Consider the following 72,089-nt stretch of genomic DNA (forward strand, 5'->3'; position numbering starts at 1 on the left):
CCCATGAGTGGTAAAGGGCAAAAGTGCTGGAGAATTAATGTTCCCATAAGCAACTAACAACCAATGAAGGATTGAGGCTGGTAGATAAAATTCTGTAGCAGACTCTGTAGGTCCTGAAATTCTGAGGTGTTCTCTGTACTCCATATGGTCTCTCAGAGGGCACCCAGTGGGACTGAAACACAGTTTCCCAAAGGGGTAACATACACTTTCTGGCTCTCCTCTTTCCTTTCCCCAGTTTTCCTACTTCCTCATTTTGCTGCCTCCTAAATAAACTTCTAAAACCCAAATTCTTGTTGTGGAATCTTTCTTTTTTTTTTTCTAACATAAATGTCCACTGGATTTTATTATTTGTAAAGCCAAGAGTGTCACTATTCTGGAGACACAAGGTTAATCAAAGAACAAGTATCTGCTAACTAGTTGCATTTATGGAGAATTAAAACAATCAGATTGTTTCTGTTTCCTTACCATTGGAATGATCTGCTCCGGTGGTTGCATCTTTCTCTTACTTTTTTGGTTGGTGTGATTTGAGACTCTCTCATAGTACAAGTACAAAGGAACACATCACTGGAATTTATTTCTTAAGCTACAAAAAGGAATGGCTTATTGAGTTTTTTTATGATAGATTACAATACTTGTCTCCTGATAATCATCCTTTACACAGATTTCTTATTTATGACTATTATTTTTAATTGCTTGTGTAAATGAGACCTAAAATGTTGGAATTCTATAGTCTGCAAATCTTGTCTCTCACTTCAAAACCTTGAAGGCAGGAGGGCTTACTTAAGAAACAACCTCAATATTTCAGGCAACAGATAATGGTAGTGAAACAAACGCATCTAAGAGACTACTGGATTAGAATATATACAGGTGGGTGGATAGACATTTGATTAGCTGACCAGGAAATTCCAAGAGGAAGAAGAGACAGAGAGGGGGATGTAATATAGCTGCCTGTTCCCCAAGATCACTGAAGAAAAGCACTGCAGAATTGAACAAATGCAGCAATTGAGAAACCTGAAAAGGCTCTTGAAACTTTGCAGAAAGTGGTAGGAGTGGAAGACCTGTGAGCAGTGTATTAACCTGTTTTCATGCTGCTAATAAAGACATACCTGAGACAGGGTAATCTATAAAGGAAAGAGGTTTAATTGACTCACAGTTCCACATGGCTGGGGAGGCCTCACAATGATGGTGGAAGGCAAAGGAGGAGCAAAGTCACGTCTTACATGGTGGCAGGCAAGAGAGCTTGGGTAGGGGAACTCCCCTTTCTAAAACCATCAGATCTCATGAGATTTATGCACTATCACAAGAACAGCACAGGAAAGACCCACCCCCATGATTCAATTACCTCCTACCGGGTCACTCCCACCACATGTGGGAATTATGGGAGCTACAATTCAAGATGAGATTTGGGTGGGGACACAGTCAAACCATATTAAGCAGTGATTTGGGGAAATAAAGAAACCATGAGTTAGGACAAGAGGATGAATGAAGACTTATGAGGTAGCTGGGAGATGGGAGAGTGCTCAGAGGAGGAGTAAAAGGACAGAATATTTCCTGTGTTTTCACAAGGTGGTGTCTCTCCTCATTTCATTTGTTTCTGTCATTACTCCTGTTTTTTAAATGACTATTTCTGATTCAACCTAGGATGCTCCTCTTCCACTCCCAAGGGGGAGCCAAGAATTTTAATGTCTCTATTTGATTATATTCGTGTCACCTTACTCTGGATAATATATTTTTAATATTTGTATTTCTTCATCTCAAAGAATACTTTTCAACATTTCTGTTTTCTTTTTACTTTTTAAAAGGCATGGATTCTTTTCCTTTAACAGAAACATAATAGCATTATTTCATTTAAAAATAATAATTATTTAATGTCATCAAATATCTGGCTAGTTCAACCTTTCCTTTTGCTTTTGTGACTCATCTATTCCTTATTTTGGCAATACATCAGCCCTGACTTTTTATTATTTACAGACTTGGTTTACTTCCTTCTGCCAAAGTTAAAAGACAAAAATTGGGGTTTTCATAAAGGTTCTCTTACTCCTTTAGGGAGTTAAACAAAATACCAGTAACGAAAATCATCTGAAACAACCAGTTTCTATGATCTTAAAAATGTAAACATGTCATCAAAATCAAATGTCTCATATATATGTAGCCCAAAGGTATTAAACCTTAATATCTTAAGGTTTAAAGTATTAAAGTAAATGCCAGAGTGTCCCTGCTTTCTAAGAGAGGAAAGGGCATTGCAAGTTCATGACAGAATGAAAGACTTCAGAAATTTGAATATATGTCCCAGAGTCAGAGGGCTGAAAGTTGGTTATGCAAGACTTACACAAGACTTCAGGTTATGAAAGATAAATATTTTAGAAGATAGAAACAGATATCTTTCCACCAAGAAAAGTGGCCAATGAAAAATAATATCTACTGTGTAGTAATCACTGTACTGGGAACTTTGCATATGTTGAAACAATTCTCACAGTAACCATGTAGAGCAGAGATTATCTAGACCACACTGCAGACTTGTAAAGCAAAATTTAAAGAAGTTTTATAATGTGTCCAAGATCACATAGTTACAAAATAAATGTTTTCGGGCTTGTTAGCCTCTAAAACCATGGTCTGTTCATGACAGTAGCAGATTGACTTCTCTGGGTGTAGTTAAGGTATGTTAGAATGTGCTATGTCTGCTTAAAGATGAGGAAAAACAAATTTGAATTATACCTATGTAAGCATAGTGCTCAACTAAACTCCATGAAAAGGATCTGTCCTGTGAACCACAATGTCAAAGGAAGAGAAATGTGCAGTGTTAGAGCAGCTGTACCACTTACTGAAATTTGATCATAGGTGACTTTCTTATGAATGTACATTTAATTAAAGTTTCCTTGTAAACTGACCCCCCTCCCATATCAGTCAGTTTAGTTAGGAAAACAGAGCCACAATAAGAATTGCACAAATAATGGATTTTTATGGCATTAACTAGATTAGTTACTTATAGTAATTAGACCTTACAATAATGCACAACAATCAGGGGAAGTGAAGGTCTGAGAGAGAGAAAGCCTCTCATCACACCATCCATGGACAGGTACGGGTATCCAGTCAGAGCTTAAAGCATAAGATTACCAGATTTAGCAACTAAAAATATAGCACACCCCATTACATTTCAATTTCAGATAATAACACATATTTTTAGTATAAACATCTTTAAGCAATATATGAGTATACTTATTCTATTTTTTTTCTATTGTTTATCTAAAATTTAAATTTAACTGATACCCTGCGTTTTACCTGACAATATGGTAGTAGGAACATGTGAGAAATCAAATATATTCACGTCTGAAGTGGGACTGCCAAAGGGAATTTTGTAAAGAGTCTATAAAAATAGCTACAAGCTACATCGCCAGAAGTAGCTACCGGGCTACACAGCTGAACGTCTGGGGGTACACCTGGGGCTGCCATTGGTCAACAGGATTGGCCATCAGGAAGAGGAGCTGGGCAAGGAGCAAAGAGAGCGAGGACAATCTGGGTACCCCTGTAATGGACAGACATCGTGTCTAACCACAGCTACCTTTGGTAACAATAATTACTCCTTCACATCTGCCTTCTGAATTGTGCAGGACCTCTCTCAGCCACACAGGAAAAGAGATTCTGAGAAAGACAATTCCTAGTCTCAGTCAAATCAGTGTAACACAATGTAGTATATCTACTCTTTTGCCCAAAAGTCTCTCTTGCTCTACCTCTGTCTTTCCTTCTCCTTCCCTCTCTCTTTACTGAGTTAAAATGTATGTAAAAATACATGGATTGTAAGTGTAGTTATATGAATTTTGACAAATGTGTACACCTGTGTAAACACCATGAAATCAGGATACAGAACTCTTCTGCCACCCTAGAAAGTTCCCTTATGCCCTTTTTCAGTCAACCAGCATTTCTCATAGGCAAACACTATTGATTTTTTTTTTTATTATGACTTAGTTTAGCCTCTTCTTGAGTTCTTTTTCAACAGAAACATTCAGTATTTTTCTTGAGTATCTGGCTTCCTTCATACAACATAACATTCTATACGCTAATGTCGCTGCATGCATCAATAGTTCATACATTTTTCATTGCTTAGTATTCTATTCTATTGTATGAATATACACACATTGAAAATTAAGTTTATTGAAAAGGTAGCTTTTTACTGACGCTGTGAATAGAAAACCAGCATTATTGTCATATGTAAAATATAAGCACACAAAAAAATACAATAAACATGTAATGTAATATTGTTAAATTTTACTTATGTGTCAAATGCTGTGAAACTCCTCTTATTTTCTAATATTAATTAGAGTACTATCAAATGCATTTAGGTGCTGACCTGATTAAGTAGCAAGTGACTTTAAGAGATCAAACAACAACAACAACAACAACAAAAACAACAAAAAAACCATGTTGACAGGTAAAAGAAAAATATAATAATTTAACTTGGTGCCTAATCTCATACACCCTAAAATCACCTTGCTCGCAATCAGTAGTGACTGCCATCACTTCAGCTCTCACCACATGCTGAGGAATACTCACCACATGCTGAGGAACATGATATTGGAGTCTTTAGAAGAGAAAACGCTTATTTGGAGGCTATCTGGAAAACAGTGTTTCAAGACAATGTTCTCAGAAACTGGAATAACTTGTCATCTCGTTAAAAAGCAACTGGGCTGGGTGCAGTGGCTCACACCTGTAATCTCAGCACTTTGGGAGTCGGAGGTGGGCAGATTGCCTGAGGTCAGGAGTTTGAGACCCACCTGGCTAACATGGTAAACCCCATCTCTACTAAAAATACAAAAAATAGCTGGGCGTAGAGGCACACGCCTATAGTCCCAGCTATTTGGGATGCTGAGACAGGAGAATCGCTTGAACCTGGGAGGTAGAGGTTGCAGTGAGCTGAGATCACGCCACTGAACTCCAGCCTGGGCAACAGAGTGAGACTCTGTCTCAAAAAAAAAAAAAAAAAAAAAAGGTAACTGAAGCTTATACGACCTAATCATGGCCTGAAGAGGACAATAGACCTTCTAGCACTAAATAGAATTATGTTTCATAAATTGACTAAGGATCCAAAAAGATATTAATGAGCATGGGGTAGAAGTCTCCCTGCTTTTCCCTAGATAGATAGATAGATAGATAGATAGATAGATAGATAGATAGACAGACAAACATTGTATACGTAGATATATATATGAAAATTAACAGAGCCTTTTTGTAGCTGTTTATAACTATAGAACTTACCTATATTTTTTAAATTTTAGTAATTATGGATTTTTAAATAATTAAAATAATAAAGCTTAAAATATAACTGTAAGCATATTACAAAAGGCCAATACACTGAGAAGGATATTTAAAAATATATTACTTATTAGTGAGCTATAATAATAGTAGTATGAATGCTTTCTCTTCTAATTTCATATTGCACAAGAAAAGTAAGAACTAACGACAAATTCTTAGACCACATCATATTCTGTTTGTGTTAATAACAGAGTAACATTTTCAAAGGTAGGAAAACGTAAACCATATTGTGAAATAATCTATAAAAGTCGCCAGCATGATGTCTGGTCCTTACAAGGGAGCCAATAAGTATTAGTATCTTTTCATCTATTAAAATCTCAGGATTAGGAAGCCTTGTAGAGGATAGAAAATGGAATTGATGACTATCACTGATAAAATGGTTTCACCATTTAAAAAAGTGTAAGACTGATAGAGAAAATACTCTTAAGTTTTTTAAAGTGTAACCTAGGTTAGATCTACAATAATGAAAGGAGAAACTGGTTTCAGTGTAAAATAAACAGTGGTAGTGTTGCGAATGAAACTGAATTCACCTTTTAGGTAGGTTTTCTAGAGGAATCATTTTATTCATGCCAGATTTACACAAATAAAGTTTTTCAACCGTATTTTGCTATTTGGCATGACAGTTGTTTTCTATCTTTGTTTATAAAGCCAGCATATTTTGACTTGCATATGTAGCAGTGCCTAATAAATATCTGTGGGAGAAATGAAAGAAAATTAAGCAACATGGGAGGCTTAGTCGATATATACAGCTTTCTTTATATGAGGCCAGAATTATAGCATCAGGAGGAATTTTGTGTTGTAAATTTCCCCTCAATATATCAGAGGGAAGAAGTGCATAATGCTTTGAAGAGTCACTTTTTTTACTATGTAAGAGAAGCTCTTAGCAAAACCATATTCTCCATGGGTTACCATTCCTCTCTCTGCTGGAATCCCTCTTTACTTTTTAGTACCATTCCTTCTAGCTCCAATCCAGTGCCCTAGTCAGTATAATCTAAGCATGGCTTAGTCTGATATGGACCAAGCTGTCTACCAGAACAATCTACTCTTTTGCAGGCCCCCTTTCTCACTAGTCTGTATCCCCACAGCCTAGCAAATACCTGGTGTACCCTCCTAATCTTTGCTAGGAATTGAACTGCTATGTGTCCCCCCAAAAACTTGCATTTCATTAGAGAACTTAAAAGGTTTAAAATAATGCATCACTAACATTAAAAAAAAATATGTTTAGTAAGAGATTTTGATAGGACGATTTTCCCAATACCTTTCGAATAGTTTTCATGAAATTTTGCTACCTCCGTTTATTGAGATGGAGTCAACTTATTATTTCTGCTTAAACTTTAAATTTCACTGCCTATTTGAAACCAATTGAACTAATCAATTATACCCAGCCTGGTTCTGCTAACCTGTACTTGTGGTGTCTTCAGAATACCGCAATCTGTCAGTGCTCAGACCATCTTGGAGATAGAGATAATTACATATTCTAAAGCATTTCCCCTGGGGAAATATAGCCTGCCATAGGATGAAGAAATGTAGCTTGCTGGAGAATGAGCCAGTTAGATTCAGCAGGATGGGCATACTTTGGGATAAATCAATCTTGATTAAACTGGCTCCATCTGAAGTCCTCTTTCTCAAAGTATAAATAAAATGTATGATTGCTTTTAAATAAATGAGTGATTGGCAGACAGGGAGTAAGTAGCAATTTTGAATTACCCTTAAAGAATCATAACATTATTAATTCAGTATCTTACTATATGTTCATAAACTACAAAGTGTGCATTTTTCCTCATGTGGCTTTTTAAAACTAGTATATTTGTATTTTACATCTGACATTTTACTTGCTGTTTTAATGATGTTTGTTAAAGCTTGGTGCTCTTAGAAATGCATGGCTAACCATGGTGCATCATCATCACCTTTTCTGTTGCCAGTGGTTAAATAATAATAACAATTAAAAGTGACTTAAGCAGAAAAAGAGTGGATTGATGATTTCATGCAACGAAAATTTTTTGAGTAGCTCAGGCATAAATACTCAGTGATGCCACCCGGGGTACCTTGTTTGCTTCTGTTTTGTTTCTGTGTTTTTTTTTTTGTTTGTTTGTTTTGTTTTGTTTTTCCTCTCTTTCCTCTGTGTTGGCTTTATTCTCAGAAATTTTCCCTTTTTGTGATCAGAGAATAGCTATACAGTACATTCCGCCTCAGACTTTCTCAAACTCAAGGTCAGGAAGTAAGACTTTTTTTTTCTTGCAGCCCCTGTAATTTCCCCTTGGACCTAATCTGGGTCTTCAGTCCATCCCTGAACCAGTCACTTCATTTCTATCTAGACAGGTAGATTAGGAAAGTTGTCGGGGGTAGAAGAAAGAGGGAGAGAGAGAAAGAAACTGATTTCCCTGACAACAAGAACTATTCTTAATCATCATTCTTTTAAAAAAATTTATTCCTAGAGTTTGGTACAATGCTAGTCTCATAGTACCTATTCAGTACATATAAATTGAATTAATGTTCAATTATTTACTGATTCAGTTCCCACATTAATTTTTCTCTTTACTATCTACCTGATTATTTTAATTCCTCCAAGACAATCTTTTTTTTTACTTTTTATTTATTTATTTATTTATTTATTTTTTGAGATGGAGTCTTGCTCTGTCGCCCAGGCCGGAATGCAGTGGCTGATCTCAGCTCACTGCAAGCTCCACCTCCCGGGTTCATGCCATTCTTCTGCCTCAGCCTCCCCAGTAGCTGGGACTACAAGTGCCCACCACCACGCTTGGCTAATTTTGTTTTTGTATTTTTAGTGGAGACGGGGTTTCACTGTGTTAGCCAGGATGGTCTCAATCTCCCAACCTCGTGATCTGCCCATCTCGGCCTCCCAAAGTGCGGGATTACAGGCGTGAGCCACTGCGCCCAGCTTTACAATCTTAAAGTTTCTTCCACTTTCACATATCTTATCTAGCTCTACTTTCACATAACTTTTCTTTGCATGCTATTCTCTTTGTATCATAGCTTCTTCTTTTCTCATAGATATTTGCTTTTTCTTACAGTGGCTACAGTTTCTAGTATCATAAGAAGTTTTCTAATATGTTGTCTGAGAAGAAAGGGGTGAGGGGGAGGAACAACGGAACATCCTGAATATATTCAGGATTTATAATGGTTCTGTATGTTCCATGTTTATTAGGGTCTTCAATCCTAAGAACAAATATGTGAGAACAATTATTATCCCCATTTTACAGATGAGAAAACTGAGACACAGAATGATATGTTACTTGTCCAACTTTTCACAGTTAGGATTAGATGAGCTATTCCAGGAAATCAATTATATTGATAAGTTTGTTTATCTGTTTTGGAAACAAAGGCATAATATATCCTGTCTTTCATGGTGCTTTTTTCTTCAGAGAACCCATGTTGTTTTTTGGTTTATTTTGAATATTAATTTTTCCTCTAATAAGGGGAAAGATATTCAGACTTGTGTTTGCAAAGAAGACTTTGGGGGTTGGTATTTGAATATGGTTAAAAGCCCTTCTCAAATGGACAGCATGAGGACAGGTTAGTATATTTCCTCACTGAACTTTCAGTTATTTCATCTAGCAAGCCTCAAATTCTTTTTTTTTAATTTTATTTTTTTTGAGACAGAGTCTTGCTTTGTTGCCCAGGCTGGAGTGGAATGGTGCAATCTCAGCTGACTGCAACCTCCACCCCTCTGCATTCAAGGGATTCTCCTGCCTCAGCCTCCTGAGTAACTGGGATTACAGTAACTGGGATTATGGTGCACCACCATGCCCAGCTAATCTTTTTGTACTTCTAGTAGAGATGGGGTTTCACCATGTTGGCCAGGCTGGTCTTCAACCCCTGTCCTCAAGCGACCCACCCACCTCTGCCTCCCAAAATGCTGGGATTACAGGTGCGAGCCACCGTGCCCAGCCAAGCCTCATACTCTTAATGACATTTTTTTCCCTGCTTATCCTTCTAGCTATTCTTCTGACATGCCATATTAGAGAGTATATGAAAAACTGCAATTATTTTCATTTACTACTTTAAGAACTCTCCTTTTTCTAGCTTAGTCTGTAGCACCCTATTTACTGGGGCTCTGCCACCCAGGGTGCAACATTTCAGACTTTTAATTTGTGTCATTTTATTGTCTGGAAGTTGCACAGCAGGAGGTGATTATGCAGTTTTGTGGTTGGAGTAGACCCTGACTCTCTAAGCAAGAAGTTATACATTAATGAGAGGCTTGCTGTATATATATATTCCCACATCCTTTCAGCTACAGGATGTCATTATGTTTCATGGGGCAAAACATGGAAGAAAAAACATTTCTTACCTTAATCTATTTATAGTTTCTCTCAACTTATATTTAGTAGAAATTATTCCCAGACAGCATTAATCCAGTGTATGATAATATGTAAGTCTTGTGAATTCACCTCTTTTTCTTAATGTAATAGATAATTTTGTGAAAATTTATAAGGCTGTTTGCCAGAAACTGTTTTAAACCAGACTACTCATTCATTAGGTTCATTGGTTTTTCTAAATGAGCTATCAGAGCGTAATCTTATGTATTTCCCTTATTTACAAGTTAGTGGTGAAGGAGAGGGAACTCATTTTTGTCCTTTGATCTCTAACATTATTATTTTACAAACTCAACAACATAAAAATAAATAGGAAGTTTTTTAATAGCAGCATCTAAGTACAAGTTAATGATTTTTTTTAAATCGATGTCAATAACTTCTTAATTAAATTTGACATCTCTTTTTAAAGAGAACTGTTTGTTTACTTATTTAATGATTTACTTTGCTTTCAGATATTGAGAAACACAAGGCTTCAAACAATTTATTAACCTCATGAATTCAGCAAACTTAGGTACTAAAAGATAGTTGTAGAGTCTGGAAAGCTAAAGTCAAAATACTGGGGATAAATCCATGTTCCACCTTATTCTCTTGTCCTTCAAATAAATCATTTGCTTTTGTTAAGCTCAGGTTTCTCTTCTTTATAATGGGAATAATAACATTTACCTAAGAAAATTGCTGTGAGTATTTGTGAGTATTGATAAATAATAATGTTTTGAAAAAGCAAATCCTTTAGAAATATAGTAATTAACCTCTTTAGTAATAATTGTGCAAATGCTTATCTTGTTTTTTCCTGCAAGTTATCTTGAATAGTATTGTTTGGAGATAGCTCAGATCCTCAAGAGTTAACAACTTTTCTAAGAGAAAATTCTACCACTACATTTAAAGATGTCACTCTCCTCATCTATTATTTTTTGAACTTTCACATGCAGATTAAAAATAAAAATAGATTGGCCAGACGCAGTGGCTCATACCTGTAATCTCAGCACTTTGGGAGACTGAGGTGGGCGGATCAAGGTCAAGATATTGAGACCATCCTGGCTAAAATGGTGAAACCCCATCTCTACTAAAAATACAAAACTTAGCTGGGCGTGGTGGCATGCACCTGTAGTCCCAACTACTCAGGAGGCTGAGTCAGGAGAATCATTTGAACCTGGGAAGTAGAGGTTACAGTAAGCCAAGATCGCACCATGGCGCTCCAGCCTGGTGACAGATTAAAAAATCAAAATATATAACGCCAACATCTAAACGTGTTATTTTTGTCTTCCAATCAGAAAAATATACTTTAATGACTAAATTACAAACTAAGTTGGAGAGTTTCATCTCTTCTTTATCAAAGGCAAACCTGCCCAGTAAAGTTGTGTTCATTATTTCTCTGCTATTTGCTTTCTTCAAAAATTATGCTTTAAAAAAATGTTATCATGTATAAATATAACCTAACACTCTATTACATAAAATCTAAGATTTAAAATACTCTGGAGAATCCCCTTTATTTAATTCCCTCTTTCACACTAATGTCATATTCCGTGTCAACCAGGATGACTAGCTTGTCAGTGTACTTTATGCATTTGAGCTTCTGAATCAAGCCACCTGTCATTTCTTATACCCAAGTGCCCTCCCCTCCTTTCTCAGCCTAATCATATCCATCAGCTACAGACACATCTGCTCCGTAAAGCTCTCTAAGCACAATGCCATCTGACTCCAGATAACAAGTAGTGCCATTGCCACCATCTTTCCCAAGACAATGTATTTAAATTTTACACTTTATATTTCACTCCAATGTGAATCAGTTATTTTACATCCTGACTTGCGTGCGTAATTGATCAAATCACAACTATATTCTTTCAAGAAAACTATGAGTAAAATCACTGATTTGTTATTTTACTAAATCACCTTTTGCTTTGCTCCCTTTGAGTCTATAATTTCATCTGTGAAAAAGACACTTAGTAAATATCTATCTTTTCTCCCATTAACCCTCCCCACCTTTCATGAGTGAAAAGACAGTGTTCTTCCTCAGCCACTACAATAACTTTAAGAATATTGTTTTCCTTACATTTGCATAATTATGTTTAGATTTTACAAATGGCTGCTATGTGTATGTCTTCATCTCATGCCCATAAACTATGCTTTGGTGAGGATATTAGACCTCTGTTTACAGATGAGAAAATTTAGGCTTAATTGGTCTCTGTGACCTGACTAAAATAACACAAGTGCTAAGTGGTGGAACCAGGCATTTGGCCTAATTTGTTCTTCAATGTTTGGGAGACAGAACAGATTAATGGTTTCAGAGAACATTCTAAAATTAGGATGCCTGCGATAGAATCCTGGCTGTCTCACTTACTGGCTGTATCACCTTGAACTGGCTGATTGACTTTTTGTCTTCATCTGTAAAGAGATGATTCTAAAAGTACCCATCTCCTAGGATTGTTGTTTAGATTCAATCCATTAACATGTGTGTGGCCCTTAAAGCTGGCCCTTACTAAGTACTCAGTAAATGCCAACTGTTAATAATAATAGAAAGGGAAAAATTAGGGAAACTGAAGGAATAAGTCTTTCACACTAATGTGGTTGAACAAGCCTCATTCAACACAATAATATATTCAGAAGATGACAAGGAAGACAACACAAAATAGGGGAAATGAACCAGGCAACCAGAAAAGCTATTTTATAGGAGTAGGTTAATTAACAGTATCTACATGATGCTCACCTACATGACACTGGGCACTAAAATTTACACTATGAATTGGTGCACAAGAGGTGCCGAAAGAGCACCCTACTGTACTCCAAGACAACATCATTGTCCTGCTGAAATGGAGAAAGGCATGTAATGATCTGGTGGCTTCTCTAAGCCTGAAACGGGAAAGTCCAGTTCAACTCCCTTTTGAATGCATTTCCTGAAATGTCCTCAAGCTCAGCTGAGACCTACTAAGTTCAACAGTTTTTTTCTCTGTCCATAGAAAAAAACTGTAACCAGCATGACCTGTAAAATGTATTGATAATTGGTCTTTCTATGCCATTAAACAGCCAAAGGCCTGATTCTTGTAAAGGACACAGAGAAGCAGAATCTCAGATCATTCATAATATGGCAAAATTTTGGCTGTCCACTTAAATAAGAAATGCTTGTTGTTTGTATAAAAATAATGTTATTGTAATCTAGAATCATTCAAAACATCTAAAAAATTATGTGATAGACAGTGCATGTTATCATGGATTGAACTCATAAAATAAATATGAAGGATTGACTTACAATAACAATCTTTCTCATATTAGTGAGAAAATATTTCTCCTTGACACAGAAGACACTTCAGTATAGAAACAAAATTTCTATACTGGCTTTATTTTCAAGAGCTCCTGTCATTTAAGAATAAAACTTAAAATTCTTTTGGTGTATTTAAATGTAATAGTTTTAAGTCACTATGTTTTAAGCAGATAATTCTGAATTTCTATTTTAGGGAAGACTGTCATCATCATACAGTGATAATGAATTTATCTATATTTATCAAGGTGCCTATCAATGGTAAGACTTAAGAATCAAGCTATTAGGTATAAGCTATAAGAACTATTATTCATTCATTTATTTTATTACACTTTCAAAATCCTATCCTTGTATCATTTTAGATAACCAGAAAATATCTGTAGACTTCCTTACTCAAGCTCACTGTTCACCCTATAAAGTTTTTGTACTTTTTTTCGGCTTTTCATAATACTTTGTAGGAAAGAGTTAAAAGATGGATAAACTTTTACCTTCTGAGAAATATTTGTCAAATTTCTGTTAGTATATAATTCCAAAAAAGTGTCTATTCTCTAGAATTTGGCATTTCTTTTTATCTACAGTAAAAAACAAATAAGTGACCATTATTTCATTTTTGCTTTGATTCCCACCATGTTCAACACAAAATTGAATATTCAAATATAATCATAATTTTATTCAAGCTGTTGGAAGAATTATCTCTCTTTTTTCTCCTCCATTATATTTTACAAGCACAAAGGCCTGTGTGTCCCTGTATTAAATAAGGGTTTGTTTCTAAAAGCAGTTGATTTATAAGTTACCTAAAATCATTTGTACAGTTGGCATGGTGAAAATTAAAATAAACAAATAAGTAAAGAGCAGTAAGGATAAATATAGTTCTGAGATCATACAGATTATAAACACTAAGAAAACAAAAATACACATATTTGTGACAAAAACAATTGGGAAAACTGAGTTGCTAAGCGAGGGATATTTAGAGATTGCAAATATAAGTGAACTAATGACTTAACTTTCCTAAAACTGCAAATATAAGTGAACGAATGACCTTTCTTTTTCTTTCTCCCTTTCTCCCTCTCTCCCTCTCTTCTTTCTTTCCTTTTCTTTCTTTCCTTCTTTCTCTTTCTTTATTTTTTCTGTCTTCTTTTTTCTTCTCCTTCCTTCCCTCCCTCCCTCCTTCCTTCCTTCCTTTCTTTTTCTTTCTTTTCCTATCTTTTCCCTTCCTTCCTTCCTTCCTTCCTTCCTTCCTTCCTTCCTTCCTTCCTTCCTTCCCTCCTTCCTTCCTTCCTTCCATTCTTTCTTTTGTTCTTTCTTTCTCTTTCTGCCGTTCGTTCCTTCCTTTCTTCCCTCCCTCCCTCCCTCCCACTTTTCTCCCTCCTTCCTTCCTTCCTTCCTTCCTTCCTTCCTTCCTTCCTTCCTTCCTTCCTTCCTTCCGTCTTTCTTTCTTTTTCTTTCTCTTCCTTTCTTCCTTTCCCTCTCTCTCTTTCTCTTTCTCTCTCTTTTCTTTCTGTCTGGAGAGCAGTGGCATGATCACAGCTCATTGCAGCCTCAGCCTCCCAAGGTTAAGCAACCATCTCAGCTCAGCCTCCTGAGTAGCTGGGACTACCGGCATATGCTATCATGCCCGGCTATTTAAAAAAAAAAAAAAAATTGTAGAGGACGGGCGCAGTGACTCATGCCTGTAATCTCAGCACTTTGGGAGGCCGAGGCGGGCAGATCACGAGGTCGACATTGAGACCATCCTGGCTAACACGGTGAAACCCAATCTCTACTAAAAATACAGAAAATTAGCCAGGCGAGGTGGCGGGCGCCTGTAGTCCCAGCTACTTGGGAGGCTGAGGCAGGAGGATGGCGTGAACCCGGGAGGCGGAGCTTGCAGTGAGCTGAGATCGCGCCAGTGCGCTCCAGCCTGGGTGACAGAGTGAGACTCAGTCTCAAAAAAAAAAAAAAAAAAATTGTAGAAATGGGGTCTCACTATGTTACCTACACTGGTCTTAAACTCCTAGCCTTAAGTGATACTCCACCTCCATGTCACAAAGTACTGAGATTACAGGCCTGAGCCACTGCATCTGCCCTAACTTTTCTGAAATAGTTATCATTGCCATGGAAATGTATTAAAATAGTTGTAATGAGATTATTGTTTTTTGCTTTATCCAAACATATATTTGAAGATTTTCAACATTTTCTGAGTGATTTTTTCTCTCCCATCCTATACCCAATACTCATCATAAACAGAGTCAGTGACTGGGTCAAACGAGGCCTTTGTCTCAAAGATGGCTCTCAGAAAAGCGAAAGACCAAACTTTTTACCAGATGGATCCATTAATATATGATGCCTTATGAGGGCCCATGTTATCCTAGCTTTAAAACCAGTATCAATTAATTTAGAGAATCCAAAAAAAAAAAAAAAAAAAATGCTGCCGTGTTTTAGGGAGCCAAAGAATAGCTACAACCAACTTTTATGACTTTAGTAACACATTCTTTATACTCATAGATTAGTCACATTGTACTCAACTTCAAAATAATAAATTTCATCGAAATATGAATAACATTTACTCCTTACAAATGAAAAGATGTGATTTATAATATCATACTTTTAATGTATCTGCAGAATACCTTTATCAATCATCTAAATAAACCATATTATTAAAGAACTGTTTGAATGCAAACAAAGCATTTTGCTGTTCTGGTTTTTTATGCCACAAAAAGTTTGTAAAATACCTCAACCATAAATACAGTCATAATATAGTACAACAGAGAGACTTTAAATATTGATTGTTTGATATTTGGAGGTATTTGCTTCATAATAATTCAATTATAACATACTGAAAACTCAGAAACAAAGGAAAGAGAACTCTAATGAATTTAAGAATAAATTGCACCAATCAGTGAAGCCCTTTGTAAGCTCTGCAGTTTTTGTTTGTTTGTTTGTTTGTTTTTTGAGATGGAGTCTTGCTCTGTCACCGAGCTGGAGTGCAGTGGCATGATCTCAGCTCACCGCAACCTCTGCTTCCCAGGTTCAAGCAATTCTCCTGCCTCAGCCTCCTGAGGAGCTGGGACTACAGGCATGTGCCACCACGCCCAGCTAATTTTTTGTAATTTTAGTAGAGACAGGGTTTCCCATGTTGGCCAGGATGATCTCAATCTCTTGACCTCGTGATCTGCCTGCCTCGGCCTCCCAAAGTGCTGGGATTACAGGCTTGAGCCACTGTGTCGGCCAGCTCTGCAGTTTTTAATATGCTACGTTTTTTAGCACAGGGAAGAGTAAACTATGACTTGTGGGCCAAATATGACTTACCTTCTGATATTGTAAATAAAGTTTTATTATAACATAGATGTGCCAGTTTGTTGATGTTACTATCCATGGTGCTTTCTCACTACAATAGCAGAGTTGGATAGCTGTGACAGACCCAGAAGGCCCTCAGAGCCTAAACAATTTACTACCTTTCCTTTTACAGAAAATGTTTTCTGACTCCTGATTTAGAGGATGTTGGGAATGGAGGCTTTATTTCTTGCAATGACAATTGCTTTGGGATTTTTCTTTTCTTAAATAACAATAATAGAGGAATTCAGTCATTGCCTTCTATTTAGCAGACATCTTTTAAATGCGAAGACAAACTATTTCAGCTCCAGATAATAGGATGGTTTCTTGCCAGTTTTTATCATGTACCTGACACTACACAAGTAAGGTTGTATGGATTAATTCTCACAGCAATGCTTACAGATGGATAGTATTTTGTAGAATTATGGTATTGATGGCTCCAAATAATGGGCTCTTATCTGTACTCCCCGTGCTGTAACTTTGCAGTCTCCATTCACTTTGACTTTGGGCTAGTCTTATGAATTCCTTTGGCAAAGTAACATTGTGCCAATTCTGAGCCTAGATCTCATGCTTTTTGAATCCTGCCACTGTCATGATGACAAACCCAGGCTAGTCTGAGAGACCATGTGCATCCGAACTGAATAACTCAACCAAAGCTATTTTATAACTGCTAGTTCTCAATTAATCTACCAGATGAGTATATTTGTCTGAATAAGCCAATTTGAGGTTAGTCAAGTCCAGCCTAAAACATCAGACCAACGCAGACCACCGACAGAGGTGAAAAATAGTAAATGATGATTGTTTTACACTGTCGCGCTTTTGGGTGGTTTGTTAAACACCAAAAGGTAACTCATACAGTATTGTTTTATATCCCATTTTACAGATAACTAAATTGAGGCAGCATTAGGTTAATGATTTCATTGAGAATGCATAGCTAGTAAGTGGATTAGTAACTAATTATAATAATATAATAAATATAAATAAAATAATAAAAGTGTGTAAGAATAAACTTATTATAACAAGACAAAATTAGTAACTAGGAATCAAGCCATTACATTTAGGGTAAGAAGAACTACAACTTGAAATGACCAGGTGTGAAGACTTCTCCCTCTCCCCATTTCTCGTGTGTGGAATGTAGTTGGAGGAGAAGAGAGAGCACCCTATTACTGCCTCATTTGTGAGGCTCAATAGTGCAGGGACTGGACAAATAATAGCATTGTCTGACTCAGAGGCTGACTGATAAAGCAATACGTTCAATCTTGCCATGGTGATAAAACTCCTGAAATGGTCCATAAAGCTCAGTGGACAAGGAGGAAAAAATAGATGAGCTACATGGAGCTGCAACACACATCCAAGAGAGGAGCTGGAGCTCAATAAATCAGAAATGGACACTTGGTGCTACGAAACTTACACTGACCACAGTTTTCTAAACAGAAATTCCCCAGCAAATTTCACAAATGTTTCAAGCAGAAGCACATACATTAATATACACACTATGAAATAATAAGCTGGACACAGAGATTACAGAAAGATTTCCTTACTATTTTCTTTACAATGGCCAGGTCACATTTTCATTTCTTATATGAAATAATTGTTTTTGGAATTCTAAGGGTAGGAGTTATGGTAGTAGAGAATAGGAAGCTAGATCCAAACTGCAAGAAATGGTGAGTGGTAGGGGTAGGAAACAACTGAGGCCTGCCTCACAAAACCCCATGACAATTTCCCCAATCATAAACAAAACTAAAGAGAGTTCTGTGGTCTACCTCCCAAGGAGAATCAAACAATGAATTTTGCACAGCGTAATTAATTTCTTTGTGTGAATTTAACAGTTATAATCTAGATTTTGTTTCCTATGAAACACTGTCTTAAGACCAAATAAGTAATTTCTTTAATACCAAAAAAAAAAAAAATAAAAAAATAAAAAAAAAAAACTGACGGCTCTTCAAATGACCATTGACTAAATATTGAATTCATAAAAAATGTGATACTCATTTAATAGAGTAATAGTATTCAACGTTGAAAATAGAGTTTACTGTGTCAATTAAAAGAATGTTATAAATTATATTAATGAAAAAAGTAAATAGCCAAATAATTGCATTATTCCTTTTGCAAAAAAGTTGATAAACACAAAACTAAGCACTATCTTGTTTAGGGATACACACATGCATAGTAAAACTAACAGAAAAGGCAATGACACAAAATTGAAAGTAGTAGCTACCTCTGAATGAGAAATAAAGGATTTGTTACTTGGGATGGGCACATGGTGGCTTTCAAAAGCATTGATGATGAGTTTCTATTGAGAAGTAAGTACAGCTGTGCTCATTTTTAAATATTATGTGTGTCTTACATAAGTTACATATAGTGTAGAATTGACACATGGTAACTATAAGATAGTATCCTTTCAACAAGTTATTAGTGCATTTGTTTCTATAACAAATTTTAATTTTTTTCACAGTGCTTTCATATAAAATGGTGTCATTTACCTTCTTGTGTAAGTGTCAATAAAATTTGATCTTCATCCATTTTGAGAAATTACTTATACAAGCAATCTTTGATCCACAATTACTAAACCGAAGCTGTGTTAGTATGAAGTGTTCAGTGGCCCTTTTGTTTGTTGTATGTCGAGCACAGCATAATAATTTAATTCTCTTTGAGATTGATTTTGAAAATGAAAGTGAATAAATATTCAACTAAAAGGAGCGAAGAACATGTAACAGTTCTATAGCCAATTCAGTATGCATTAAAAGAACAAAAAAGAAAACATTTGCAGTAAGCTAGGCTTCATATCCTGATAAACCTACGATAAGGGTCTCTTTGTCACCTTCAGAAAGAGGGCAAAACTCTGTCTTCCTGTCAGTGAGTACTCCTGCTTTAAGAGTCACTGGGAGGTGACAGAAATAATTACATAAATAATGAAATTTGTGCTGGCTTCCAAGCTGCTGAGAACACGGGATGTTGATTAAATTTTTATAGCTCCATGACAGATTTTTTTTTTCCCCTTCTCTTTTCCTGTGCTTCTTTTTTGGTTGTTACTATTTCTCTCTCAAAAGTATAGGCGAAAGAACACATGCACACACTCACACACATAGAGAAACTGTGCAAAAGTACTGGTTTATTGGGAGACTAGAGTACAGATCTTGTTAGGCACCATAAGTTGAATCAGACTTCTTGACAAATCCAATAGAAAAGCATCTTGACCTACAATGCAGTTTCTTTGTAATTTGTGATTGCTTTCTGGAATAGCTCAGAGAAGAAGAGGAAATATGTCTGATGAAAAAAACTCAGTTGGGACAGGCTGAGGACCAAAACACAGGGACCAAGATTCTGAGAGCTCCAAGCAATCCACACTATCTCAAAACTCCCTCCAACTTTGATTTTGTAATCAGAAGGTGAAAAACAGAAAAAGGTATTTTGTAGGGCAGAAGGGTAGTTTATGATGTTTCTCTGTTGATGGATTACCTGCTATCTGGTACAGCGACTGAGAGAGACCACAAGGTTACAGGGAACATAAACTGAAGCAGAACACCAGCATTTCCAGAATTCTACACAGGTTCTGCAGCTTTGATACATGACTGCCCTGCCCAGGGCCATCAATTCTCTGTGCGGCACCATGCCGAGTGGAATATGCAATTTGTATGATTATAGTTATCATGATTGCATCAAGCTGAACCACATTTTCAGCTCTGTGAACTAGAGGGAGGAGAGGCACCAGAGGGGCTTGGATTCAGACTAACAAAGAAATGGGAAGGGCAGAGGGAAGAGATTTGGACATTTCTTTTACTCCCTTTTCTGCTTGTTACCATTTGTTCAACCCTGGAATATATATCTTGGTTCTAATTAGACAGATTCTGATTCAATGGCAAGTAGGGCCAAAATGTCTGCATTTTTATAAGCACCCCTAGGTAATCTTCAGGAAAATTTTTAGATGGTACAAAACGGATACATTACAGTTGGTTCCTTATGAGATTTAGGTACCCCGTAAACATCTCTCTTTTCTCTGATAAGCCTGATGTACTGCTATTGGTTAAGCCTTTGGGTTTTGTTAGATGATTACATGTAAGCTCCTTGAGTGACAGGACTTTGGTTCCTCTGCCCCTAGAAGAGTGGTTAGCATGCATCAATCAATAAATACAAGTTTAATGCATGAGGTTACACATACTCCGAGTCTACTTTATCACTGAACATCAGATTCTATTGGACATCACTTTCTTTTGGTGGCATCTATTCTGGGAGTTGGAGGCAAAGCACATCCTGTAATGTAGTGATAAATGTATAAAGAATGCTAAAACCTTAACCTAAAGCTTCTCATTCATTTGCTCTATGGTCCTGGACAATACTTTTTAAAAATGTAGTATAGATTTATTTCAAGGTGTGTATCTCCTAGAGCTAAATAAAACCTGTGCTCCTCTCCTGAGACCACAACTCCTGTTGACAGCTGCTTTATTGGCATGTCTTCCCCATTGACCAGGGTCAAATTTTCCCTTTGGGCATGAGGTCTAGATAGATCAAAAGAATCCGTGCTGTGTGAATTTCTGAGATTTCCTGTTCTATAAGAAGAATAACAACTGGTAAGGTGGAGGTTGCAATTACATTTTGGAAAACAAATAAAAGTCTCTGAGTTGATAAAAATCAAAGAACTTTCCAAATAGTTCAACTTTTGACTTGGGCTGATTCAGTTTAAGCACTCTATCCTCAGTGTGGGAATATTCTTTCCTGAGCTACTGACTCTAGCATGTCTTATCTTTTAAATTTTTATATATAATATTTAGGAAGCCCCATTGAGGACTCCATAGAAAGTATACAAATATATCTATCTATCAATATTTATACCTATCTTTCCATCTGTACATGTATACATATAAACACACACATATACAGACATCATAATGAAGATGTCAGCAGACTCTGTGACTTTGAGACTGTCACTTGAAAACATTCATTATAAAAAATCTCCAAAAAATCAAATGAAACAAACCTCTGAAAGCATAATCACATTAGGTAACTTGATAATATATCATTTGAATTTATTTTTCTGGACCATTGAACAGAAGCTAGTTCATTTCAAAGATTAAATTTTCTTAATTAGATAGATGAAGTCAAAAGTCAAAAATTAGCTAGAGTATTGACATTATTAAAATGCTAAATATTTGTACTATGAGCTTAAAGAAACATTCTCTACTTGGGAGGCTGAAGCAGGGAGATCCTGAGGCTGAGAATTCAAGACCAGCTTGGGCAATATAGCAAGACCCTTCCTCTGAAATTTTTTTTTTTTTTAATTGGTCAGACATGATGCCACATACCTGTAGTTCCAACAGAAAGATCACTTGAGCCCTGGAGTTTGAGGCTGCAGTGAGCTATGATCATGCCATAGTACTCCAGCCTGGGAAACAGTATGAGACTGCCACTCAAAGTTTTTTTTTTTAATTCTCTTTAATTTTTAAAGAAACATCCAAATGATCACAGCATAGTCAATTACATCAGCATTGAAAACTGTGTCCCCAGTGCCCAGAAGTGGTATAACATAAATTTTAATTTGTTTCATTTGTTAATATATCAAATTGCAAGTGATTCATCGATAACATTTTCAAGGAAGAGAGTAGGGTCTTGAGTTTTCTTAAAAAGTGACATTTTAATTGACTAACATAGAGGCATCTTGGAGGGTAAATACTGTTTTGCCCCAGTTATAATTGTATTTGAATGAAATGCTGGAGAAGGTGTAGTGACATTTTTCTTTCGTTAGTTTTGTTTTTGCTTTTCAATATGTTGTTGTTTTGCTAAATACTAGTTCCTAGAAAAGTACAAAAGTTAGTAATGGTTCTAATATTAGGAGACTTCAGTCTGCTCTTAGTTGAAATGATCTGAGACATGCGTGCTTCTCTGTGCATGATCAAGACTTAGGAGTTATTTAATTCCTACCAAGTATCAGATGCTGTTCTAGGTTCTGGGACATAGCAACAAGCAAAGGGAAGTTCCAGATGTCATGGAGCTCACATTGTGATTGGCAATGATAGACAATAAATGGTTATGCAATATTTCCAATGATGACAAATGCTGTGGGAAATAAAAGCTAGGAAAAACATGGTTAAGGGATGGAGAGTGTTGCAAAGACGGCCATTTTATAAAGATTAGGCAGGAACAACACTCAAATAAAGGACATTCCAACGAAGACTTGATTGAAGAGTGTGAGCCAAGTAAATATGTCCAGGAAGAGCTACACAGGCAGAAGCTATGTAGGTGCAGAGGCAGTGAATGGAAGCACACTTGGCATTTTCACCACCAAAGAGTCAGGGCTGATGGAGTGAACTTTGAGAAGGAAAGAATGGTGAGGTATAAAGTCAAACAAGTTAGCCAGAGGGCATATAATATGGGTTCCACACAACTGTAGTATTCTGAGTGAGATGAAAAGTTGTTAGAGGTTTTTGAGCTTAAATGACATGCACTGTTTCATTTCAACAGAATCATTCTGGCTACTATATGAACAAAAACTGTAGCAGGCAAGGAACCAAAGCCAAGAAGCCAGTATGGAGACAAAGAACAGGCCAAGTGAGGGATGATGACTCATTCACTGGCTAACTGAGTAGTTCCTGGGTGTGTAGAAATCTTCATTTCTTTTGAATGTTTTGACTTAGAAGCTTCCATCTGTGACATAAATGGATGATGACTCACTCGCTGGCTAGCTGAGTAGTTCTTGGGTATGTAGAAATCTTCATTTCTTTTGAATGTTTTGACTTAGAAGCTTCCATGTGTGACATAAATGAAAATCTCATTTGATTACCATCCAAAGCAACTACGAGCAAAGCTACCATCTCTGGCTTGAAGTTATCTCCAACTTATTGTCTATGATGAAGAACAGCATTACCAGAATGACAGAAAGCAAATTTTTGATTTTATTTTCATCTTTTAGCCTTATTGAATAGATGTTTATAGAGAAAGAGTATTAGCATTTAAATGATTTACATTAATGTCTATTATACCTACTTAGGTCTGTGATTGAATATTATTCTTATCATGTAGGGAAACAAGAATAAAAGATCTTAGATGATGGACTTGGAATTGTTGAATTTTTCTCTTCAGGAAGCAGTGTTTCTTGTATGTGAGGGTCAAGTGTGTCCTGGAAACAAATGCAAGAAGAAGACTTAACCTTCAAGAAAATTTATATCTAATTTTGGGTCTCTCAGAGCAGCATTAAGAAAAATGAAAACAAAGAATGGAAAAAGGGAGATTAGACAGTAGAATAGATTGTTGCCTCCTGGATTTTCATTCTTTTCTTTTATCTCTGCAGCCTTGCGGATTTATTGGCAACCATTTTATTTGTCTTTCTCTGGATTTAACATTAAGGTGATGAGATGGAATATTACCTGTGTGCTTCAGAACATCTATGAGTGACATGTAATAGTTGCCTGGGAAACTAAAGATAAAATTCTACAGGTCTTTGAAATGCTTTACATTTGTGAATGAAGCTCAGCTGAAGTTTCAACAGCATACTGACAATGAGCGTTGATCCCATATGTTAAGATATTTGAGCTTCAGATAACAGGAAAACCCCACTCAAAGTGGCTTAACTAATAACAAAATTTATTATCCAATATAACTGGAAGTCCAGAGGCAGAGTGGGCTCCTGGTGTGTTGTAATGAGAGGCCCAATGTAATGAAGGACTCAAGTCCTTTTAATCTTTCTCCTCTGCTTTCCTCAGAATTAGCTACCTCCTAAGCCTGGTTGTCCAGTGGTTTCAGGATGGCTGTCAGTGACCATCACAGTGACATTAATTCTTATTTGCTACTGGCAGAAAAGGAAAGGGGAAATTTCTCCTTCAAACATAGAAAATATTTCTTCTCTTCAATCTGATTGGGAAAACTTAATTCACATGTCCACCTCCAGACTAGGGCATGTCATTAGCTGACTGGCTTAAAACTAATCAAAATTCTTCTTTAGAGTTAGATATACTCTGAGTCTCCGGATTAACGGACCTCTCTTAGGAGAAAGAAAGAGGAAAATGCGTGTTAGCTGTGATCTGTATCATACAATGGAGAAGCATGGGTTAACAGCAAACTGTATGCTGTAAAAAAAATGTTTTAAAAAAATGAAATCTTCCTCCAAGTTTCATTAGGCTATTCCTTGCCATCAAATCGTGGACATGTGCTTTCCCCATTAAGGATAAAATGGGAAAGAAAGGGAAGAAATTCTGGTGATTCCAACTTTTGTCCTTTTCACAGGATTTTGAAGCTCTCCATTAAGGCATTTAGAAATAGTAATTTTAAAACATAAGTGATCCTATTGCCTTTGTTGAGCATCCAGAAGTTAAGATCAGTGAATACTTGTGGTGTTGTAACAATACTTTTTTCAATACAGTTTCCTGTATTCTAAATTTCTTATTTAAAGGACTTAAATAAATTATTTCCAGCATCTATATTAACTATACCTATAGATATAAATATTATAAGCAATTAAACAGGTCTTTTGAGACTTTTTAATTTCTTTCCAAAACCATAAAAAAATTTTCTTTGTTAAAAATAATGTTAGCAGATGAAGGCCTGACACAGCAACAGTAGGTCTATCTGATAAGCTCTTGCTCTGTTGCCATCTATATATGAAAAATGTATTCATTTTCTATTACTGCACCATAAATTACCACAGAATTGCTGGCTTAAAACAATGTTAATTTATTGTCTTACAGTTTCTTTATCTGAGCATTGTATAATTGGGTTTTCTGTTCGGGGTTTCACAGGGTTGCAATCAAGACTGCAGCCAAGTGTCAGTCACACTGTCATTCTGCTCTGAGGCTGTGTCTTCCTCCAAGCTCATTAATGTTATTGGCAGAATTCAGTTTCTTGTAGTTGTGGGACAGTCCCCATTGTTTTACTCACTGCTGACCAGAGACCACTTTTGGCTCCTAGAGATCACCTTGTGCTCCTCAGTTGTGTTTGTTTCCTTCCAGGACAGCAGCAGTCACTCTTTCTGATTTTGAATCTCTGACATTTTATGTCTCTGACCTCTTGACTCAGATCTAAGAGCTCCTATGATTAGATCAGGCTCACTGGATAATCTTCTTATCTTAAAGTCAGTTGAATTGGGATCGTAATTTGATGTGAAAATCCATTCATAGTAGTATCTAGAATTGAATAACTGGGTAAAATGTGTGTATATCAGGAGGTTCCAACACATGAGAGCTGAGCTGACAATGAAGACATTCCATCTTTCAGGAAAGAGATTCAAATATCCTTAGCTCAGCTCTCGTAATTTGGAAGCTAAATAACTCAAAAGGACTGTATGTGTCTCTTTCTGCCTGCTCCCACTTTCTTCCCCTTGTCCTCTCCTCTCTTCTGTTCCCCTCTCCTCTCCTCTCCTTTCTATCTCGCTGAACACAAATCACTTAATTTCCGCCCCTACAGAAAAAAACAAAATACAAACGAATAGCTGGAGGACAGGATGAGGAGGAATAGTAATATAAAAAAAAAAAAAAAGTAATTCTAAAGAAAATGAGGAAGAATGAAATTGAGGAGTAGGTATCGGAGGAAACGCAAACAATCAAACAAACGGAAGCATGCAGCCAGGTGAGAGCAGAGAATTTGAGATAAAATTAGAACAAGAGAAAGCATCATAGGAGAATCAACGAATGTGAAAAGCAAGGTAGAGAGGTGCACATGTACCCTAGAATTTAAAGTATAATAAAAAATAAAACAAAATAACAAAATGATGGCATTTGTGGCCATGGATTTGTAGTTTCTTTGAACAAAGCACTCTGCTTCTTTTTCCTAAATACTTTCCCGTTGTGAGAAAGGCTGATGGCAGCACATATTTGTGTATATATCTTGATCTTGTTAACAGTATTTCTCAACACTCACGTTGTTATGGTCGAGCTTCTGCTTTGAAGAGCCAGGCAAAGCAGATAATATTACACTTAATAAAAACGTATGAAAGCCAAAAACATAACCACAAACAAAAGAAATTAAAAATAACCCAAGGAAGTCTTATAGTCTCTTAGCAACAAACTATTTGGACCAGAAGTAGGAATGTATGTAGCTCAGTGTGGTTTTTTTCTCTGTTTTCTTTTTCAGTATACTAACAAGAATGAAAATAACTCAGCAGCAATTTTATAAATTCACATCCCCCAGAGCACCACAGAGTAAAGAAATACTGCATATGGGTAGCAACTGGTTCTTAGTTACTAAATCTGAAAGATCAAATAAAGTTAATTACATAAGGTAAGTTAAACTCAGATGTTTGGTAATACATACATATATATACATATAGACAGAGAGAGAGATGTGTGTGTATAAAATACTCGAGTATATGTGTATGTAAAATGCAGTCAGTCCAGATGTATTACAAATAACTATCCTCTAAGTCTGCCATCTGTATCTTTTTTTTTTTTTTTTTTTTTTTTTTAGACGGAGTCTCACTCTGTCGCCAGGCTGGAGTTCAGTGGCACGATCTTGGCTCACTGCAATCTCCGCCTCCCTAGTTCAAGTAATTCTCTTGCCTTAACCTCCTGAGTTACTGGGATTACAGGTGCATGCAACCATGCCCAGCTAATTTTTGTATTTTTAGTAGAGATGGGGTTTCACCATGTTGGCTAGGACTGTCTCGATCTCTTGATCATCTGCATCTCTTTTAAGATAAATTATGAACTATTGCAGATATATTTTCATTTTAGGAAGAAGGAATAGGTATATCCCAAATATAAGAGTGCATTTTGGCTTCTGAATTTTTGATATTCCTGAGGCTTTTAGGTTCTTTGCTCCATAAGGGAAGGGTCTGAGCAGAGATTGAGAGTTCCTTGAAACCAGGTGTCAGCAGCAGACAAGATGAGAATATATGCCTGGCTGCTCTTAATGTCCTCTTATAAAGGAACATGCTCCTAATGTCTTTTATAAATTAATGTAAAGAATAACCTTTATCTTCAACAAGACACTGTCAACTACAAGGTGCTTCTGTTGACTCATTTTCATTGTCTTGTGGGAGTTTCTGAGAACACTGCAAGGAAACAAAAATAATTGAGATAAACATCTCTCTTCCTCTACCAAAAAGCTTTAGGATATAGCACAGGGATGATTCAGAATCCAGCTTTCTTATGAATCTGATGCCCATTCTAATTAGAGGAATACTTGTTCGGAAATTTATAAGACATCTTGCATAAGAATGAGGGGGAGTTTCTCTGAGAGTAGTGGCAGAGATTTATTTGCAGGAGTGTTGATAAGTGTTGATAACAGCTGCCAAATACAATGGTGATATCAAGATTAGTGTAACATGAAAGGCAGCCCCCAGTATTGACATCCCCAGGCTGTGCATCTACTTTTCCCTCTAGATTCTAGATCTGACTCCTTGCAGATGAATTACCAGGCATGATTTTTCTCATCGTCTTTTTTTTTTTTTTTTTTCAAAAATGCCATGCTCCATTCTGCATGTCATTCAGCCTTAAGTGTTTGCAATAAAATTACCAGAAAGCAGAGATGCTTTGCAGCCACACATGTGGCTTTTGAAATAAAATTCAAAAAAGCCACCAGTTTGTCAAACAGGTAGGGGAAAATGTGTCGTATCATTTTGCAAATTATGACTACAAATATATTGAAGGCAGTCTTGTCAAGCTGATGTGTTCCTTCTGTTACTTCAACTTTATCTTGGTTGAGGCTCAGCTCTAATGAAGACTGGCATGGATGATTCTGGTTTGAAAAGGTCACAGTTATACCAAAGTCTATATAAATAACTTTGTCCTATTATGTCTCTACTGCACAGCTGCTCTTGAGTTTTTCTGGGGGAATATACTAGGAGACCATAATCAAGGTACCAATTTATTGACAGCTGTTCTTAATAAATACTGCTCTTCAAGAAAATAAAGTAATTTAATGCATAATAATGTTGAATGCAGAAGTCGGATCAAAATTAGCTATTTCTTTTTTTTTTTTTTTGAGACGGAGTCTCGCTCTGTCACCCAGGCTGGAGTGCAGTGGCCGGACCTCTGCTCACTGCAAGCTCCGCCTCCTGGGTTTACGCCATTCTCCTGCCTCAGCCTCCCGAGTAGCTGGGACTACAGGCGCTCGCCACCTCGCCCGGCTAGTTTTTTGTATTTTTTTTTAGTAGAGACGGGGTTTCACCGTGTTAGCCAGGATGGTCTCGATCTCCTGACCTCGTGATCCGCCCGTCTCGGCCTCCCAAAGTGCTGGGATTACAGGCTTGAGCCACCGCGCCCGGCCGCTATTTCTTAATTGTTTAAAAATTGGAATTTCATTTCAGAGTAAGAATTATTATAAAGATAAAATAACAGTAATGCCATCACTATGAATCTTTAATCTACTGTTTGTGAATGTAAATTACTTCACCATGTTTGCAGACTAATTTTTGTAAAGAAAGGTTTTATGGGTGACATCTTCATTTGTTACCATATCTTCGTTTGACAAGGCAAGCTGGTAAATTCATAGGTACGGGTTAAACTCATTCTTTCATTACATCTGGAATGCAAGAGTAAATACATAATTTATTAAATTAATTGGGTTCTTTTATTCAGATGTTTCCAAGGCGATTATCATGATACTTAAGTAATCAGACTCAATCTAAATAAATTAATTCAATAAAATATTGAATTGTGCCTTAATGGAATAATTTTATGAATACCAATAAGAACGAGTAGAAAATCTTCCAGAAATTTTAAAGAGCATCAGCAGGGGAAATGTGATCAATACAGGATGGCTGACTAGAATTTAACAAGTTAAGGAAATTACTTTACTGGTTAGTGGAGGAGTGGTCATATTGCTCCCTAGTTCACTGAGAAACTTAAGGCTTTACAAATAAAAATACTCATTTTCCATCTTTTTTGTTTCCAGAATTGTTCCATAGCTTTTATCTCTCTTTTCCATTTTACTATTTCTCAGAAACAAATATTCATTTTTATGGAGGAATTATATTTATTGAAAAAAAATCAGTGTATAAGTGGACCTGTGCAGTTCAAACCCAGGCCATTCAAGGGTCAATTGTAATTCTCTCAGTTCTCTGATTTAAAGTGCGTTATTCAATGCTTTTTAGTATATTCACAAAATTGTGCAACCAACACCACAGTCAATTTTAACACATTTTCACCTCCCCGCAAAATACTCTGTACCCATTTAGCAGTCATTCTCCCTTCCTGCCTCTCCCAGCCCCTGGCAGCCACTAATCTACTTCCTATATCTATGGATTTATCTATTCTGGACAAGAAATATTTTAACTAGGGTCAATCCTTCTGCTTATGTTCCAATCCTATTTATTGTTGTATATTCTCTAGGGCTTTGATTTATCAAGTAAGTTCTTTAAATTCCTCCAGCCTTACACATCTACTCAGATGTCATGTCCATAGATGAATAATTTTCCATAGAGTTTCTCTTTCCCTTCTTCCCTGATTATAGCTAATGTTACCTCCTGCTACATTGCCTTACTTAATATGACAATTTTCTGATGGGATTTCTTCATTCTCTATCCTTTATACAAGACTAGTAATAACCTCTACTTACTTATCACTGCTTATCCTCTAAATCCCATGGGAAATGGTGACTTCTTCTGCCAAGAAAACTTTATGCATTACATGATCTCTAATCCCATTAAACAGAAATTCTTAACCCTACATTTATTTACCATACTCATCAAAGTCACCAATATCATGTCAGAAACCACAACTTCTATACTATATTTTACCCAGTTTATAGATTTATACTCAGTTAATTGTCAACAATTCTATGAAATAAGTTATTTCCCATTGGTAAATGATTGAATGGCAACTCAAAGTACGTTGCTCAAGGCCACCCTAACAGCCAAAACAATGCAGCTTTCACAGTGGGGAGTGTAATGCATGATGTCTCCAGCTACTAGACTCTAAAATCCATCACCACGTGTGCACCAAGGTCACACTTTCTATGGTTGCTTTTTGCCAATAACAGAGTGCAGCTGGGATACTAATGCAGGAGCATCCTGGGAGGTACAAGACTCCTCTGATGAATGACTTTGACTCAAGGGCACCCTGTCAAGTTTGTTGAAACGTACTGGAGCTATGCAGCAGTCTAAAACCTTCTTTCCCTCCTTCTCTTTCTCCTTCACAGGGGTTAGACTTACATTATGGTCTGACAACTTTCTTAACCTTCTCTGGCTCCCTCCCACTTTTTCTCATAGGCATTTTCCCCAATCAGTCTCGGTTGCACTTCCAATTATGTCTTGTTATGTGCTTATCAGAGGACTCAGACTAATTCAGTCACACCACTACTTAAGAGGCTGGGCTAAAATTTGTGCTGTAGACTATTTATTTCCAAAGCTGGTATACTCAACTACTAATGAGAGTAAGGTCGTCATCCACATTCCCAAGCTTTTCATCCAGCTTTACTCTACCTCACTCTATCCAAACTAGGCCATTCTCCATTTCCACTCCACTGCCTTCCATTTTTCAATGACTTCTAATTTCCCTCTCAACATGAGTCACTCATCAAGGCTGACATAAAATACTGCCTATTTTTTGAGCTTTTTTTTTTTTTAATAATTTGACTCAAGTTGAACTCTTCCTTAACTGTATCTCTATTTGTACTTCTTAGTTTAAGAAAGATTTTACCATATTGTGTTAGGTGTTGTCAACATATGGAAGTTAGTTACATTCTCATTTCTGCTATTGACTTCCTGTGTGACCTTAATAATGGGACATTTTCATGGTTCACTGTGTTCAATCTCAGGGTTAGCAGATATAAATAGAACAATTTCCAAGTTAGAGAAATAAGCTTGATAGTGCTGAGGTCTTATGAGACTTGAAATTATATAAATAGTTGTGTACTTTAGCATTTATATCAAGATAATGGCTTATATTCATTAGAATTTCTATAGCATCAATGAAATAACTTGCCAGATATTACTGTAAATTGTAAGATTTCTAAGAATGTTTCTTTCTTTTCAGTGATATTTCTCACTCTCCCCCCACCCGTCTCTTTCCCTATCCCTCTTTCTTCCTCACTCCCTCACTTCCTTTCTTCCTTCTCTTTTTCTTTATTTATATCTCTTTCTTGGAAAAATAAGAAATAATATAAAAAGATTTGTTTCTATATTTAGTTAATAAGGGTATGGAGGACATAAGATTTCCTTGAAAGATAGTTAAAAATATAAGTTGATTGATCTAAAAGTTATTTAGAGTCTAGCTTTAAGAATCTATAGCTGCTAACATCACATAAAAGAGAGATGATTAGACTTTATGTGTCTCTTGAAAAAGCATTCTATGAAGTAATCTTGTAAAAAATAAATGAATAAAATGAAAGAGAAACTTGATTTCAAGGAAGACCTTAGATCCAAATGTTAATTTTATGGAAATACAGATGACTGGTGAACATGTCAAATGACACTACAAGGATGCAATCAGCAGCTAGGTTTTTTTTTTCTCCCCTAACATTTACATTGCAAGTGAGAAAACAAATTTACAGGGGATCCTTACAGAATAAAAAAGACTTAAACATCTTATCAACCAATTGCAGTGTAACCTTATTTGATCTTGATTCAAATAAGCAGTAAGAGAAATAAAATATATGAGAAAATTGGAAATTTTAACATTAAGTAAATATTCAGGGATGCTAAGGAGCTATTGTACGTTTTAAAATAATCATTGTCATTGAGGTTATGTTTTGATATTTTAAAAGAGATATGGTTTAGAGCTACATACTAATATATTTTTTGGTCATGGACTCTGGGTACATGGTAGTTTATTGTGCTATTCTATTTTCTTTGTGTGAGTGTCCATAATAAACTGCCTGCAACAATTAATATAGGACAAAAGGAAAGGCAGTGGCTGAGAAGATAAGCCGCAGAGACTAACCTCCTCTTTTGCTGACTCCCTCAGACAGAATGTTTGATTCTGAAATGTGCCATATCAGTTCCTATAGCAGTGATGGCGTCTCACGTATCAAGAGAATAGTCATAAGCGCTAAAGCACAAGTGCCTGGTTGATCAGACATAATGTATTATTAACTAAAGGTAAGGATTACAATAGGCAAGAGATGTAGGCTACAGCTGTTTTTTTTTGCTCATTGTTTCAATACATCTTATTTCTAGATGGAAAATCAAAATTACTCTCAGAAAGTATTTTCATGAACAAAGAGCCAAAATAAATATACTGGATGACTTTCTGAAACACTCTTATCAAGAGTATGTGCCCACCTTAAAGATAGGGATAAACCTGCTGAGAAGACCAGGACACCTCCAAGCACCCCATTCTGATAAATAAGACCAGGATTATATTGAACAATATTTGCTGTTTGTCTCTTGTTTTCCAGGCTCAAGGCAGACTATTCTTGTTTTAAAATTGTCATGTGTTCAGATTCACAGGGCATAGCTTGCTCATCAGTGCATCTGCAACAGCATAATTCCTAACACATAATAGGTCTTTAATAAATATTTGTTGAACAAATGAACAAATAAACAAATTCACATTGATTTTACCTGACATTACATTAATTACATTTTAAAGTAGTATCTTTTTGAGGAATTTTGGGATTTTAAATAGTGGGCCATTCACTAAATGCAGTCGTTAATTTCATCAGTTTTGTATTAATGATCATTAGCTTTCGTGTCAAGGAGTGTAATTTCTGATTACATCTTCACACTCTGGGCTTGTTTCCCATAAGGAGCATATAGCATCACATCGTATAGAGGAAAGAGTGTGGATTTAAAGTCCAGCTCCAGATGATCTTTACCATGGTGACCTATTTGCTCTTTCCCAAGAATGACAAGCTCTCTTTGTCTTCCAGGTCTTTGCTCGTTCTGTTTCTTCTGGCCTAAATGTTCTTTTTATTTTTGTTTGTTTGGCTGACCCTTACTTTTTCTTGAATACTCAGCTCAGAGTATGCTTCCTCCAGGAACCCTTCCTTAAGTATCCTTGGCCTCGGTGACATAATGTTCCTCCCCTATACCAAAAGACACTCCCTGCCTAAGCATGCTACCCTAGAACTTACTGAGCTACAGCACACTTATTCATTTGTGTTCCTCCAGCCTTGGTTGCTACTCCTACTCCATCTCATTTTAGAACACACACACACACACACACACACACACACACACACACACACACAAAATAAAATATCTTAGAGTAGGGACTATGTCTTTATTCTTTGTATCCTCAGTCCCTAAAATAGTGGCTGGTATACAACAGACTCTCAGTAAATATTCACAGTTGCAGATGAGGCTTGAAATTAAGTAATCAAATGAAGTTGTCATGAAACTTAATTCCCTATTTAAGTGGAAACATTTTCTCTCTTGTGAGATCAAACAAACATATACAATTGACCCTTAAACAATGTGGGGATTGGGACACTGACCCCCTATGCATTCGAAAATTTGCATATAACTTTTAACTGCCCCCAAACTTAACTAGTAATAGCCTTTTATTGACCTGAAGCTTTACCAATAACATAAACAGTTAACACGCGTTTTGTATATTATATCTATTATATACTGTATTATACCAATAAAGTAAGCTATAGAAAAGAAAATGTTAAGAAAATCATAAGAGAAAATACATTTACCATACTGTAATGTATTTACCCATGGTGTAATTTTACACCATCTATATACAAGATGAATTGTCAGTTTTAAATGGTGGGCAACCACAGCTGCAGACCTCAATATAGAGTACATACCAAGAAATTCAGCTTTTTCCTGTAATGTCATGACTTTTCTCTGCTTCTTTGGAGTGCTTTCAGCATCACCAGTGGCATTTCATACCAGTCCCATGGTGTTAATTGAGGTTTATGGTATTGTACTAAACATGATGAAAAATAGGAGAGAACAGAGAGGGATCCTGTTTTACCGCAATACGCAATTTGTGGGAGCGATGAAGTGCTCAGGTGGAGATGACTAGTGTCACGTGGTGTTTTAAGTAGATACAACACTTGAACTCTCTGCAATAACAAGAGGTGACTACAAAATTATTACAGTAGGACCCTGTGGACTACAGTAAATTTTATGCAGTTATGATCTAATCTGCATCTTTATGTTTATGTCCCTCCCGACTGTGAATGGCACCATGTCCAGTCTGTGTTTGTGTGCATTAGTTTTGAGAAATTTTAACTTTTTACAAGAGATTTGTGTATATTTTATGATAGTAAATTATAAAATAGACTAGTATCTACATATTTTTTGCATTCATGACATACCTTTTTCTTAGTTTTTCTGGTATTTCTAGGCTAATTCACCTAAGAATTTCTTCAAATTGTCACAAATCGCCAAAATTTTTTCCAATATATTTATTGAACAAAATCCTCATATACCAAACCTAGGCAGTCCAAACCCATGTTGTTCAAGGGTCAACTGTATTTCAAAATAATATTACTCCTATTGCTAATAAAAGAGCATCACCTTCACAGCTAGTTTGACATCACAATGTCCTGGTATGATTGAAGGAGGATCAAGAGAATCCAGGCCTTCTGCCTGGAAATAACGTCCTGGCTGTGTCACAATGCTCAATAAATGTTGCTGTTACAAAAATTTAGCTTATAGAACAAACCTGTTAGATAATTTCCCAGGAAGAGTGACATTTAAGGAATGAACAAAGATCAGATAAATTTGGAGAGAGAAGATGAATACCAGATACATAGAGAAAGGTACCTTACTAGCTAAAGAGTATCATCAGGACCCAGAGTTAATAAGGAATTCCTGAAATGTTGAAGGTACTGAAAAATCAACTCACCCATCTCCCCCAGTACCAGTACTGAATAGAACCCACTTGCCTATGCTGCTGTCTAGAGCTGCATAATAGGTCATTGGCAAATTTCCCTAAATTCAATCACATACCACTTTCCTGATTTTCCTGTAACTGAGTATCACCTTAACTATTGTTGAATATTTATATTTAAATTTATTCACTTTTAAAAATTAAATGTCAATTATAATCTTAGTCTCAAAAATAATATCTGTAAAATCATGAGTTAAATATGCTATATTTTTTGGATACACATTAAGATAATAAAATAACTACTAAAATAGTTAAATTCATCCCAAGTTGGGAAACACTTGTTTAGGACTTAAGAAATTAATCTTCAAAATTAGATCAATTGAGTTTTAATTACTGAATATAAAATTTACTTGCACAAATCCTTGGACAAATTATTTAAACTATCTTGGCTTCAATTATTTATCAGAAAAACAGGGTCAATAATAGTGCCTATATTTTAGAGTTCTGAGAATTAAATACAAGAATACCTATAAAGAAGTTAGCACACTGTGTCTCGAGAATATAGCAGATATTCAGTAAAGGTTAACACTTACATATATCTTAATCATCAATAATGATAGCTCTCAAATGTTATATAGCCTTTTTCTCAAGGAACTTCAAATATATTCTTTTCATTGACATTACTTAATTTATACTAGATACCTCGTAGCACTGGGTGGTGTTATCTCCATTTTATTCAGCTGCATTTTACTGATACATAAGCCAGCTAACCTGTGGATTTCCACTATATCCTTGCTAGAATGTTTCTCTATTTAGGTTTTTCTGTGTAATTAAGGTTGATTTGCATCATTGTATAACCAAACATTTAAGGAATTGTTGTATAAATGGGTTAAACTATCCAAAGGAATAAAATAAACCATTAGAAAGAAACACATTTAGAAAAGTTATTTTACAGAAAACCTGATCTTCATGGAGGTTATTAAACATAGATACATCAAAACAGATACACATGCATTTATACATAGAAATATGAGCTTTGCAAAAAAAAAAAAAGGATCTTGGGATGAAAAAGAGTTCTCTTTCTGTGAATGTTCCTACAAGCACGAAGGAAGATGACCGTTTAGATAAGCAATATGGACAAGACTTGTATAGCACTAAGAAATACTTATTATGCCAAATTACAGGGGAAATCAAGGATGCTGGGGACAGAAGGGGATTAACAAATTACTCTAGCTTTTTTTTAAAAAAGATTGCTTTTTGAAATTTTAAATCTTTAGTTTTATTTATATGAGTTTCTGTTATTACTATTAGAAAAAAAAAAATTTAAGGCATGATCTGAGGTTAGAGTTGAATGAATGAGAGCTACTATTCTAAAGCTTAAAATCCTCCTAAGTCATAAAATTTTAATATCAGTGGCCCCAAATTTTAAATTTTCGTTATTTATTTAGTCTAGTCTATTGAGCTTAGTCTCAACAGTAACATCTCTGGCCCTGTTGCTTGTACCTCACAGCTTCACTTAGCATTAAAGTTCTGATACATGTGACTTGTGCTACTTTTCACCTCTATATAAAATGAGCTAGTCTGTCATTTTAACTGTTTATCCCTCAGGGTGTTTTTGTTACCCAGTAAATACTATATAAAGATGAGATTGAAGATTTTCAAACATCTATCTATAGAAATAGCATAGGTTGGCTATTTGGATACATGTGAAAGCTGAATTTTTATATTCTCTTTGAGTTTCTCTTAAGATGGAAAGGAAAATCGAGTTAAGCAGTTTTTCCACTCAGTCTGTACCCTTTCTCATCTTTCTCTTACCTCTTATATCTTACCTGTTTTGTCTTTTCGTTTCTTCCCCCCTCACCTTGTTCTTTTTTGGATAACCTGTGTTTGCATATGTTCTACACTGAATTCTTTACTATGATAGAAAATAAATTCTTTTAAAATTACCAGTTCTTCCAATAAAATTTTTTTATATTTCTTTATATGTAAACATCATGCAGTTTGTGGGGAAAATCTAATACAGGAAACTGGGTGGAGTAAGTCTACTGAATAAGAACAAATAAAACATTAGAGTTCTTTAGTTTAGAAATATAAAGTTTAAACAATGATTTTCATTGTTTTCTCTGATACTGATTGAGTGCCTTGTATATTTCAGATCCTCTATAGACTGTTGATGTATAGCAGTGAGAAAAGAAAAAAGAAAAACGTTTGCTCTCAATGAGCTTGCATTTAAGCATCTGTAAAAGATATGATAATGTTTCTAGTCAGTTAGGTTTCAAGGGCTTGAAGCATATGTAATTGGGGAGGTGATAGTTTAAGGAAAAAAGAATACAAAATCATAAATGCAAAGTTGGATCTATAATTGAATGATTATTTAGAATTAGGAAAACCTCACAAAAATGCAAATGCGAAGAGATATGCTTGGTGGTGGGCACACAGGCACCATCACACATTGTGATGAAGGGGAATATCTGAAATGTTTCTGTAGCATTTGAGAGAGCCTTGGAAATGACTGAAGTGAGCCACCAGGTCCAAAGCGGGTTCAGATAGTGGATATAGTGCAACCTTGGACACCTAGGACAGGAATAATGGGTGCAAACCTGAAACTATTAATTTTAAGATATGTTTCTCTGCCGTGAGTTAAAAATATTTATGGGGCAACCCAACGGAATTTTTTGTTCCTTCTGGGTATTAAACTGCTTTCCCCAGGAGGCAATGGATGACACTGGAGCAATTAGTGGGATGTCTTAGGACCATTAAAAATGCGTCAAGAGAGGGGCAGAGCAAAATGGCCAAATAGAAGGCTCCACTGATCATGCCCCCTGCCAAAACACCAAATTTAACAACTGTTTACACAAAACGCACTTTTGTAAGAACCAAAAGTCAGGTGAACGTTCATAGTACCTGATTTTAACTATCATTGAAAGCAACATGGAAAAGGGTAGGAAAGATGATCTTGAATTGCTGATGCCACTGCTCCCCTATCCCCTGGCAGCAGCCGTGTGGCACAGAGAGAAAGTCTGTGTGGTTAAGAGAGGGAGAGCACAGCAATTGTGACTTTGCATTGAACTCAATGCTGCCCTGTCACAACAGAAAGCAAAACTGAGCTGAACTCAGCTGATGTCTGCCTACAATGGGGCATTAAGACCAGTCCTATCCAGAAGGAAATTGCCCACCACAGCAGTAGGAATTCGAGTTCTGGCAAGCCTTTCCACTGCAAGGTAAATGGCTGTGGGGGCACTAAATAAACTTGAAAGGCAGTCTAGGCCACAAGGACTGCAACTCCTAGGCAAATCCTAGTGCTGAGCTGGACTCAGAGCCAGTGGACGTGGGGAGCATATCACCTACTGAGATACTAGCTGGGGTGGCTAACAGAGTGCTTGCCCCTCCCACAAACACAGGTAACACAGCTAGCAGTTCCAAAAGAGACCCTTCCTTTCATATAAGGCAAGGAGAGGGAAGAGTAAAGAGGACTTTGTCTTGCATCTTGGATACCAGCTCAGCCACAGTAGGATAGGGCACTGGGCAGAGACATGAGGCCCACATTCCATGATCTAGGTCTGGATGACATTTCTAGACATACTCTGGGCCAGAAAGAAACCTGCTGCTTTTAAGGAAAGGACCCAGTCATGGCAGCATTCATACCTGCTGACAAAAGTGCCTTTGAGCATTGAATAAAGAGCAAGAATAGCCAGGTGTATGGCATGGGACTTGAGTGAGACTCTGAGATGTACTGGCTTCAGGTGAGATCCAGCACATTCCCGGCTGTGGGAGGTAGCATGAGAGACTCCTCATTCAGCTTGAAAGAAAAAAGCAAAGACTTTGTCTTGCACTTTAGATACCAACTCAGATGCAGAGGGGAAGGGAGCGGGGGAGAGGTGCGGGTAAAACACCAAGGAAGATCTTGGGGTTATGGAATCCTTGGTTCTTAGACAGCATTTCTTGACCTGCCCTGGACTAGAGGAGAGCCCACTATCCTGCCCGCTTTCATTGCTGTTATTCAACATAATACTGTAATTTCTAGCTAGAGCAATCAGGCAAGAGAAGTAAGTAGAGGGCATTCAAACTGGAAAGAAAGAAGTCAAAATATCCTTGTTTGGACAAATATAATCTTGTATTTGGAAAAGCCTAAAGATTCCACCAAAAACTATTAGAACTGATACAAAAATTCAGGAAGGTTGCAGAATATAAAATCAACGTAGAAAAATCAGTAGCCAATAATGAATAATAAGAAGAAATCAAGAAATACCATTTAGAACAGCTACAAATAAAATAAAATACCTAGGAATTATCATAACCAAGGAAGTAAAAGATCTCTACAATTAAGGCTATAAAAAACACTGATGCAAGAAATAGAAGAAGACATAAGAAATGGAGAGATATTCCATGTTTATGAATTGGAAGACTCAATGTTGTTAACATATCCATACCACCCAAAGCAATCTACCAATGTAATGCAATCCCTATCAAAATATCCATGACCTTCTTCACAGATATATAAAAAACTATTATACAATTTATATGAAACCACAAAAGACCCAGAATAGCCAAAGATATCCTAAGCAAAAGAACAAAACTGGAGCAATCACATCAACTGACTTCAAATTATACTCCAGGGCTATCGAAACGAAAACAGCAAGCTATTGGCATAAAAACAGACACAAAGACCAAGAGAACAGAATACGGGACCCAGAAATAAATCCATACATCTACAGCAAACTCATTTTTGACAAGGGTGCCAAGAACATACATTGGGGAAAGAGTAGTTCCTTCAATAAATGGTGCTAGGATATCTGAATATTCATATGCAGAAGAATAAAACTGGATCTCTACCTCTCACCATACACAAAAGTTAACTCCATATGGATTAGAGACTTAAATATAATACCTTAAACTACGAAACTACTAAAAGAAAACATTGGGGAAACTCTCCGGGTCATTTGTCTTGGCAAAGATTTCTTGATTGACACCCCATAAGCATAAGCAACCAAAGCAAAAATGGCCAAATGGGATCACATCAAGTTGAAAAGCTTCTTGCATAGAAAAGGAAACAGTCAACAAAGAGACAACCCACAGAACGGGAGAAAATGTTTGCAAACTATTCATCTGACAAAGAATTAATCCCCAGAATATATAGAAGCTCAAACCACTCTGTAGAAAAATTATGTAATAATCTGATTCTAAAATGGGCTAAATATCTGAATAGACATTTCTCAAAAGAAGACATACAGATGGCAAACAGGTATATGAAAAGGTGCTCAACATCTCTGATCATCAGAGAAATGCATATAAAAACTACAATGAGATATAATCTCACTCTAGTTAAAATGGCTTTTATTCAAAAGCTAGTCAATAACAAATGCTGGTGAGGATGTGGAGAAAAAGAGAAGCCTCATACACTGTTGGTGGAAATGTAAATTAGTACAGCCACTATGGAGAACAGTTTCAAGGTTCCTCAAAAAGCTACATGATCCAGCAATCCTATTCAATCCCATTCCTAGGTATACACCCAAAAGAACAGAAATCAGTATGTCAAAGAGATATCCACACTCCCATGTTTATTGTAACATTATTCCTAAGAGCCAAGATTTGCAAGCAGCCTAAGTGTCTATCAACAGATAAATGGGTAAAGAAAATATAGTACGTATGCACAATGGAGTACTATTCAGCCATAAAAAGAATGAGATCCTGTCATTTGCAACAACATGGATGGAACTGGAGGTCATTCTATTAAGTAAAATAACCTAGGCAGAGAAAGACAAACTTCACATGTTCTCACTTATTTGTGAGAGCTAAAAATTAAAACAATTGAACTCATGGAGCTAGAGAGTAGAAGGATGGTTACCAGATTCTGGAAAGGGTAGTGGAGGGGTGGAATGGTGGGAAAGTGGGGACGGTTAATGGATACAAAACTATAGTTAGAAAGACTAAATAAGACTTAGCGTTTACTAGTATAACAGAGTGATGATACTCAAAAATTATTTAATTGCATATTTGAAAATAACTGAAAGAGAATAATTGGATTGTTTTTAACACAAAGGATCAATGCTTGAGGTGATAAGTACTTGATATCTTATTTACTTTGATGTGATTATTACACATTACATGCCTGTATTACATAACTCATAAATATATATGCCTACTATGTATTTACAAAAATTTAAAATAAAAAAAGTTAAAAAGTATGTATATGAAAGTGTATCTATTTAAATGTCCCAATTATGATCCTGCTATGACTAAAAGTGACAAAGATGAGTAACTTTATCCAAGACCAATATGTTGAACATTGCAACAGAATATACCTTTAAAAATACTGGAAGAAAGAGAAACAGTTGTGATACATTTAAAAAGTATAAGTTGAAATACTACTTTAAATAGATAACTTTGAAAAGTCTTTTTTTTGTAGAAATTAAAGTAGTTTTGTTCTGATTATAAAAGTACTTCATATTAATTTTTTAAAATACTATATGATATATTAAAAAACTAATCATGATACTACCACCCAAAGACAATGCTAATATTTAAACTATTATTCAAAATTTGAAGAATTTCTTGCTTATTCTCAGAGCTAATATAGGCAGAAAATAAAAATAAATGAACATTTTCTCACAAGAGTTTACAAATTAAAACAATGAATCTATAAATGAAAGATGGAATATATTTCACCATATGTATTAGTGCATTCTCATGCTGCAATGAAAAAATGTCCAAGACTGTGTAATTTATAAAGAAAAGACATTTTATTGACTCACAGTTCTGCATGGATGGGGAGGCCTCAGGAAACTTACATTCATGGCACAAAACACCTCTTCACAGGGTGGCAGGAGAGAGAATGAATGTCTAGCAAAAGGGGAAGGCCCTTATAAAACCATCAGATCTCGTGAGAACTAACTCACTATCACAAGAACAGCATGGGGGAAAATGCCCCCATGATTCAATTATCTTCTCCTGGTCCCGCCCTTGACACATGGGGATTATTACAATTCAAGATGAGATTTAGGTGGGGACACAGAGCCAAACCTTATCACCATAGGAATAACAATGTTGACTTCCTGTTACACATTCCTTAGGCTTCCGTGGACAATGTAGTCTTAAGTTGACCCATGGACAGCATAAAACAGTTAAGCAGCAAACCTCCCCTGAATATGGTTAAAGAGGTTGATTAAAGTTATTGGAGAGATTAATTATGCATGGAAATGGGGGATTCTTTACTTCAGCTGTAAGTTGCCCCAAACTCCACGGTAGTCTATAAAACTCTTCTACTGTGTCAGGAAAAGATAAAATAAGAGAAAGAAATTGGGGCAGTACAATGAAACAGGGAAGGAAAATTTCTAGAAAATCTCTGTCCACTATCTTAGGCACTTTGGAAAATATATTTTGTAGAACAAATATTTTTGTGTTTCAGCATTACACAAGTCTCTGGAGAAATAGCAAATTAGTGAAGATAATAAATTGAGTTTTAGTGGTAGAGTTGATGACAACTCTGAACTTAAAGTCTGACTTTTGAACAGGTGCAAAAAGCATTACTGAAAAAATATTTTTCATACATTTGTATAAAAGCTTAGAAGCACAAATTTTCCTGTTCCACAGTAGTCCAAAATAACACATGGGATAGCAAACCAAGTCTTACCGTAATGACAGTGACAAAGTCTCGGCAAAGCAGTGCGGTCATAGATCCTTCAGCTCTAACCAGTTATGGATGTTAATAGTTCCTTCTGTAAAATTAAAATCAGTACCACATACTATGAAACATTTATAGGACAAGCAAGGTATAATAAATTTAATACTATGATAAATGCATAATATTATAGACAAAGGAAACATGAGAGAAAGTCAGGGAGGAACAAGTAGGTGTGACCTGAGGCTTTTGTGGAAAACATATGAGTGAGTGTTATTTGAACAGGACCTGTGGGTTGGACAACATTAATAACTAGCAAGGGTTTAAGAGGACTTTTCAAAACTGAAACAGCAAAAATTAAATTGTACCAGTGAGCACACTGCTTAGAATGGATGGTGAGAAAACAGACCTTGGGCAAACAAAAGTTACATGATGACAGATAGTGGGAAAAAAGTGGGTAGAAGGTAAGTCAAATAATTTTGCATATTATAAAAAGTATTAGTATTGCAAGTAATGGGGTCAGAGTATATTCTTAGACCTGATTCTAACGACTGGTTGATTTGAGACAAAGCTCTTGTCTGCATATCATTTTCTTTCTCTGTAAAATGAGGTTATACATGGCTATTCTAGTTTAAAATATGCTTTAAATAAAAAATAACTAAAATGTATTAAATGCTTACTCTGTGAGCAGAGCCCTGCTTTGTAAGCATCCATTTGATACTTGCAACTTTATGAGATAGATTATGTCATTATTCCCATTTTAGAGATACAAAACTGATAATCAAAAACATTAATCAAACATTTCAGAACTAGCTGACTGTGAAAAAATGTGATGGGAGGAGAACATTTTAAGGTAAATAAGTCAGGCAACCATAAATAGGAAATAGTGCCTAGTGAGGGGGATTTTGAGTGGAAGCAAATCACTTAAGAACATAGTTGGAAAATCTATGTCTATTGATGAGGGTGCCCCCAGTTTTTCTCTGGGTGGTGGGAACACAAAATAATGAAGCAGCCTAAGAGATATTTCAATGAGTTTTATTAAAAACAGTTATATAGGAATATTTAAAATAAGACTGGCAGAATTTGGTGTTGGAGAACAGTCAGGGACAGCTGAATTTTACAGCTAACTCCAACATTTAGTATCTGGATCCTGAACAGGATGCCTGGAACCTTAGTTTTCTCACCTATAAAACAAGAGTCATTATACCTACAATGCCAGGTGGTTTGAAGAGTGAAATTAAAGACTATTCAGAATGCCAGTATTGTCCCTGGCATTTCTTAATTGATAGCTGTTACCATCATGGTGATGGTGGGTTTGGAATTTTCATCAAAACACCTTATAAGCTGAGGTAAGAATGATATCCTTTATTACGTATAGTATTAAAAATAAATCTTAATGGAGCATTTACTATAAGGAGTCCACTGCTAACTATGAGAAAATACAAAGTAGTATGTGATGCTGACCCCTTATATTAATATTTTACGGTCCACCAGGAACACTAAGAAAATTGTATAAAGAGAAAACAAAAATTCAAATCAGCATATGATAAATGTGATAAGAGAAGTATGAGTACAATGAGAGTAGAGAAATGAAAGACCTAATTTTCGGTTACGAGCTGAGGAGCATAAAAGCCATGATCTGGCTTTAGGAAAATAGGTAGAATTTCAAAATATAGGGATGAGATCTTACCAGGCATAGGGACTGGAGGGAACAAAGGCACATTAATGAGGCAATGATAATACTCTGGTTGAAGTGGAAAGTACATACAGTAAGAAAAATAAAAGTAAAGTTATATTTATTTGCCAATGGTTTTTGAATGATAGGCCAGCAATGAATTTTATCCTTCAAGAAACAGGGAAAGAGGCACCTTTAAGAAACAAAACAAAACAGAATGACATAAAAAGTTGGTGACATAGGAAGATTAATACAGAGTAAAAATAAATTGGAAGTGTGGCAGTGGGGCAGGCTAATGCAATAACTGATGAAGTCAAGATAAAAAATATAACTTCTTTAGCCATAAGCTTTCATACAAAGATCCTTTATTTGGGGAAAATTATCCTTCATAATGTGTTCCCTTTAAATACTGATCTGTTTTTCTCCTTTAAGACCCAGAGTGCAGGAGGTATAACTGATATCAAAATTCCAAGGAAGGGATGAACAAGGTAGGAAGAAAACCCCAGGAGTCAAGTGAGAAGATAGGCACATATTGATTTGTGTGAATAGTATTTAAGAATTGTTTTTGGGCCGGGCGCAGTGAGTCACACCTATAATCCCAGAACTTTGGGAGGCCAAGGCAGGCGGATCACCAGAGATCATGAAGTTCGAGACCAGGCTGGCCAACATGGTGAAATCCCGTCTCTACTAAAAATAAGTATAAAATTAGCTGGGCATGGTGGCAGGTGCCTGTAATCACAGCTACTTGGGAGGCTGAGGCGGGAGAATCACTTGAACCCAGGAGGCAGAGGTTGTGGTGAGCCAAGATTGCACCATTGCACTACAGCCTGGGCAGCAAGAGTGAAACTCCATCTCAAAAAAAAAAAAAGAAAAAAGAATTGTTTTTGGTAGCTGTTAAGCCCAGGAATGTCCTGTATTTGTCTAAAACCACATTATCATAATTAGAGGAGAGAAAGAAGGAAAATAGGGGCATTATAACATAGCTGTTCTCAGAAATCCTGGGCTCAAGTTACATCTTACATTAGTTCTATATACTAGGCATGCTGCATAACCTCTCTGTGCCTCAATGTTCTCATCTATAAAATGGTTACTTCATAAGGATATTGTGGCAACCAAATGACAACATGCATGAATCGACTAAAAAAAATCTACCACATAGTAAACAGTGAATGATACTTAGCTTCTGTTGTCTTCTGTATCAATTATTTTTAGGTAAAATCCATTGTAATATTTCAAATATGTGTTAATGAGCACTTAGACCAGAATACTTAGGAGTGGAACTAAGAAAGTAGAGAAATAAAAGAATATTTTTGTAAAAAACGAAAAAAAAGATGGAAGGATTAACAAGATAATGTGGAATAAATGGAATAAAAAATAATAGCCTTTGATCTCATAGAACTAAGAAGACTGTAATGCTAGTTCTGAAATCTACCAATCCTAAATTCTTATATTAATATAATAAAAACCTGGGATTGGGATAAGTATTTGGTACTTGAGCCAAAGATAGGGAGTCACCATAAAAAGTCACTGTGGGATGCCAAAGGGCCAGTTTATTGTGGAAAAACAAATAGAGATAACTTCAGAGGGTTGAAGAGATACTTGAACAACACACAGTGTAGAAAATACACTACGAAAAAGAAAAAGAAGATGGAGCCAGAATATGCAATAGAAACCAAAAATGTGCTGTTTCAAAAATCAAGTAGAAAAATAAGATCTCCACGTTGAGGGGTTTAACACTGTTCATTGATCCAAGTTCAGCAAAAATGGGAATTGAAGTAAAAACAAATAATGTGAATTGGAAATTACAAGCTAAGGATGTCCCTTAAGTATACAATATTGTTAGAGGCATGTGAAAGGAAGTCAATATAGAGTAATATGTGCCAATGGACAACAAGGAAATGAATTTCCAGTCATCTTTGCAAAAGCAAAGTAGGTAGAATCCAGATTTGATGGTGATTCTTAAGACACCTTGTATAATATTCTGACAAAAAATAATGCAAAATAATTAGGCCAGTATGTAGTTGATTGGATATCATGAATTGGTAGTGGTCAAGATCCACATGATTCTCCATTTTGCATGCTTGGCTGATATGGTTTTGCTGTGTCCCCACCCAAATCTCATCTTGAATTCACACATGTTGTGGAGGGACCCAGTGGGAGGTAATTGAATCATGGGGGCAAGTCATTCCCGTGCTGTCCTTGTGATAGTTGATAAGTCTCACAAGATCTGATGGTTTTAAAATGAGGAGTTCCCCCGCACAAGCTCTCTCTCTCTTTACGTGCTGCCATTCATGTAAGACGAGACTTGCTCTTTCTTACCTTCTGCCATGATTGTGAGGCTTCCCTAGCCACCTGGAACTGTAAGTCCATTAAATGCTTGTTCCTGTATAAATTACCCAGTCTTGGGTACATCTTTATCAGCAGGATGAAAACGGACTAATGCACTGGCCAATAAAAGAGAGCCTATTCAAGGTTCAGAGTGGTGCCCTCTGAGCTCAAAACAGTGAGAGAATCTTAGAGGAATAGCAAATACAGCATAGAAATAGCTGCTCACAGAGGAGGGTTAGCACTCAAATAATTTCTCTAACTGGTCTTAACTTCCTTTTTTCAAAATAGAACCAAGCAATGTCTTGGCAGCACACATTATAATGGTGGATACCTAATATTTTATAAGCAACTTGATTGTTTCTTAAGTTGGCTTTAAGCCTGAAAATAATACGCATTTGGATTCTAAATAGGGACCAATAACAGAAGAACTATAACAATTAAATCGAAGTGTAACCCTCTGCTAACCCTTTTAACTGTCTCAACCTGACAGTCTGAATTTGGCAGGGGACTTGCTTGGTCTGCTCCACCCTCCTGGCAAGTCAGCCATCTGGCCAGTTGCACCTGTCTCCAACAGCCCTACTAGTCCCATGAATCCTATGGTGGTTTAAATGAAGTAGGAGCTAATGGGACTTGAATTACATCTGGAATGGAATGGAAATGTGTGAAAAGGAGGGCTAAGCAAAGCCAATTAGCTAACCCAGAATGGATAAACTAAACAGCGTAATTGGAAAGAATGGCAGGACAAGGTTAAACAAAATAGCAACAAGATGATGAATGTACTTTGAAAAAAGAGGCAGACAAGTTTATGGTCTTGGGGGAAAAAACAGAACTCCATCTGCCTATTCAAGAGGCTCCAGCTTCTCAATCATATTAAAGATAATTGTGAACTATGCTCTAGCAGCACTGCTGAAACAAATTGCTTCAGGGAACAGGCTTCTACTCTCCTAACCTCCGCTTGATGACTTGCTGTACATAATGAGCGCTGTGCTGCTGTCAAAGGAACAGAATCTGTGCCTAGAAGAAATTAAAGTAAAAGAAGAGAAAAGCGTCCAAAATAGCATATCATTCCTCCCTGCCGAAGCAATGATGATTTTTAAAGTAGAAATTGCTGAAATGGTCTAGAGGTAAATTTTATCTCACTTTGCACATTATTTTGCACTGTCACAATCTCTCAGCCATTACTATAGTTTCAGCCATTATTTACTGCCCCTCTTCCTAGTTGCACAAGTTCATACCAGCAAAATATATAGCACATGATTAAAATTGATTTTGTTTTCTATACTGAAATACTAAGGAATATGTTGCATAGTTCTATATACAGCATGCACACCGTTATGATAGTTTGTGAAGTTTCACAACCTTGTAATAGCCCTGACTGTAAAATAATTAATAATAAATAATAATTGTAAATATATAAATAATAAATAATAACAATAATTAATCTCAGATGCCAAAAATATTAAGACTAAGACCTTTTGGAATCATTTGATCCAAAAGTTAATCAGTAAACAAATGACATATTGAAATTATTCTACATGTGTATGCATGTGTGTATATTCAGTTATCTGTTTATCAATTTTTCATCAGGACTAACAAGTTAACAAAAAAACTACATGTCCTAAGTGTAGATTATTTTTGTTAATCAGGATGTCTCTGAGCTACACATTTTAGAAAAAAATAAGAAGCAACTATATTCTATAATCTCATGGTTATATAAAAAGTTCACGTGCCCCTACATTTACTAAGTTTTGCTTCTTCATGCAAGTCCAGAACATTTTAAAGAGCTTAGTTGTGGCAAAATCTAAAAATTTTCTGCATTTTCAAACAAATTTTCCTTCTCCAAATATTTTAACTCATATAACCATTTTAACTCATATTTTAACTCATATGATCATTTGGGCACTTAGCAAAAGTAATAATTTTGGTAGAAGGGAAAAGTTTTAAAATCTGAAAAGAACGATTATCAGTGGCTATGTGTTGTGTATGTGTTTGTGTGTATGTGTATGTGTGTGTGTTTAATTCCAGATGATGTAGATACTGTCATGAATTTGGGGATTATATTTCCATCTTCACATTATATTTCTGTACTTCAGGTCTTCAACTCGAAAAAATGTTTTATTTGAACATCATGGCAACATATAATAAAACAGGACAATTAACATAAACTCACACAGTGGTTTCCTTGGGAGCAGTTTGAGATATACATGTTTTGTTTCGTTTTTGTCCTTCATATGAACTCCTGAGATATCTTTAGTCCATCAAAAAGAAAGAGAAAACTATTTAAATTTGTGAGAACTACTATCAGAAAGAAAAGCAAATGATTTAACTGCAGAAATATTTCATCTAGAGATTATAATTTCTTTATTGTAGCTGGTCCCTCACATACACACAAACATGTGCATAAAATTTCTATATTGGCATTACTTTTCCTCTTTTAAATTGGCCTGATATATTTCTTTTATCAGTGACTTATAAAAGAAAACTTTGATTTAGAAATGATTGCAGCCACTTAAAAATTCATTTATTTACTGTAAAGTTCTCAAATAATCTTCCTTTATCTGGGATATTCTGCATAAGGAAATAAAATGAGACCAACAGGGCTAAATGCCAAGAGAAACCAGTCATTAGACAAGCCCAGAGAAGTTGCCAAACCTTCTACACTATTAGACAGAAGTGAAGAGAAAGGCTGAAATGGTAATGCAAACACTGAATTCTACTTTCACGCTTTTTTCAAGACTCAAAGATTTTATTGTCATTAGGGAGAATTTAAGATAAACTACATAATAAAATACTGGTTTGGGAATCAAAAGGCATAAATTCAGGTCTGAGAGAACTTAAGGTGGATTTGCAGATTAATCAGTGTACTTAATCTAATCTATATGAATTTTCTTTGTAAGCTGACTCATTTTCTACATCTTTCCTCTCTGTATTTGTGGACTAAAAACTCTCCTTTTAGCTATTATAAGACATGAATTCAGTGATATTAATGAAAGAATTTGTGGAATTTGAACTTCATAAAGAAATGTTATGATGATAGTCATCTTCACATTTTAAGAAGTTCTAGCAAATACTAATAGGGCCTCACAATAGAAGCAGAAAAGAATTTGAACATGGAGACAAAGTACTGGTTGATTTTAAAGCAAATTAAGGAGTTGTTTTGGACAAAAGCTATGCATCTATCAGAAGAATACATTACTCCAAGCGTGGGATTGACTGGAAGATAGTGTATTAAATTTGAATATTAATTGAAGTAGTGCCAATCCTTCTTTTGACTATAGGGAATTCAGGGTGAAGTGGATAAGAAAGGTGATTATACTGAATAGTGTTGCACAGAAAACGTCATGGCTTCCATATCTCTTGATAATTGGATATCTCTTTCCTTCTCATTCTCCAAGGAGATAGAGATTTTGAAAATGTCTCTTCCTCTGTCATTCTACCAACAAAAATAATTAAAAAATAACAATAATAACACAATACAGTAGAGCCACTAGCAGACATGGATGAATCACAAAGGTTAACGGAGAGCTATAACATAATAGAAACACGACCAACAATTTGCAAATTATGCTAGGTGATAACGAAACCTGTGGTTTGAAAAACTTCCATCATACTAAAAACTTAATAACAGGGACCTGAAAGTTAAGAAGCTGCCATCCTAACAGAAATGATGTGGGACAAGGCAATATTCTGAAAGAACTGTTTTCTTACATATACTTGTTATGGGTTATTGTCAGTTGTTTAGACCAAAGGAACTGAAGACTGAGAGTGAAATCCTGTGTACTAACTGTCACTTCATGCTATATGGGTGCTTCTCAATCTCCCTCAACAAAACTGTGTTATCTCTGAAAGATCTTACTTTAAGAGCCTCCTCTTTCTGTTACTAAACATAGCTGATCTAGGAAAAACAATGTAACTAGTTTTCAAGATGTGGTTTCCAATGTAGTAAAAACGAAGTAAAGAGTACTCCTTTCCAAATGTTATTTTAAAGTTATTTTCATTAGATATGGAACATCACAAAACAGTAAACAAAGACTGCTCTAAACTGAAGATACAAAACATCATAGTCAAGACTAGTATAATGGAACATATTTTAGAAGCCAAAGCTTCAAAGCCATTGGACGGTACTAGTTTTCACCTTTGGCATACCTTGGCAAACACAAAGATGCCAAGTCCAGAAATACGACTTTTCTCACCCAAATTTGCCACTAGGCAATTCCTTAGTAATGCTTTTTAGCCAGAGGTTTTACTGATGCCATAGGATGAAAAGTATGAATACCAATAAGCCCGTCATTGATAATACCATCAACTCATATTGCTTTCAGCTACTGGGGACAATTTCTTCATTAAATCCCAATTCTTCTTCTGGACAAAGTCTTTTTCATAACCAACGAACCAGTAAATAAAGCCTCACATTGTTTAGAAAACTATGCCTGCCATGGAGCCTACATTTGTCAGACCATACCCCCGGAGAGTCCCATTGATCAGGCCTTGTCAGCTTGCATTACTCAGGCTCAATAATACCGCCTCACAGGCTTCAGCTCTACACCCCGCCTGGAGCTCCCTGATAGACTGTTCCTTCTTGCACAAATTCCTAAGGGGCCCTTTGAGAAATGCTTTATTGAGGACTCTGGTGAAGAAAACAGCACCTTAATGAAAGACATGTACAAGAGCGTAATTAACCGCTATCCAGCCCATTGCTGTTGCCATCAGTAATTTTATCCATTTGTCACTTATGAGGATGACAGGGAAGCTTTTTTTAACTGGAAGCATAGGAGGTAGGAGAAACTATTAAAGTAAAATTAAAGGATGAAGTGTGTTTCAAAAGCAGTTTTAATAGAAAGGTGTTCTATCTTCTTTACTTAAACAAGCCCCAATCCATGGTCTCTCAGTTGGTTTAGTTAGATTAAGGAAAACAGCCTCAGGAGAACAGATAGCAAAGATGGAACAAAGGCCAGAGATTGTCAGGAAAACCATTTAGCACAAGAAGTAAATGTTTGTTTTAATTGTGACAAATGTTGTTAGTAGAGAATCAAGATGTGGTAGATTTAAGCTCTTTGTCATTGCAAACATCCTAAACACAGAACTAGAGTGGAGGATCACTTAATTCATGGGAATGCATCCTGGAATTAAAACTGACAGAAACGAAAAGCAGAGATTGATGACAAATAAGCTCTCTTACAAGGTCCTCCCTGTTCTTTTCCAGTTTTCCTAATTCTGGCTTCTTTGAGAGAATTAAAATAAATGAAAAGATGAAAAGAGTGCTTATTTATACCTGCTTTAAAATGCTAAGCACACGTACACACACACTCCCTATTCACCCTTATTCTACTACTATATGCAGCTGCTGCTCTGCTTCTAATTGCCTTTACAGAGCAACAAAAGAAGTAAATGACTTTGTTTTAGTTAAGTTGCAAATCAGATTCCTCCCAGCTATGGTGGCATCTGTGGGCTTAGGACCCCTTTAGAATGACAGTGTCCAATTACTGACAAACACTGCTCTTCTCCCAAAGGGAAACAGAAGTCAGGGGATCTGTGAGGCAGCACATGGCCAACAATTTGGGGGTTTGGTTACCTTTTGACATCACAATATTTATTTAGTGCTAATGGTGATAAAATATGTTCCTATCCAGATGGAATTATAAATGTACAGGTTTTAAAAAGCCAGTGCAAATTCTAGATGAAAGGAATCTGTCCAGTTAATTTTCTTAAACAAATTTATAATTATTTGGAAAGCCCAATTGTCAAGATGTTCTTTGATATTTATGGAAGAATCACACACTTTACCCTGATTTTCAGGATCTCATCTTTTCCCCACTAAATACACAGCTCACTGAATGTTTATGCAAGTCCACAATTGCATGTTAAAAATTCTGAAATCCAAGAGCTTCAAAATCTTAAAATTTATTTTAATGTATTTTGGTGGCAAAATTTGACTAACTTGAACTTAATTAAGCATTGAAACATCACCTTAACTTATAAAAGATAGGCACATTCTTCATTTATCTGCCTAGTATTAATATTTATATTTTGTATTCCAGTATCTTTAATTATAGGGCACTATTCTAGGCTTAGAAGGGTATTATGTAATATACACTATATGCCCTGTATTGCCTTTGTCAGATTGGAAGACTACTTAATGCTGAAGTATCTGTCTCCAAGGAATTTATTTGATTGTGAAACTGTACTCTCATTCTACCACCTGATCCCAATTTTTCTTATAATTATGGTGTTTAGCTTGGAAGTTTCAAGATAGCAACTTATCTTTTTTTTTTTTTCTGTAAAAAACACAGACCACTTCTGCTTCATTATTTCTTTTCCATTCTTTCTTGAGCCTCCTCAACCTAAAGAAGCCTCAGGCTAACCCTAAAAGGATTAAATAAAGATAATTCTAAAATCTTAACTATAAGCAATCTAAAATAAGTAAGTTATAAGCTTAATTTTACTTAAAATGTACTTATTCATGCATATTTATCTCTAAAAAGTTATTTTAGATTGAACCATTTGACTAGAATAATATTTGAAAAATATGTAACACTTGCATTATCATTAAAATAATAAAGCAGATAGTTACATGTTATGTACCCTCCTTATGTAACAAAAGTTTCTGTTCAGATTTAACAGATAAGAAATAGCTTGGAAGATATGAGGAGAAACTAAATGAGAGTAAATAAGGTTTAGGAAACTTAAAGTTTTGACTCTTTTAAAATTATAAAGAATATTCTTTTAGATGAAACTTTCCATTGTGTTCTTCAGGAGTGTTGAATCATAGATTCCTAGTATTAGTAGCCTTTTTTAAAATCTACTTTTCATGGGAAGTAGCCTCTGCACAATATCCTGACAAGTGATCCACCAGTATCTCCATCACGGGATAAATTGTGTCCCAAAATTCGTCTGTTGAAGTCCTAATGCCTCTCCTGCTTTTGGAGTTCAGGCACAACTGACTAGCATTAACATTAAAATAGAGATCCTAAGACTGACAGAACAGACTCTGTAGCAATGAGATACCAACTCCAGCGTGACCCTGGTATAACATCAAATGACAGGTAACAGGCCCTAAAAGGAAATCAAAATATTTTACCCCAAGATATTTTTCTTTGACATGTTGTGAAATAGCCCTGCAAAGCTGTCTCTTGTAGGGAAATTTTTCATTCTGTAGAGAATCCTCTTCCCTCACTAGGTCTTTCTTAAAGCATAACACCTTCCATAGCAGACATTCACATCTATTCTCTATGAAGCCTGTAACCAGGAGGCTTCATCTACATGACAAGAACCTTGGCTTGCACTGTCCCCACCACCACCCTTACTGTAACTCAACCTGATTTCACCTTTTCAGGCAGAGTTTAATGTTTTCAACAAATTGCCAGTCAGGAAACCTCGAAATCCACTTGGAAGCACACCCTTCCCCTGCTCCACCCTTTGCCTTTCTGGACCAAACCAATGTATAGCTTATATGTATTAATTTATGTCTTTGCCTGTAACTTATGTCTCCCTAAAATGTATATAATCAAGCTGTGACCTAACCACCTCGAGCACCTGTTCTTAGGACTGCCTGAGGTTCATAGGTCATCATCTTTCGATTAGCCTGTTATCACACTGCTATGAAGAAATACCCAAGACCGAGTAATTTATAAAGAAAAGAGGTTTAATTGACTCACAGTTCCTCAGGGCTTGGGAGGCTTCAGGAAACTTACAATCATGACAGAAAGCACCTCTTCACAGGGTGGCAGGAGAGAGAAATGAGTACACACAGGGAAATATCCTCTCATAAAACCATCAGATCTTGTGAGAACTCACTCACTGTCATGAGAACAGCATGGGGCAACAGCCCCCAGGATCTAATCAGCTCCCATGAAGTCCCACCTCCAACACATAGGGATTACAATTCAGATTACAATTCAAGATGAGATTTGGCTGGAGACACAGAGCCAGACCATATCAATTTTTAACCTTTGTAAACTAAACTTCTAAATTGGTCGAGATCTGTCTCAGGTACTGTTTGGTATATACTTCACAGCTATACTTAGATTATTATTAAATTGAAAAACTGGGGACTAGAGCCTAGCCAAGTTTACACCTAAATTTGATCATCATGACCATGTATTATAACAGAATCATGGGGTAATATTAAGACACAAAGGTCATAAGGGCCATCTATGAATAATGCCTACCATACCACTGAAATTCCTAAAGCCAGAGAGGAAATAAACCACTTTACAGAAACCTTCTCATATATCAAAACACTTTAGATTTCCCAAAGTACAAAGAACCCTACTAAGGATTAGCTCACATTAAAAAATTATATAATAAAGGAGGAAACTATCCACTATGAGGGAGAGTTTGTGAAAGCAACAAAGAGGGAGACTAGCACCCAAGAATTGGAAATAATAATTTTAGTCTAAATGATAATATTAATACCCAAGTGGTAAATGATTAAGATTTAAAAAATAGAAATCACAATGAAAACAGTAAGGGTGTAAAAGAAAGGTAGGTAGATTTAAGTTAGGAACAAAGTCAACATTAAGAAATATAGCCCTGGCCGGGCGCGGTGGCTCAAGCCTGTAATCCCAGCACTTTGGGAGGCCGAGACGGGCGGATCACGAGGTCAGGAGATCGAGACCATCCTGGCTAACACGGTGAAACCCCGTCTCTACTAAAAAATACAAAAAAACTAGCCGGGCCTGTAGTCCCAGCTACTCGGGAGGTTGAGGCAGGAGAATGGCGTGAACCCGGGAGGCGGAGCTTGCAGTGAGCTGAGATCGCGCCACTGCACTCCAGCCTGGGCAACAGAGCGAGACTCCGTCTCAAAAAAAAAAAAAAAAAAAAAAAGATGACCTTGAAAAAAATAATCGTATAAAATGTAACTCAGAAGTTAAGTTAGAAGTGACCTGAAAAGAAGTTTTGTAATGATAGATTGAGTAAGTAATGTATGTCTAATACAGTTTCATAATAAAGAGAAAGAGTGAGAGGCAATATTCAACACAATAAAGGCCCAGACACTTTTGAGGACACTTTTGAGGACACATAGAAATCTTTAAAATGATTCAAAAAATTACAGGATACTGCAGTGGTCTGAAAAGTTGCATCTCTCCAAAATTTATACATTGAAACATAATCCCTAATATGACAGTATTAGAAGGTGAGGTCTTTAAAAGGTGATTAAGTCATGGCAGCTTTGCTTTCATGAATGAGATTAGTACCTTCACAAAAGAGACTCCAGAGAGCTGTCTAGCCCCACCCTGTGAAGATGCAGCAAGAAGGAACTGAATGTGCCCTTGCCAAACACTATATCTGCCAGCAGCTTGATCCCGGACTTCCCAGCCTCTGGAACAGTGAGAAATAAATTTCTGTTGTTTATAAGCTACTCAGTCTATGGTGATTTGATTATCAGCAGCCTGAGAAGACTAAGACAGTTATATACAAAAATAATAATTAGGCTAAACGTAAAACTTTCCAGAGAAGGATAAAATAATATCTGGTGCCACTGTAAAATGACTGTCAACTTTGAGCTCCACTCATTTCTATGGACTCAATCCAGAAAGAAGTTAAATGATGCTTTTAGTCAAAGACTCTGAGAGTTTACCATTTAAGAAATGGACTTTAGTAGAAAGGAACCTGTCATAAAAACACAGTAGGATGCAAGCAGAGATGAGCAAATAAACTGATGAAGATGTTTATAAATTTAAACAAGCACTGACTGGCACTTATACTACTTATACTGCTACTGACACTATTAATAATACTAATAATAACCAATTGGGAAGAAGTAATGATTAATAACAAGCTGAAACTAAAATCTTAAAAAATAAATATTAGGGAATATGGGAAGATAGAATACTACACAGAATTTCAAATTAATTGTATCAACAGGAATACATCATGTCATGTTGAATGAAAAAATGTTGAAGAAATGTGAAGTAATGGTGAGTAAGGAAAGCAAGATGCAGAAAAATATGGCTAGTATTATACCATGCCTTTTTATTTTAAAATACAAAAACTATACAAAATATTCCTTCAAATGTATACATACATGATACAACTATTTTTAATGTTTGGGAAGGTACATGCCAATCTTAGAGCATTCAGTTTGTTTGAAAAGGGTCCAAAAGAAATGAAAACAGGAAAGGGGTACAAAAGTGTCCTCAGTTGTTAACAGTAGTATTTTATGTCCTAAAAAATTAAAATAATTAAAATTATTTTAATGTTTGTTTGAAACAAACATTGCAAAATACTAACAATTTTTAAATAGCATTCTCTGTATGCTATAATGTATAATACCATGCATATTTTAAAGAAATATTAATAAAGAAAAATACATTGAGCATCAATAAATAAGATGAATTGGAAGTGGTCTAAGAAGTAAAATCAGAAGACAGTTACAATTCTATTACAGTAATCCATGCAAGATGAGAAGAAGGTCAAATAAAGAATGACTCTGAGTTTGTAATCCTGGTAAATGAAGTGAATGTTAGTGCTTTCAACTTACTGAGAAACAGCTGTAAAGTCTTGATGGAATTTTCCAAAAAGTATCTGGAAAAATGAATCTGGAGTGTAGACAGTTTGGAGTCAAATAAATGAATGGATGGATGCATAAATGGATGGATGGATGGACTGATAACTACTTGTATACCTATTCATCCATTCTTCCTTTATTCTTTCTAGTCTTCTGTCTTTCTTTAGGTTCTAATAAATCGAAAGGCCTAATTTGTTGCCTCTAAAATTTTATTTGCTTCATTTTATGTTACTTTAAATTATTTAATGTGTTTTATTTTTCTTTTGAATTTAATTATTTTCCTGACACACTCTGCTTGCATTTCTTCCTGAAGCTTTTAAAACATAAACAAGAAATCATGAAAGGAGCTATAGATGATTATAAAGAGCAGAAATATGGACCTTATAATCAGAAAAGTAACCTATACCCACAGATAACTCAACATTTCATAATTTAACTCAATCAACTTTCCTTCAAGCTAGAATTTCCATTTGAAGTTATTACTTTTCCCTCTCTGCTGTCTCCAATTATAGCAAACTTTCACCAGTTGGTAATTCAAAGAAATTTTCTCTAACAAGGAAAGTTTACTTACCATATGAGTGTTCTCTAGATTATAGTCTGTTGATGGAAATTGATATAAACTCTTGGAGAGTAGATCACCTTTGAGATAGTTAATTTGAAAATTCATTAGAAATAAGTTTGAAATGCTCACACTATAGCTTTAAAGATCTTTAAAAATCAAACTCTGCTTTTCTCTGCATGCAATTTTATTAATTTGCCTCTGCTTTAGAATGGCATTTCTCTAATCTTTGACTATTTGATGTCCTTGAACCCAAGTCTTTGAGTACTTTTAATTCCTCTTTGATGTCTTTTCCAATTCCCCAGGAAGGACTTCACCAAAGTTTTCCACATGCTGAACAGTGAACAGTAAATAACCACACACTTTTGGAAATGAACTTGATACTTGTCATCACTAACTGTCTCTAGTAGTTCTTAGAGTAGGAATTGTGGTTACTAAAATTCCTCTGTAGCAACAGTGGGATGTTTAAAAGATGCTAGTCACAGAACTACAAACTTTCTGAGCTAGGAATATAGTTAAGATATTTACTTTATAACAATACAGTTTTTTTTTTTTCAAATAAAGAAGTCGATAGAATCAAATCTATTTTTTTCTGAAAGGAATTGATGAAGAGACATTAATGGAGAAATGACCAAAAATAATATATTGGGATAGAAAGTCATTCTACCTAGAACTTAGGCAAAGCTGCTGAACACAAACATGTGAATTGTTTCTCATTGCAATCTTTCATTCATTCAACACAATGACAGAGTACTAACCTCATGTTAGGACCTATATCAGACCCAATACTTTGATGGCAGAAAACTCGTCCCAGCAAAGTTGCAACAGATGGCAAAATATGTTGAATAGACCCATCTTTTCTGCTTCAACAAGTTTCTCTTATTCAAACCATGTCTTGGAGGATTCTAGCTAAATTACACTTGTGAAAAATTATCTCATTCTTTTCATTGAATAATTTATTATTATTAGAAATTCCTCACCATCAGTCAGCCAGAAGCAATTGCCCCTCCCCATTGTGGGGGGGTGGGGGTGTCCCAGAAATGTAGGGACCATTGCTGTTTCAGTCCACTTTACACTGACTTCCAGGATGTGTCCCAATAGCTCCTCTATACCAACCTCTGTTGCTTCTTTTATTTAGGCTACCAGGGAGTTTCAAGGAGGGTGATTGAGAATGGTAGTGGAGACCTTGAACATTTAAGTCAAAGGCAGCATTCCTATTCTAGTATCACAGTGTCATATTTCTCTTGAGGGCCAGGTAGTAGCATTAAGGATTTAGGTCTTCCCTTCTTCCAACATTAGCTTTCAAGTCTCACTATATTACCACCACAACCGCATTCCACTATCAAATCTCAAGCAGATTCTTCTTTTGTGTAAGTATTCAAATATGTTATATTCGTCTCAGAATATTTACCGTAATTTATAACTAAATATTCCCATAGTTATTTAATTAATGTCTTTCTATTCATAAACTATAAGCTCCATGAGTTCAGGGAGCATGTCTGTTTTCTCACCACTATATTTTCAGAGCTATCAAGTAGCTGGAAGAAAATATATTCTACTTAGAATCTGTAGAATAAACTATGATGATTGAAATATTGCAGGCTATTAAGTAGACAGAAAGCTTAACAAAGATGTAATATCATATTTATCTTTCAGTCTCTTACTGTCTCTAGCCTAGCATCCTGTGTAAAATAGACACTCAATATATTTTAAATTGAAACAAAGAGAAAAAAAAGCCACGATTAAGCCAGCTACTTGAGAATTTTTTCAGGATTTCCTCTGTGTGACAGGGTTATGGTAACCAGCAGCTCTGGAATCACATCACGGTTTAAAGGCAAAGAAAAAGCTTTCCTTAGTGTTCACATAAAATGCCAGATAATCACTCCAATTTGTGTAACTTGGTCATATGACTTTCCCTGAACCAATTCTGTGGTCAGGAGGATGAAGTGTTGGGATTGGTTGGTTAAATCCTCACTATGATTGGTAACACAAAGAAAATCAAATGGAGTGAGAACTAGTTGATTCCTACGGAAGCCGGGTTGTTGTTACCCAAAGAAAACGGAATGTGAAGTATTCACCATCACTGCCATCATCAACAACCAGCATTCACTGCGGTGTGTATGGGGATATAGTAAGTAGAAAAGCTGAGGGTGTGGGGAGAAGGTGAAATATTTCCATTAAGTATTTGTAATCTGAAAGGCTATACTTAATTAGCAAGCAGATTCCTTCTCAATTTACTAAGGAGACAACATTTTTTATGCAAAATCAGTTTCAGGCAAACTTCACTGTTAATGTTTAAAATAAAAACTAAATATAACTGCTGTTAGGGCTGAAGGTTGTGACCCTTCTATTATGAGTACTGATAAGAAACTTGCTTCTGCTCTGACTTCAAAACTTTTTTTTTTTAATTTAGAGTCTTAAGAAATATCGAGTTACCCTAAAAACATTCCCCTTAAACAAAACTATTGTGGATTTTTAAAAGCCACTTTAAAATAAAAGTGCTGACTTTTTTCTTTGCTAAATGGAAACCTTATGTTATGCGTGGTAATAAATGTAGGTTTACAGTGATTCTTTTTAGTAGGACTACCCAGGGAATCAGAAAAAATAAAAAAACAAAAGGTTACTCTTTTGCAAAAACTAAATAGAAGACCAGGCATCAAAGTTTGGAATTATGTTTGAAATGATTTTTAAAGGGATTGAATATTGGTTTAATTAAGGTTCTCCCTGTGAACAAGAAGTTCCTCATATTTTTCCTATTCACTTCACCTCTTCACCTAAAGAAAATTTAGCTTTTTAATCCTGAGAAATCAAGATTTGCTAATCTTTCCAACTGCCATTGTACTTCTCACAGAACATAAAAGCTTTTGCTGCAAAGTGAAATACACTTTCTTCTCTCTTTTAATTCATTCCATTCCCTTCTCAAAACTTTATTTATTTGTGGCTGGGCGCGGTGGCTCACACCTGTAATCCCAGTACTTTTGGAGGCTGAGGTGGGTGGATCATGAGGTCAGGAGTTCAAGACCAGCCTGGCCAGCATGGTGAAACCCCATCTCTACTAAAAATACAAAAATTAGCAGGGCATGATGGTGCATACCTGTAGTCCCAGCTACTCCAGAAGCTGAGGCAGGAGAATCGCTTGAATCCGGGAGGTGGAGGTTGCAGTGAGCCAAGATCATGCCACTGCACTCCAGCTTGGGCAACAGAGCAAGACTCCATATTAAAACAAACAAACAAACAAAAAACACACACACACACAAGAAAATACCCCCAAAACTTTATTTATTTGTTTACCTAACCTACCCATAGCTCCTTTAGATGGCTGTTACATTTTACCACTTTTTCAATTTTTAGTTTTAGAACTGCCTTTCTGCCTAATATTTATCCCTAATTTGCCCATAACCCTAGCCACTCTGGACATTCCATTATGCCTCAGTTTCCAGAGAGATGTGTCTCCAGGTGACCCGAATATGTTCCTTTTGTCTTCTGCTGATTACTGGCAACTGACAACCTCCCACAGAAAAACCTCGGTGTCTGTCTTCCTCTCTTCATTTCCTTTCAAATTCCACCTGGCATCAAATTCACATCTAATCACTTTTAGCTCAGCGTCTTCATTCCTACACACTAATTAATTCTCTTCTTGACCCAGAATTAACATTGTTCAAAGAATGTCACCAAGTGGTTAGGCTATAGTGTCAAATTCTGACATAAAACGAAATGTATTTGTAGAATATTTTTATTCTAAGACTTTGTCATTTCTACTGGATTTCTGAAGCAAACAACTAGAGAATGATTTTTTGACTACAGCCCCACTTAAAGTGATGAACTACTAATTAGTTGAGTGATTTTGGACATGTTCTCTCTCTTTCATTATAAAATGGAGGTAATAAACCAACTAATCTATAAGTTCTCTTGAAGTCCCAAAAGTCAAGGTATTAGGGTAATTAACACTAAGTATCATAGCAAATAACTTCAAGATTTTAATAGCTTTACACAATGAAAGTTTATTTCTTGCTCACATCGCAGCACAGTGCAAGTCAGGTAGCTTTCCTGGTTGAATCTATTCTAAGCAAAAACCCAGGAATCCAGGATCCAGGATTATGTACCTGATTTGTCGGTAAAGTTAGTTTACATTTTCTTCTGCCTGAATGTGTAATATTTCATAGCTCATTATCATCTCTACCAGTCAGTGGGAGGAAATATTTTCAGTGGTTTTATTTAAGACATTAAGACAATAACATAGCAATTATTGCCTGAAATAAGATTTGGGTCTCATATCTATACAGATGAAAAATTTCAATGCATAACCAGTAAGCATTGTTAAAAGCACCTAATAGTGAACCACTGCAAGTTCATATTTCCAAGATAATTATATCTAAAAGCCAAGACTCTCCATATTGAACTGTATGAGGTTCATCCAATAACTCAACTCTCTGTGTTGTTTCCTCATTTATTAAATATTCAGGTTATCTTTTTGGTCTCTTTATCTAAAATTGTTGCTTTATATTATTTAGGAAGGGATCCTCATATTTTATAAGTATCTCCCCAATTATAACAAAAGATGGTTTTCTCCTAAAAATAAATATATACTTGTATAACAGGTTGAACAGTGTCCTCCCAAAACTTATGTCCAACCAGAATCTCAGAATGTCACCTTATTTGGCAGTAGGGTCTTTACAGATGTAATTTAATCAAGATGAGGTCATATTAGATTAGGATGGAACTTAAATCCAGTGAATGGTATTCTTATAAGAGGAGAGGACACACACAGATAAACAGAGAGGAGTCCATGTGAAGATGAAGGCAGAGATTGGAGTGATGCAGCTGTAAGCTAATGAACCCCAATAATTGTCAGGAGCCACCAAAAGCTAAGAATAGGGAGGGAAATTTTTTCTCTGGGTATTCAGAGAGACCATGACACTGCCAACACCTTGACTTCAGATTTCTAGTCTCCAGAACAATGAGAGAATAAATTTCTGTGTAAGTCACCAGTTCGTGGCACTTCATATGGAAGTCTTAGAAAATGAATACAATCACTTTTAATCATGTTATAACTGTTATAATTACTTGTTCACCTTGATCATCCTCACTAGAACTGTAAGTTCTCCAAGGAACACCTTGTTCAGTAATGTGTCCTTGGTACATGACCCAGAATCTGGCAAACAGGAGACAATTACTACTCATTGAATTAAACAAATGAGTAAATAATTCATACTATTCTGGTCCCATTATGCTGTGGATAACTAAAGTTTTTCAATAAAACAAGGAAAAGGCCTATTAAGATTCTCAATCTGCAGTTGTCAGATATCATCCTTGCTAAGTTTTGCAGTCTTCTTTATACATTAGATAGGAATGACAGATTTTTGACCAGCACGGTTTTAAAAAATACAGACGCTTGTATTACTCTTTTAGTGTACTCCTCTCTTGCCATGTCTGCAGTGGGTTAAGTACATGTGGAAATTCTACAGGAGACATGTGAAAAGGCATCTTGGAAGTGAGATTTTAGGAACAACATGGACAGTGGCAGCAAGAAGCAACCCGTGCCCAGGTTTATTCTGAGTTTTTCAAAGTCTTGCTTTGTCTCTGATGGTGAAGCTTAGTCTATCGCAATGTTTGTTTCAACCCAGTACAAACTGCCATGTAATTCTGAAGAAGAAATTAGCCAATGTGAAGGTTCTGTAACTGCATCATTACTACTGCAGCTACAGAAAACACTCTTAAATAAAGTCCTGCTGTTATATTGTATGAGACTAGTAAAGACTGAGGTCTGTGCCCAGGCTGAAGTGCAGTGGTGTGATCTCAGCTCACTGCAACTTCTGCCTCCCGGGTTCAAGCAATTCTCATGCCTCAGCCTTCCAAGTAGCTGGAATTACAGGCGGGTGCCACCATGCCGAGCTAGGTTTTTGTATTGTAAGTACAGACAGGGTTTTGTCATGTTTCCCAGGCTAGTCTCGAGCTCCTCAGCTCAGGCAATCTGCCTGCCTTGGGCTCCCAAAATGCTAGGGTTATAGGCATGTAGCCTCCTCAAGTAAGAGACGTTTATCAGACAGGTAGTTTAAAAAAATAGCAATTCCAAGCATAAATTAGTAGTCTACATCACATTTTCTTGTATGTGGCAAAGATTTATAGAAACAATTATAATTAATTATAATTTACCATATTGTGTTTTTGTATTGCTATTATACAAAATCTTGAATAATACTTGAATGCAATTTTTAGTCTTCTTTCAAGATTTCTCAAAAGGCCAATTAACTGTCAGCATTATTTGACCTTGAGAGCTAAGAGTTTATCTCATCTCAGAATGTGAAATATCTTTTCTACGTGTTGCTAATGCTGTGCAGTGATCTTGGTTGTGCCTCTTCTTTCATTACATGAAAATTTACAATCACATGAGGAAGGGTAAATTGAAGTCACATCATAATCATCAACAAATGAAGAATATGATAGAATTAGTCTCACAAGAAGTGAAAAACTTAACTTTCAAAAATGTAATATATGCTGATTTAAGGCAGTTTTTCTAATTCTAATAACCAAAGACATAGAAAGAAACTCCTCCTCCCATAAAGGAAGACTGTGCCTGTTTTACAAAACATGGAGTTGAACTCAGGGCAACTACAGTATCCAAAGATACTTACTTATTAACTTTAAAAAGGCACAGAAAATAAATCCACTTTAAGTTATGACCAAAATTACATAGTAAATAGTTAAAAGGAGGATGGAGCAGTGCCTAAATGAAACATTATTATACAAAGAAATTAAAAACTATGAGGTTCAATTTTATTTCATAAACTATTCCATAAAATTTTGCTTGTAACATACAATGTGTAGTATTTCTTAGAATGGAAACTGTACTGTGAGATATTGATTTTCCCTTTCTGAAAAAGGAAATGCGTGGGGGGTTTAGTTTTTCTTAATTCCTTGCTATTCATGCTACAAGATTCATACAGTACATTTATGTATATGTATTTTTTTAATCCTGCTTTATTAAGATTGTTACTGAAACACCAGGGGTTTTGCTCACCACACAGAAAATCAATCACTGAGGCAATGAGTATTTCCAGGGAAGAAGGGTTTATGTGGGTGCTACAGTCAAGGAGAATGGAAAATTAATCTGAAATCCTGTCTTCAAGTGACTAAACTTACGGGTTTATAGCAGGGAAGAAATGTAACTACATGTGGAAAAACAGAAATTAGGGAACTGTACAAAAGAGGAGTTGGTCAATGGGTAGCAGGTGGTCTGTTAGGCAATCATGATGAATGGGGGGGGGGTCTTGTGTCTTATTGGCCAAAAGAGGAGTTGGTCAATGGGTAGCAGGTGGTCTGTTAGGAAATCATGATGAATGGAGGTGTCTTGTGTCTTATTGGCCAGATGCAGTGATCTGGTAAGTTTCAGTTCCTTGGTACTGTCAGGAAACCTGATGGTTGGTTTCCTAAGAAAGGAATTTAGATGAGACAAAGGTAATTTTTCAAGCTCTAAGACAAGGAAGGTAAATTGCTATTTCCATTCAAGGAAAACCATAAACATCAGTTCTATGGGGGAAATCGGGCCAATTTCAAGGTGAACTGTCAAATACAAATTGTATATAATTAAAGTGTACAACACAGTGAATGCACAGTCAGTGAAGGAAATAGAAATAATATGTGATGGTTAATTTTAGGTGTCAACAGTGTCCAGATGTGTAGTCAGACATTATCCTGGATGTTTCTGTGTTTGTAGGTGAGATTAATATTTACTCGGTGAACTTTCAGGCTGCATCAGCATCACCTGGAGGGCTGTGGTTAAACACCCATTGCTGGGTCCACCCTCAGAATTCCTGATTCCAAAAATCTGGGCTGGGGGCTGAGGCTTTGCATTTCTCACAATTTGCCTGGGAATGATAATGTTGCTGGTTCTAGCACCACTCTTTGACACTGCCTTAAAATCGACAGAGTGAGAGCTCTTAAATTGTTCAAATGTAAACTCAGTAAGGCTTGGCTGATCTAATATTAATCTTTAACTAAAATCTCTATTCTCTTTGCTTAGTAAGTCAGGTTTTATTCATTAATCAAGAAGTCCTACTGCAAACCAAATAGAATAGAGCTTGAGTTACACAGAGCAGAGTTTAAGTTATCCAACTTGTGGTTTACTAGACTCAAGGCTAGTGCATACAACGTTTATATATTTTGGTCTTTCAGATTATATAATCATTAATTTAGTGAATGTGTGTTTTTCTTTTTATTATCTTAAATTAATTAATTTTTTACAAATAGCGTTTCTGTCACCAGGCTAGAGTGCAGTGGTGGGATCATGGCTCACTGTAGCCTTAACCTCCTGGGTTCAAGCCATACTCTGCTCTTACCCTCCTGAGTAGCTAGGTGACAGGCATCTGCTACCATGCCTGGCTATTTTTCAGAGAAGGGGTTGTGCTATGTTGCCCAGGTTGGTCTCAAACTCCTGGCCTCAAGCAGCCTTCCTGTCTCAGCCTTCCAAAGTGCTGAGATTATCGACGTGAGCCACCACACCCGGCCTTTTACTTATCTTTAAGAGAGCATTTTATATAAGATGCTATATTGCTGCATCATATCTGATCAAATTTAAGGAATAGAAGACAGAAACTTTATACAGATAATATTGGTGTTTGTTTATTTTAGTATTTGATGAAGCTCACTTTAAGAGCTTACCCTGAGTAGCCGGGCGTGGTGGCTCACACCTGTAATCCCAGCACTTTGGGAGGCCGAGGCGGGCAGATCACGACCTCAGGAGATCAAGACCATCCTGGCTAACACGGTGAAACCCCGTCACTACTAAAAATACAAAAAAAATTAGCTGGGTGTGGTGGCGGGCACCTGTAGTCCTAGCTACTCGGGCAGGAGAATGGCGTGAACCTGGGAGGCAGAGCTTGCAGTGAGCCAAGATCGCGCCACTGCAGTTCAGCCTGGGTGACAGAGCAAAACTCGGTCAAAAAAAAAAAACCCAAAAACCTTACCCTGAGTTGCTGATTTAACGAAAGTGCTGTGAGCAGGGAAAGCATTCATAGAAGACAGGAAATGTTTGGATTTAAGTTATTGGACATATCATAAAGCAGTTATCAGTAAATGTCTTTTAATATGTCATTGCTTTTATGGCATTTTGCCTACTGCATAATTCAGCACTCACCATATTGCACTTTACCACTTCATCCCTCCCCACAAGCAACCACAAAGTGTTCTCAGAAAATGCTGAATGGAAAAAATAAATGAGTTCAGATAATTAATCGCAATAATAATGAAAGCAGTGACAGTGTATGTCTTTACTACAGGCCAGGTGCTTTGTTCAATGTACCTTATAAGCAGTATCCCATTTATTTCACAAAACTGCTATAAAGCAGTTTCTCAACATCAGTGCTATCGACACTTTAGGCTGAATAATTCTTTGTTGTGGGGACTGTCCTGGGCATTGTAGGGTGTCTAGCAGGATCCCCAATTTCTTCCCACTAGATGTGAGTAGCATCCTCCTGGTGGTAACAACCAACATTGATCCTGGTTGAGAATCACTAATATAAAGTGTATAAGACTTCATAGATGTGGTATTGGAAATTTACTTTGTCTAAGCTTTTACAACTCATTATATCAGAGCAAGGATTCAAATGCAGGCCCTCAGATTTGTTCCTTCTTGGTATGTTTACAAATAATGGGAGCCATGAATTTCTGTAGCCCAGAATAGGACAAACATAGACAAATGGACAAATCATTTGAGAAAATATAGGTTTGGACCTTGTTTTTTTGTTTGTTTGGTTTTTTTGTTTGTTTGTTTGTTTTGTTTTGTTTTTTTTAAAGCTATGGACCGAATTCTGGTTCCTACTTAGAGCAACTTTGGGTACAAAATTAAGTTGTGACTAATTCCTTATAAATCAATCTTTTTAAAATGAGTTTTGCCATATTTAAGCTTTAAATTGTAGGGTCTATGTTTTGTCTCAGTTTTTATTACACAAATCATAGGTCCTTGAGTATAACTTAGCATCTGTTCTATTGTTGTGAAAATGGAAACTTTTGGCTATGACTCAAAATAGCTACTGTACAAAGCAGGATTCTAATTGGCATGGCTGTCTGGGTACAAAGTGTTTGGTCACCAACCAGCTTGCACTAGATTTATGTTATGGATTTTTATTTGCTTTGTTGCTCTAAGTAGGAACTAGAATTTGATACATAGCTTTAAAAAAAACAAAAACAAAAAAATGAAAAACAAGGTTCTAACCTATATTTTCTCAAATGAAAATAATACAAGCATAAACTTCAAATGAAATTGGGATGTATTGTGTATTTTAGGTCACCCATATGTCTATAGATAGATGATTAGATAAATGGATAGACAGACAGATAGAAATCTACTGTGTAAATCATGGAGCCTGCATCACTTCCAAGAGTCAATCAGAAGCTCATGTTCTGGTTCTGAATGACAAGACTTGGTGATTACATCAACTCCTTTGGGAAAAAGGACTATTTACTAATAAGGCAATTGATAGTAGACAGACATGGGTAATATAGGGTCATTGACTCTAGAACTGGTTGAAGAGATATGAGGTTATAAACTATCTACATTAAGGTAATTATAGGAAGGGGAAAGGAAAGACCCATACTTTATATTTAGACTATGATACGGAGGATAATGATATGCTGTTTTAACACAACACACACACACAAAATCACATGTTTAACTTATTGCTGTAGATCTCATAAAATAGAACCCATAAACTTTGCTGGAATTGAGTAACTGCCATAAAATGTACCTATATATAGTGTATCTTTTATATGCTTAAGAAAATATTTTCAAAGGCTTAGAACCTACATGAACAAAACTATAAAATCTCATTGAAGGATATAAAACAAATTCCTCAACATATGGAAACACAGATTAGGTTTCTAGATGGGAAATAATATAATAAAAATTATTAATGTTTTAAAATTAACATACTGATTTTATATTATTCAATTGTAATATGAATCCCAACTATGAATTTTCAGAATTACAAAAAATTATCTTAACTATTTGTATGTCAGTGTAGATTTTATAGATTGCCTACATACATATGATAAATAGTAAAAGTGGACAAAACTATAGAAATGTAAAATGCTAAATATCTAATGTAATTCTATAAAGTACTAATATCTAGTCATTCTTTTAATAGCATGACATAGATAAATAAATCCTTAGAAGAAATACAGAATCTCGAAATCAATTCAGGATTATAATAGCAGATTTTATACTCAACAAAGGTTGTCATTCATTGTACAGAGAAAGGATGGATGATTAATAAATAGCCCTGGCACAGTCAGCTATTTATTCATGTTTTGCATTATATACAAAAAAAAAGCAGTTTCAGATGTATTAAACTCTTAAAGTAAAACTAACATTTTTTGCAGAAATCTAGGAGATTATATGCACATCTAGGGGCAAGTGTGACCTTCTTAACTAAGACTGAAAACCCAGAAACTGTAAGAGATAAGGCATATAAATCTGTAGCAAAAGATAACACAGACAAAATCAAAAGACATATAATAGGCTTTGAAAAAAATACATGCAATGGAAAATACAGACAGAAGATTTTTTCTACAATACACATAGGACACTGAAAATTTGTCAAGATGAGAATAGAAGCTCAACAGAAAAAAAGGCTAAAGAAGCAATTCACAGAGACTTATCTTCAAATTATCAAGAATATGAAAATGATGCTCAAACTGACTGCTAGTCACATAAATGCTCTTTAAAGTAACAAAGAGATACCGCATTACACGGCTGAGGCTGGCAACAGTTTAAAATGGTGACAATTTGACTGGAAAGTATAAAATCTAAAGTATTAAAGACATTTGGGAATGCAATGTCCATTAAAATTAAAATGCATCTATTCTGTGACACAGAAAACCTTCTTCTTGTTAGCCCAAGCATAATAAAGCACAAGTAAGTAGGAAAAAAAGTACGGGATATGCATCTATCACAGTCTAATTCACTGTAGCCAAATAATGAATATGAAGCAAAAGGACCTTTGATAGAGAAATGGTGAAAAATATGGTAAACTTGTATCACAAACTATTCTTCAGCCATTAAAAAATGAATTAAAACTGTATCAGTGAACAATTGATTTAGTGTGATTTTTATGATTTATTGTTTAGTGAGAACAGAAAGATATAGAATAGTGAGTATTAGACAATCTCTTTTGAATACAATAACAATGTAACAAACAAGGAAAGTTAGAAAAATGGAAACAAGGAGACATACCTTAAGGTAAAAAAAAAGTTTTTAAATACAATAAAAATGCATGTATGCTTCATTCACAGTTATCCATCTATGTAATATATAAAATCTGCTATATATAAAATTATAGCAGATATATAAAATTTAATATATAAAATTAAAGTCAAAATGCATTGACATTGTTTGGGATTACTCTAATTTGAAATTTAGGTTTTTAAAGACTTTAAACAGAGGCTGTTTTTTAACATTTCAAAAATGTATATATAATACATATTTTCTATAAAAAATAAAAATAAAAATTGCAGGTAAGAAAAAAAAAATACCCCAGTCTTCCTGTTTGAGATTCTGTCAACTGGCTGTTTTCTTCCCATCCCTAGAGATCTGTTCACTGGCTTTTGTCTCCTTTCCTCAACACACTTTAGTCACCACCTCCGAGGAACTGTGTTCCGTGTTGGCATTCCTTTGGCAGCTTCCACGTCTCTGTCCCCTTGAGCAAAGTATGTACCAGACATAGCCCAGCCTTAAACTAGAACACTTGAAAAAAACAGCACCTGACCCTGGGGAATTCCAGAAATTCAAAAATTCAAAAACCTGGCCTTTAACAGCATATCCTCAGTGAGTGCTCTACTCGATATTGCAAAAGACATGAAATCATACACGACATATATCTTTCCCAAAAGAAGCTTAAGATGTTATGGAGAAGCTAAACCTTATGTGTGTTAAAATGAAATAGTTATATTTCTGTCCTTGAATCCATATAATAATTCTTGAATTAATTGTAGGTTGAAGAGTTCAGGAGAAAGTTTATTCAAAAGAGTCCATAAAGCCAGGTAGAGAGAAATCAGAAAATCTGAAAAGGAAGTGCACTGAGGATTGAGTGTCTCTCGTGTTTGTATCTTTTCTAGTGTTCAGGCCTGTCTCAGGCCTATATAATTCAATAGGAAAGAAGGGCCAAGTCTGAGCTAGTAAAGTAATAAAAACTGATGTTTCTATTTAAAAGCCACAAAATGATACACAACTTAGGTTTCATGGCTAGAGGCATAGTTTACCTTTAGCTAATTAAAAGGAGACTCCAGCTTATAGAGGAAGCCAATATACTGTCTCCAAATAGCTGGTTCTTGGTCTGGATATGTTTCTAAAATAATTAACGCATTTAGGTCTTTTTCACAAAAAATATTTTCCCCACTACTTTAGGCAGGAGATAGGCACGGGGTCGGGGAAGGAGGACGAAACAGAAACTAGTTCCTTCCAGATGCCCAGGTCAATCCATGGATGACAGAGAGGCCTAATGAGGGCAGGGGCATTTGGAGGCCCATCTGGGAAGTATAAGCCATGCTTGCAAAGAGACATTCTTTGATGTGCAACTGACAGGGTAAAAAAGCTTAAGGGAACAACAGTAAGTGCACAGACACTTGCAGTGCTCGGACAAACCTTGCAGTGCTCTGGGCTTCTGTCCTGGCCCCTGAGTAACATTAGTTAATTGTCACTGTCTATGACACTATAGTAACTTTGGAGTGGAGGGGATTGCTTCTAAAAGCATAGTCTAGTGCTAAATTGTTTTTTTAAATCAAAGAGATATAAATAAGCTTGTTTGTTGTTTTGTTGTTTGCTTGCTTGTTTATTCTTTGTCTTTCTACTGTCACTCTTTCAAGGTTTTTCTCAGGGTAAGCCGAGCTCCAGACTATTCATCTGTCCTGAGGCAGCCACTTGAAACAGAATCATTTTGTATTTCTACCCTTCTATGCTTTGACTTGTCTTTTATCCAAATCAACCCCGTAGAATGGGCCAGGAGGTTGCTGCCACTGAATAAGACACTATGATTTTTAGTGTCAAGAATTTTGTTATTAACTATGGCAGAAAAATAGAGGGTAATAAAAGTAACTAACATAGATAAATTGCAAAGTATCTTAATATGTTCTTACAGTCATCATTCTTTTATTACAGTTCCTGACTTCCTCATGTAGTGATAATTGAAAATCCCCTTGAACTTGGAGTCTTTGCTTAGTTCCTGAATCCGAAGTACAACAAACTCCTCTCATCTTCCTAATCCTCATCCCACCCCAACCACTAGGCTAAATGGATGTGTAGTTCCTTTCCTTCACATAGACTATTTTTCCTTGTAACTAGCTTCAAGTTCAATCTCAGCACAACACATATAGAAAGCATCATTTCCTTTTCCTTCCAGGTTACCCCTCCACCACCCACAGTCAATTTGCCATAAATAAGATATTGGCATCTCAGGTAGTCAATGTTTCACCTGCCACCATACTTCTAAATAGAGTTTTGTGTTTATAGATGATAATAGTTTTAATCAGTAAAGAAAAGTTAA

Source organism: Macaca nemestrina, chromosome 2 (assembly GCF_043159975.1).
Source record: "Macaca nemestrina isolate mMacNem1 chromosome 2, mMacNem.hap1, whole genome shotgun sequence".
Lineage (NCBI taxonomy): Eukaryota > Metazoa > Chordata > Mammalia > Primates > Cercopithecidae > Macaca > Macaca nemestrina.